The sequence below is a fragment of the Cupressus sempervirens genome, chromosome 8, assembly GCF_028749045.1.
Source record: "Cupressus sempervirens isolate cs-2001-9-10 chromosome 8, ASM2874904v1, whole genome shotgun sequence".
NCBI lineage: Eukaryota > Viridiplantae > Streptophyta > Pinopsida > Cupressales > Cupressaceae > Cupressus > Cupressus sempervirens.
This window is the reverse complement of record NC_143125.1, coordinates 19453157-19525245: the sequence shown is the minus strand read 5'-3', so window position 1 is coordinate 19525245 and position 72089 is coordinate 19453157.

Sequence of the window (72089 nt, the reverse complement as noted above, 5' to 3'; positions counted from 1 at the left end):
CTCTTGGTATTTGGTCTTGAACATTGTCTTTAGACACTTGAGCTGGTCAAAGACTTGAAGCAGTAAATTGACATAATGAGGCCTTTCTCATTGATGTCAATGGGGCATATATGTACTTGAAAAACAACCTCCAGTTGAATGGGGGAGAGAATACATAAGAAAAGTATGAATGGGAGAGAAATCTCTACTTTATTAGGGAGATGTAGAAAGATTCATGTAAAGGAGAAGGAGGAATATCTCTTTGGGGGAGATATGTATTATGAGTTGTTTACTGTAAACAACTAGTGCCGATCCTCAAGAAGAAGAAGAAAAATGTAGTGTTCTAGAGGATTTCAAATTTGATTATTAAAGGGGATTTGAAAAGATGAGAACAACATCGACAATAGAGTACTATTTTGGTATTCTTGTAGCTTAGATTTTTTTCATCTATGTTTCCATCAATTCTAAATAGGGAGATTATCAGCATGAATGCTAATGATACTACATTGGGGGAGTATCCTAAGAATTCGAGAGCAATGACATGTTGCATGCATGACAATGTTTTTCATTGATATCAACATAGAAGTAAGTCTATAAAGACTGATAGAGTAACAGATAGAAATCATAGTAATATGGACAAGGTTTTTCTTGTCTGGTGATGTGCAGTCATGGAAATGTTTAGTATAGTGTTCTAATGATGTGGTTTAATACACATCACATAAGTCAAAGATGTACAAAAGTTGTACCTAATTTATGGAGAGCAGTTTAGAGGTAGAGTGCTTGGAAAGTAGTTTTAATGTTTGTATTATATCTTTCATCTGAGATGTAATAAAGAGATGTGTAGTTAGATATTGATAGAGGACAATTAGATGATGATGTTAGTGAATGCACAAGCCCTAATATCACATGTATGAAGTTTTGTATAAATTGTGATCTGACACTACTATTATAGTTGTAATTATTAATTATCTTATTATAATTAATTGGGAAAGCCTCAAGGCCAATTCAAGGAATTATTTTGAAGATATGGTATAAAGGAAAGATGTTTTCCTTGTTTGTAAAGTGTATCTAGCATTGTATGAAGTGCAAAGTGCAAAAAAGAGAAGAGTGTTTACTGGATGTGAGTAAGTGATCCAAGGGATTACTGGATGCAAGTTTCATGATTTGGTTACAAGATCAAAAGGAGTGGAGGTTTGGTTGACATGATAGAGGAATAAGTACTATTCATTTCTATTATTCTACAAGGAATAATATAGAGATCATTTGGATAGTGGGTTCATTGGTCTTAACCTTGATGTTGTTTATGCAGTGGGTCTAATTGTCTTCCACAACTCCTAATAGGGTTGGTACAACTCTTAACAGGGTTGGTACAACTCTTAACAGGGTTGGAATCTCCAAATCGTTATTCAAAGTCTCCTAATAGGTATTGATATGTACTAAATATTGTTATAGACTCCTAATAGGGTCCATCCTCTAACAAGGAATATTGATATTAGTACATCATCTTGTGCATACCATCCCCTTTGGGGTTTTACCTCTGATCTAGGGTTTCCCTAGATAACATATCTAACATTATTGTGTAAGAGTATCTTTTTGTGGTTTTTGATTATATTACTCATATGGTTAAATTTTTTTGAGGCTGGTAATTGTGATATGAGTTGTTTAATTGATTCACCCCAACCTCTTAGTTATATTAGTGGACTATAAATTCTAACATTACTTGGTAGTTTACCCAATTATTTCTAGAATAGGTCATCAATTTTGATTGAACCTATGCAACCCATCAATCTTGGTACCACAAAATAATTAGAAACAATAGTCCACCAAGATAACCGAGAGGGGGGTGTATGAATGAAATGTGGGCCTTTGTGATTCACACACACTTCAACATGATCATTATCTAAAGAATCATCCAAAAATAAACATGGGATTTTTCATCTAAAATAACCAACAGGTTGATCTATTCCTTCCTAAATAGAATGATTTTTCTAATTGCTCACAGATCGAGAAGCTAGCAACCATACATCTAGAATGAAGGATTTTTGCTTAAGCTAAATGAGAATGCAATATTATACTAGATGAGTTGCAATTAATCTAAGAATGAAAGAAATTAAATTATACTATATGTATGTGTAATAAAATAATATGAGATTATAATGCAAGAAATTAAGCTATGGATGTATGAGAAAGTGAGTAGATATTTTAGCATAAATTTGATGCAAATTCAATTCAACCTCCTTTTTTTTGAAATGAGGAATTGAGAGCTTCTTAAATAGAATCCAAGAATTTATCAATAGTCAAGATCAATTTGGATGGATGGTCAAGATTAGAAATGAGATTCATTTAAAATGGAAAGTTTCCTTATGAAAAGAAAGTTTTTGATAAGGTAAAACAGGTTTTACAGGGATCCTAAAACCCAAAGTTTTACAGCAAAAAGAGCGAAATGAAATAGACTAAAAAAACAAAAAGCTACCACAAAAGGCCAGAGACAAAAGAAGGCCCAAAGCCAAAGTACAAAGGCTAGAGACAGAAAGAAAAGCCAGGCGAATAGGCTAGTGGCCGTTCGTGTCCATGGCCTGCAGGGTTTTTGTAGTATCATTGTCCTTCTAACTGGCCATGCCCTCCTGAATCCTAGTTGGAGTGTTCATCTGGTTACCCTGATTCACCTAGTCACTAGCCTCTTTCTGAAAATCATCCTGGTTGAATCCTTGCTTTGTGTTCTTATGAAAAGGAAGTTAATTGACTTCTTTTGAGTAGAATAAGGAGTTAACTGATTTAATTCCTTTTCTAATTTTAGTCAATTGAGAGTTTCCATTTTTGAGCTGAAGAGAGAATATTAGAAAAGATATTTGATTTAAGAAAATTAAATATGACCTCATAATTGAGTATTCTAAATTGAATAATTAAATTCAACATTTAGAATGAGAATATTTAATTAAATCAAATATATTTAATTCCTCATGTATATTAGCTAAAAGGGGTGAATTTAATTTAATTAAAGTACTTGAACCAATAATTAAATTAATTCATTTAAAAGGTTAATTTAGGTATTTCAATGAATATTTAGGAATTAATTAAAGTGATTAATATAGATTAATGATTTCCTACATTTGACACTTACGTCAAGTAGCGATTACTAGAATCAGAATTGCCTAGTAAATTAGGACTTAGGATTGATCAAATAGACCAGAATTGGTTTAGCATGGCAATATGCCAATTTTGGGGTATTACGGGGTGGGGCGTGTGTGAATTAGTTATCCAATAATTAAAAAATTTATCAACCTTAAGAAAATATTTATCCATTCAACCAAAGTAAATAGTAACCATAACAAGATGCACATAGACAATTACACCAGATATGTTAAATAGGGAAACCATTGATTAGAGGGAAAAATTTGGTGTGAATGATGCCCACAAGATGATGTACTAATATAAATATTCCTTGTTAGAGGATGAACCCTTTTAGGAGTCTATTTCAAGAGTTAGTACATATGAGTCCTTGTTAGGAGATTTTGAATCCTTCTTAGAAGATTCCAACCCTATTAAAAGTTGTGCCAGCCCTGTTAGGAGCTATAGAAGATAGAAGGACCCATTGTCCAAATAGCTTCTAGAGCAAGATCACTAAATTCATTGTTCAACTAATCTCAACTATTCCTTGTAGAATAATTGTGTGTACTATACTTTAGCTTCTTTCCTTTGTCTTGTCAACTAGACCAATCACTATAAAACCTTGTAGACTAGGTCAGGAACCTTGGATCCAAGTATCAAACTTTGGATCATGCAATAAAACCTCGACAATGCAGTTTCCTTCACTTCTGCTAAGCTCAACTTATCTTCACATTCCACTCTTTTGCTACTTATAATCATTCACATTTATCTTTACATACTACTCTCATGATAAAGGAAAATGTTATTCCTTTATACCAAATACATAAAATAATTCCCCGAGTCAGTTGCTACACCTTCTAAATTAATTATTATAGGACCACATTAAGAACACTTTACACTTAGCGATAACATTATTAACCTTGCAACTTGAATAACTTTCTGTACATGTAACATTATCATGAGCAGGCTTTTCCACATCATCATCAACATGTCTTCTTCATATCTTTAACTTCAACTTCTTAGAATAAAAAATCTACTAAGAGATATGACAAGTTTACTAGAACATACTTCTATAAACTCTATCTCAGAATAATCTTCACCAAAACTTGTATAACTTCTTTTATACTTAATATCTTATGCTTCTGAGGTTAGCTACATATACTAGACACTTAGTATTATCTCCCTTTGACCTTTTTTAATGAAAGTACTCAGCTATCTATTCATACCAAATTCATCTTTACCACTGTTCTTCTATTAGATACCACAAAAAACTCCTGTGTTGACATCAATGAAAATATAGTCATGAATGTAACATATCATAATGATAATGATCTAATCCTATTTCTACAATACTACCCCATAGGAATATCATCACAATTCATGCTTCCAATGATCTCCCCCTTTGGCATTAATGGAAACATAGATGAAAAACATCTAGTTCCAAGAATAACAACTGCAAAAGACTGTTAAGCTTTCTTTTCAAATCATCTTCACCAATCATTCTTGCCCAATGATATACCTCAATGTGCTTTACATCAAATTGTCTTTCCATGCTATATTTTATCCTGTTGTACTTCTTCCAAACATGTTGTACTTGTTCTTACTTATTTTTCATGTTGTACTTCCCCTCCATTGACATCAATGTCAAAGGTTTCAAAAACCATCATACTCTACAAAAATAGTTTCTTACTTAGCTCAACTGTCCAAGACACTATTCAAAAACAACATCCAAAAAGATTCCAAGATGAATCTATCCATCACAAATACTCCCCCATATAGGAAGCATCAACATTCAGTCCAGACAAACAATAGTTCTTTGTTACATTGGATTGATGCATTCTTGCATCTTCTACTCTGATGTAAAAAGGGACATAACCCCTAACATACCTCATAAATTCTCAAAAGTCTCTTTAGGAAGAGGCTTAGTGAAAATATTTGTAATCTACTCTTTAGTGCTCACATACTCCAATCTAATTTCCTTTTTGCAACTTTCTCTCTCAACATGTGATACTTGATAGAAATGTGCTTGGTCTTAGAATGCAACACTAGATTCTTATACATATTTAATGCACTTGTGTTGTTACAATGTATGGCAACATGTTCACTGAATTCTATCCTTATATCCTTCAATATTTGCTTTATCCAAACAATTTGATTACAATTGTTTATTGCTACAACATATTATGCTTCTACTATACTTTGTGAGGTATAATCCTACTTTTTTCTTAGCTAAGAAACTAATCTTCCTCCAAGAAAGAAGGCTCCACCACTTGTACTCTTTCTTTCATCCATACTGCCTACCAAATCAACATCAGTATAAGCATATAGAGTGAAATCATTGGATTTAACATACCATAATCCAAACTCTACTGTTCCTTTTAGGTATCTAAATATCCTTTTGAGTGCTACATAATGTGCTTCTCTGGGATCATCTTGGATTCTCGCAACAATTATAACTACACTTGCTATATCCGGCCTTGTGTGAGTCAGATGTTACAAACCTCCAATCATAGATCTGTACTTCTTTTTCTCAATAGTAGCTGTCTCATCCTTTGTAGATAAATTGTGTCCAGTTACTATAGGTGTTCCAATGGGTTTACATATTTCTAAACCAAACCTTTTCAATAAATCTTTCAAATACTTAGTCTAAGAAATAAAGATTCCTTCTTTATCCTGCATAATCTATAATCCTAGAAAATCTTTCATTTCTCCTATCATACTCATTTCAAATTCCTTCTTCATTTCTTCTACAAACTTGTCACTTTCATTATAATTTCCTCCAAATATGATATCATCAACAAATCTTACCAAAATCATTAATCCATCATCAATTTCTTTCCAATAGAGATTACTATCTACCACACCTTTGCTATATCCAAGCTTTGTCAAATGCTTGTCTAACCTTGCATACCAAGTCTTGGGTACTTGCTTCAAGCCATACAATGCTTTCTTCAATATGCATACTATGTCCTTATCATCTATTAAAGGACAACCTTTAGGTTATTCAATGTATACCTCTTCTTCAAGTTCTCCATTCAAAAATGTTGACTTGACATCCATTTGATATACTTTGAATTTCTTATATGCTGCATCTGCTAAGAATAATCTTATTTCTTCTATTCTTTTCATAGGAACATAGGTTTCATCATAGTCTATTCCTTCTTTCTTTGAGTACCCTTTACATACTAAGCTTTCCTTGTTCCTTACAACTTTTCCTTGTTCATTCATCTTGTTCCTAAATACCCATTTAGTTCCTATCACATTCTTATATGCTAGTCTGGGGACCAATTCCCATGTCTCACTCTTTACTATCTAATTTAATTCCTCTTTCATGGCATGCTTCCAATAGTCATCTTTACACGATTCATCTACATTCTTAGGTTCAACTTGAGATATCAAACATAGTTCTTAATTGATCCTACTTCTTGTCATCGCACCTTTAGCTCTACTTTCAATGATCTTCTTGGGTGGATGATTCTTTGTCATATTCTTATCTAAAGTAAGAGTTTTTATCTCAAATCTTGGCCCTGTTGAAGGTTCCAAGCTTTTTTCCTCCCTTAGCTCTCCTTCATTCTAAAAATCATTGTTAGTCTCAAGGAATACTTTATCATTCCTTGGTTTAGTAACAACATCGTCATCTGAATTGTAATCAACTATTCTTTCTTGTATCTCAAATTTCTCATCAACTCTCACATTTGCACTTCCATAATAGTCTTAGTTCTTATATTATAACATATATAAGCCTTAATTTTTAATTAATAACCAAGAAACATACCTTCATCACTTCTAGCATCAAACTTACCACTATCATCATCTCTTTTGATATAACACTTACTACCAAAAATTTTGAAATACTTAACTGTAGGTGAGTGACCAAATCACAACTCATAAGGGGTCTTGTTATGTCTTTCCTAACTTGCACTTTGTTTATAGTAGACTACTGTATTCATAGCTTCTCTCCAAAAAATCTTGGATACATCATTTTTAGCTAACATAGCTCTTGCTACTTCTATTACTGACCTATTTCTTCTCTCTACTATACCAATCTATTCAGGGGTTCTTGGAGCTAATAACTATCTTTTGATTCTATTAGCTTTACAAAAGATGTTAAGCTCATTTGAATTAAACTCTCCTCCTCTATCTTATCTTAAACATTTAATCTTCATGCATGATTCATTCCTAAATCTATTCTTGAATATTTTGAACTTATCAAATACCACAAATTTTTCTTTAAGAAATACAACCCACATCATTACAGAAAAGTCATCAACTAAAATCATGAAATACCTTTCATCATAGAAGCCTTTAGTCTTGGAAGCATGAATGTTGATGATATTACTATGGGGGAGTATGGTAGAAATATGATTAGATCACTATCATAATGATATGATACATTCATGATTATGTTTGTCATTGATGTCAACATAATGGTTTTTTATGGTATTTAATAGAAGAACAATGGTAAAGATCAAGTTGGTACAAATAGATCATTAATTATTTCCAATAGTGAGGTTAAAGGGAGATTATACTATGTGTCTAGTATATGTAGCTAACCCCAAAAGCATAAGATATTAAGTTTGGAAGAAGTTATGCGAGTTTTGGTGAAGAATTTTCTGGTAAACTTGTTATTTCTCTTAGCAGAGTTATTATTCTAAGAAGCTGAAGTTATAGATGTGAAGAATAAATTTGGTGATGATGTGGACAAGCTCTCTCATTATAATGTTACGTGTATGGAAATTTATTCAAGTTGTAAAATGAAAGAATAATGTTATCGCAAAGTGTAACATGTTCTTAATGTGGTCCTATAATAATTAATTGAGAAGGTGTAACTACCAACTCAAGGAATTATTTTATGGATTTAGTATAAAGGAAGGAAATTCTACTTTATCATGAGAGTAGTATGTATTTATGAATGTGAATGATCGTAAGTAGAAAAAGAATAGAATGCAAAGATAAGCAAAGTTGAATGAAAGTGAAGGAAACTTCATTGCTGAGGTTTTATTGTGTGATCCAAAGTTTGATAATTGGATCCAAGGTTTGTGACCTAGTCTACAAGGTTTGACAGTGATTGGTTCAATTAACAAGATAGAAGAAAGAAGTTAAAGTATAACACACACAATTATTCTACAAGGAATAGTTGGATAGCGAGTTTGGTGATCTTTTTCTAGAATCTATTTTGATAGTGGGCCCTTCTATCTTCTACAACTCCTAACAAGGTTAACACAACTCGTAATATGGTTGGAATCTTCTAACAAGAATTCAAAATCTTCTAATAGGGACTCATATGTACTAAATGTTGTAATAGACTCCTAATAGGGTCCTTAATCTAACAAGGAATATTTATATTAGTAATCATCTCATGGGCATCATTCCCACTAGGGTTTTCCCCTCTGATCAAGAGTTTCCCTAGTTAACATATCTAGTGTAATTATCTATGTCCATCTTCTTATGGTTATAGTTTACTTTTTTTGAATGGATACAAATGTTTAAGGTTGATAAATGTTTTAATTATTGGATAACTAATTTACCCACCCCCCCTAGTTATCTTGGTGGACTATTATTTCTAATAGAAATATCTCAAAATTATACATTTGGCTCAATCACTCTCAACTGAAGAGAAAGAACAATTCACTCATTTTTTCCAAGAGAAGAGAATAAAATTTTCATGGACATATGTTGATATGGTTGGACTTGATACATATTTTATCATGTACCACCTTTCTATAGATCACAATGTTAAGCCTATAAAAAAAAATTGAGGAAGATGCATCCACATGTGTCCCTACTTTTGAAAGATGAGTTAAAAAACTCCTGAGCACAAAATTTATTAGAGCTATTAACTATGCCGAATGGATCTCAAATATTTTTCCTATTTCTAAACATGAAAAAATCTATTTGAGTACATACTGATTTCTATGACCTCAAAAAATATTTCCCAAAGGATGATTTTCCACCATTGAATATTGATATGATAGTGGACATTACTATGAGATGTACTCCCTTATGAATAGCTTCTTAGATTATAATAAAATAAATATAGCTCTCAAAGATTAGGAGAAATTTTTTTTACATGTGCATGGGGTACTTTTGGCTAGAATGCCATGCCTTTTGGTCTAAAAAATGTGGGTGCTACTTATTAGAGGGCTATGCTCACAATTTTCCATGACATGATGCACAAGAACATGGAAGACTATGTTGATGACACCCATGGTAATTCTAAACAAATAAGCACTCACCTAGCTGACCTGAGTTTGATATTGGATCAAATGGAACAATCTCAACTTAGGATATTCCAAGAAGTGTGCTTTTGATGTCACATTTGGAAAATTGTTAGGTTACACTATATCAGCTAAGGGCATAAAAGTTGATCCAGAAAAGATGCAATCAATAATGGACATGCCACCTCCTAGGGATATTAGTCAATTAAGGATTTACAAGGAGACTTGCAATCTATTAGGAGGTTCTTCTCTTAGCTAGCTGATAGGTCCCAACCATTTAACAAAAACTTTCATAAGGGATCTACCTATGTATGGAACAAGGAACGTAAGAAGAGCCTAACTTAGGTCAAGGAATACTTGTGTAAGCCACCAATCCTCATGCCTCCTATTCTTGGGAATCCCTTGATATTATACATTTCAGCTACAAACTCTTCTTTAGGGGCTTTTTTGGCACAACACAATGGCAATGGGAAATAATGAACTATCTATTATATTAGATAAACACTAGTTTCTTATGAAATCAATTACAACAATATTGAAAAGGCTTGTCTTTCTATAGAATGTGTGTCACAAAATCTCCATCACTATATTCTTGTGCATACTACACATCTAGTGGGTCAAATTGATTCTCTAAAGTACCTTTTGGGTAAAGCTATGCTTGCGAGAAGACTAGCTAATTGGATAATGATTTTCTCATAATTTGACATTTAGTATGTTGAATGTAAAGCTATTTAAAGAAGAAGCCATTTCTAATCAACTTGTTGAATTTTCACTCTAAGATGATGTTCCTATGAAGATAGATTTTCTAGATTTGTCCATCATGTATGTCACAAAAAGAACCTAGAAAATGTTCTTGTTGGAATAGTTTAGTATAATTGAGCCGGGGGGGGGGGATTGAATTAGTTATCCAAGGTCCAAATATATAGATAATTGTTTTTAGTACTTAAAAAATACATGTGCATGCATTAATCATCCAATATCTCAAACCATAGTATATTACTATCTTAGGTCAAATGAACTTTACAGAAATGTAAACATGGAATACCAAAAAATCATTCATACAATTTGACACAAGGATTTTAAGTGGAAATCCAATTTGGGAAAAACCACTAGTAACCAAGATAGTCAATAATATTTTCTTTTTCAGATGAGAAGCTAGGGCTACTTGAGCATCTTTGATTTTTCCAAGAAAGGGGACTTGTTTAGAATCCATAGAATAACACATTCGATGAATTATAGTAAGGGTGAGGTGCAAGGCTTTAGCTATGGAATAAGGCATCACATTGTTTGACATGCCTGCATCTATTATATAGTTACTTAATTTGCATCCGTCGATATATAGTGAGATGTAGAATGGGTTAAGTTTTTGCTTGGGAGAGGTTGTTACGACAGTAGAATATTCTTGGTTAAATAGGTTAGATGTCAAAGATTCATCTTCCTCCTCAATGGTCACATTATGATTCAAATCTTAAAAATTCCCTACAATGATCTACCAATCTTTTCAACTCAAAGGGATGAGATTTCAAATAATCTATAGGGGAGATTTGAATTTTTAACTCTTCATAAAATTGGATGAAATCAAAAGGGATCTTTTCCTTACCTATTTGAGACATTGATGCTCCTTGAACAATGCAAATATTATTTGATAAAGAGTTGGGGTCACTTCCTAGAGCATGACTGGAGTATGGCTTTTTGAGTTTTTGACCTTGGGTTAGTACTATGTATAAAGTTCCATCAGTAGTCACATAACATTAATCCTTTGGCTCATAATCAGATTCATATTCCAAGAATAAGTTTCTAGAGTTGCCATTTGAGTATGAATCTGACTTAGAGCAAGGGGTTGCAGTGCTCAACTGATTAGTGGATAATTATTACATCATACAAGCAATTTTTGGGTAGCTTTCACTATCATGATCTATTGTCAAATGAAACACACACATGTTTCCTTTCTTCAATGCCACTTCAATCACCAATCTAGGTTGTGATCTTATAAGTTATGGAAATTTTCCATCATTATTTCTTCCCAGTGGGTTTTGATAGTTCTGCTAGTAAGAGTTACTTAACCTAGGTAATTGTCTCTTTACTGCCATCATTTTGTTTGATAACTTCTAAATTAATTCTTCAGATGATGTGGTATAGCTAAAACTTCCCTTGGTTCGGAGTTTCCTTTTCCACTTGCCGGTGGTGATCAGGTCATCTTCAAATTTGACCACTTTCTTTTGTGCATCCACTAAATCTGTGGGATGAGACCTTCTTAAATCATAATTGATGTCTGACAACATTGGACTTATAAAGAATATTTTCAAATTGCTAGTAGTAGGTCTATCAACTATCAAGATCTTGCTAGTGATCTTATTAAAAGTTGCAACGAAGTCCCTCATACTCATGGTGGGTTGTTTTTAATGGATGTCAACTATGTTAACAAGACATGTTCTTCTTCTATAGTCTTGAACCTTGTTTCAAAGGCCATTATCATTATATCCCAATTGGTGATTGATCCATCATCTAGACGATAAAACCAATCTATTGCACTTTCCATCAAGGTTTCTACAAATAGTCTTACATCAACATCTTCATGAGCAATCCCTAAGATGTGAGTAGCTGCAAAAAAGGCCTTAATATGCTCATCTGTAGTAACCTTCCCATCACCTAAAAATTTAGGGAAATTATTCCTTAAACTAGATGAGAGTGGGTGATAAGCATTCAGTGCTAACAAACCTGTTTCTATAGCCCAAGGAGCAACCATGATTATTCTAGCAAGATATGGTTGAAAATTGACAACTAGGGAAACAATAACTCTATGCAAGGCCAATACCTGGTAGGTAGTATGTGAAGAGCTTTGATTTCTAATAGGTGAAGGTAGTCTACTTTGAATTTTCTTTTCACCTTTTTGCTTTGGAATATCTAGGATGGGAAAACCAAGTTTTGCAAGCTTGTCAAAAATAGGGTATTGCCCACCCTGTTCTTTGGTACTTCTGAGGAACCTTGCTTTTTCCAAGGTACTAGATTAATTTTGTATTTGAGCTTCAAATCCTAACCATCTTTCTTCCTTTTGGATTTCTCTCCTCTAAACAACTCCCTCTAATGCTTCAGCCCTAGATTCTTCTTCTTCCAATATTTGGCTAGTGTTCCTATAATGCTCAACGTTCCTCCGATTTCTCCAAAAAAATGTATTAAGGGATGAGATTATATCTTCTTGGTTGTCTTCAAACCCAAGATTAGGTTGGAGTACTAAAAATATATTTTCATGAGGTAGTACCATTTTTGGTCATGTTAAAGGCTTATTTAGTCAAGCGATTGTTTGTATCCCCAACAGAGTCACCAAAAATCTGTTGGTAAATAGATTGTTCTTTCTAATTTCAATTCTTCAATGCCATAATTTGGGAATGACATCTAATCACAAAAATCATAAATTCACTTCTAAAAAGACTTACTTTCCTCTAAATTATTAGGTATAGATCCCTATTGCAAAATTTGAAATGAATTTTGTTTACACATAAATCTAAATAGAGTATGTTCTTAACTAGAGAAAAGGAGAGGTAAACCAAGTCAAACCTATATAGGATTTAACTTAGGCAAGAAATAATATTTTGAGGGTTGATTAAGTCTATGAACTTACACATCTTATGAACTCATAGTTAAGATGTACTAAGGCTAACTGATCTATCTAAAAACTAAATTGTAGAGAGAGAGAGAGATTAAATTGAATGAAAACATCTAAAGGATCTCTTTTAAGCCTATAATGACAATACTTATCATGTTCAACTTTTTGTTTCAAAATAGGGGAATGAAGCTCTGTTCATTCCTCATTTCAATCCAAAATAAAGAGAAAACAAGAAATTAACAATTAACCAAAATGGAATAGAAAATAATTGATACCAAAATACCATTCAATTGACTCTGCAACATCAACCACTTCACACCAAAAATCTGCCGACCTTTTATTAATCTTTCATTATCATACATATAGGATTCTGAGATGACCATTAAAATGGAAGTTCAATTGGTTCATCTCCTCAAAAATGACAAATGGCAAGGAGCCAGTTTGCCTATTAAAATGATTACATAAAAAATGAAAAGGTGGAAAATGAATCACTTTGCCTTCTTTCCTTTTTCTACCTTTGCCCTATAGGCTTTGGTGGCAACAATGATTGGAATTAACTCTTCATATTTATGGACATGTATATTAGTGTATCTCAAGAGCCATTTAGAATGCTCTCAGGCTAGATGTTAGAAATAGATAATACTGAGAGGGGGGGTGACTCAATATTCTCAATCTTTTTACCCACAAATAAATATTATTAATTACTTTGTTATGTGCATAAGAAACTAAACCAATAACATTGAATAGTGTAAAAAACCATACACAAAGAGAGATCATAACACCATATTTTGTTAACTAGGGAAACCCTTGCCAAGGGAAAACCCCAATGGGGATGGAACCCACTAGATGATTCACTATATAAAGAATCCAGTTAAGGATATTGACTCTGTTAGGAGTCTATGTAGCATGTACAATGTCTTGAGTCCTTGTTAGGAGACTAGGCCTTGTTAGAAGCCTCAACCCTATTAAGAGTTGCTTTAACCCTATTAGGAGTTGGTGAATCAAATACAAATGCATGCAAGAAGATCCCATTGCCCTAACATGTAACTATACAATAAGTTCTTCAAGAAATAGGTATACATACAATACTGAGTTATTTTTTGTACTTCACAAATCTTTTGATTGATGATTCTTCACACAAGAGTGACTGCACATATATTAATTTGCATCATATCTTTACATCATATAGAAAAGTATCACATTCACTTGTTACTCATATTTCACAAGATCATATCGACTTAGCATTTACTGATCATTGAATCATCATCCACACACCCTTCCTTTTCTTTAACTTTGCAAATAAAGTTCTTTAATTATACAAAATATTTTGGTAAATTCTTCCTTAATCAACTCAACAAGAAATTATAACTCAAAATAATAAATCAAATTGTTAAACATATTCTGTTGATATGCTCTATTCTACACCATGTCATCACTGCATCACTAATTCCTTCATAAATCAAACTTGGTTGACTATACGAATATGTGCACTAGTATATGTCATCATTATTATGTCATAGATTTTTGGTCAACTACACAAGAGAATATTCCAAGGGAATATTTTGTTATCATCAAAATTGTCCTGCTGTTATAGCACTGTCTAATACTTAGACAATTTTCTTCTGCAACTGAATGAGGCTAATCTGCAAAAAAAATATATTGCCATAAATGACAACCATAACTTACCTTATTTGATTGATTGGAAATATTTCCAAAAATCTTTAATGACACCCAACTAGTATTGTAATTCTTCCATGGCCATGTGTAGGCATCCACCAAGTATCTGAAGCTTGAAGATTCTATTTTGGTGACTAGAAGTCATTCCTATCAAATCATCTATGAAAGTGAAAAAATTTTTCTACATGAAAGTTACTCCAATGATTTCCTTCCCTTGCCCACTAGACTACAAGTCTATATGCAAAGCTCTTAGCAATTCATAATCTCTATCTTCTTCCTTCTTTACTTTGACTTTAGTTTCTTTAAGTCCCTCCTCTACCACCATGATCATTTTGGACTTGAACTGTATGCTCTGAAACCACTTAACTAGGTGCTCATCTCCTTTAGGTAAAATCTTTGTTTCAATAGCCTCCTTTAACTTCATGTGGATGATCATCTTCTATAAGGAAACACAATCATCACACTTGGTTTTCTCTACAGCCAAGGTGGCTCTATTTGATGATATGTTATCTTTCTCTATTTCTAGTCTTAATATAGCATTACCAATCTGCTCTATAATGGAGAGTCCTTTTTCTTTGATCTTCTCACTCCACTCTCTACCAATTTTCCCAAAATGCTTATCTTCTTGAAGCTGGAAGATAAGTGCCTAAATGTTTGCAATGTTGGGATCTCTAGTAATGGGCATCCTAGAGATGCTTGCTAAAGGGGTGATTAGTTTCCTTATGAAACCATTCAATTCCTATATTTCCACTTTCATCTAGACCTTTGACAACTTAAGGCTTTCCACCTATCCTTTGATCACCCCATTTGTGGACTTCCACAAGCTGAATTTGGTATCGTGTCTAGCTTCCCCAAGATCCATCAAATGCATGGTGAAATCATCTATAGTCATATCCTCAATCCTTAGTAGGTTTTTCTATTTCCATTGTAAAATGTCCTATTTTAGGGTCTTGTCCAAGGATAGATAAGGTCTTTTGTTTATTAAACTTAGTCAATGCAAATCTAGAGTGGACAACAAGGGATAAGGTATCCTTGTTGGGATCACCTTCATCCTTCCTTTTTCTCTTCCTATCTAGAGTATCTTCCAACCATGAATCTATGCCTATTACCTTTGAAGCCATCCCAATAGAATCTATGCTAAACATTTTCCTTTTGACCAGAGTGATTGCTTTCATAGTCAAAGAGAAGGAATTATTTTGGGCTTGTGAAATGAGCTTTGAGGACACTTGGCCTTTCTCTATCTCTGCAGTCTTCTTGGTTGCCTTATTTGATTCAGTGGACTCACTATAACTACTTCCTCCATCTCCTAAGTCCTCTACTTGCACATGATGGCTACTTGGTAGGAGAAGTGCAGTTCTTGTAGATGAAACTAGACTACTATGAGGTGAGGGAACTAGAGTAACAACACTATCTTTTAGATAATCCACCTTCTCAGCTTTTGGCTGGGCACCAATCACTAGGAGGGAGCCATCCTGACAAGTATTAGCCATAGGGATATTTTTTTCTAGAGGTTGATCACCCCCACTTGCTAGTTGAGCTTGTCCTTGAATTATGGCCAAGGTTACACCTGATGTGCCACCTTGTGAGGAGGAAGCAAGGGCAACTACTGGAGGAGCTTGATTTGGTGTGCTTTTACTTCAATCCCTTCTTGTTGTAGTCCACTCAACCCACTTCCTGATCCTTTTAATAATTCAAGCCATCATGACATCTAGATCTTCTCCAGTATCCTCATAAGGCTCCAAGATGATAGGAGTATTTCTTAGCTTTGTTAAATAGGTATTACTATACATGTTCTACACATCATCTTCCACTCCCTCCACATTGATACCAACTTTATACATTTTCACTTGATCTACTATGAGTCTAGTGAAAGCACAATCACCACTCTCAAATTCATCCTTGCAATTGGCCCAATAGTCTTCAATGGTGGTGATGTGTTTGATAACAATTACAATCTACAATAGCTCCCTTGCATATCCATTTGGATCAAAGATAGGCCTCAAAACCTCATACATCTCCAATCTATATTCATCTCAAACACCTTTAACATGTTCTTTGCATCAGAATGAGAATCACAACTAAAAGCTCCTACCTTCATAGGAAACTTGTAAGCTTTCTTCTTAGACTCCTACTTAGTACATTCACTTGAATTGCTTGCCTCATTATCTTGATCAACATAATCATATCACTTGGATATCTCGACAACTTCAAGGGGTATCTATCAAAAGTTACAAGATGCAAATATGAAAATAATGAGAATTGGATAAAATAACTCCTGAACTAACTAATGGCCACCATAGCTTGAGGACTGAATCTCCTCTTTGGGCATCCTTGGGGCTCCTTGCAAATTCTCATGGAAAATGCATCATTGACTCTTATATACTTTGCATAACTATTTTCCAATTGTAAACATGGGTAGAACTCATAAGACTTCATGTCATTAGGGAAATTTTCTACTCTTGTGAGACCTAGCCATCATTGTAGAGAAGCTAACATGTAAATTAGAAAGGAGGATATATAGAAGGTGTTGTAGAATTTCATAGCACTGAGAGAATTGGACAAAATCTCACATGCCTTGTGAGACCAATTAATATATTGGGTATTAGAGCAGATAACTTGCACCAAAAAGAAATATTGCTCAATGAAGTTTAAAGCTTCTACCTTGCCTTTCAATCTGTAGAGAACTAGGATGTCAACAATCTCAGGCTTGAGATTAATACCAAAAAAAGTCTTAAGAACCTTACTCTTGGTGCTTCATGGTTTTTGAAACCATGATTGCATGATTTCCTTTCTCCAAATCATTTTCTTTATGGAAAGCTCAAAGATGGCTCTACTAATTTTCAAATCTAAAAACTCCTCCTGCTCTAGAACTTGAAGGAAATTTACTATAATTTATATATCAATGGACATCAATACTTTGTCATCTGGCAATACAATCTATCTAGTGTCCAGGTTATAATGATTTATGCATTCATGCAACTAGAAAACTTGTTGCTTCAACTAGCCCACATCCTTGGAGCTTCTTAGTAATGGGATGAATAGGCTCTAATCTCACTCTCTTCTGAAGATCTTGCATATCATAGAAATGAAGAGAAGTGTCTGTGAAATTTTGTAGTGAAGACTTGATTCCATTCAATCCGTCGAAACCCACAAATCTAGTTGCCATTCTATTTGAAACTAAATTTTGAATCCAGAAAATGAAAGGAATAGAAAATGTGTGTATACTATATTTTTGGAATAGTAATGAAATTTTAACAAAATAACAGTTCAAGAAAGAGCGGTATTTTTGTAACTATTCACATTTCCATTTATATAGTGGCTTCAATTCACCCATTGATCTTTAGAATTCGTGCCACATGAATGAATTGAAGGAGAGATCTGTTGGAATAGTAAATGCATAGTTTTAATGGGTATTTAGGTGTCTTTTCATTGTTTTATTTTCTCATCACTAACTTTCTATCTTTCATACTTACTTTCCCATTTTCCATTAAGTTTTTGAGAAGTTATGAACATAGTACTCTGTAAGAAAATATCCACTGAATCAAATTCTACATAATAGATCTTTCTTGTAATAGTTATATTATTTCCATCATCATGTTGAGATGTTTTGCACACAAAATATGGGTTCAATCTGATTACAAACTTGATTTTCTTTAAAATTTAGAAAATCGTCCTCATGGGTTGAAAACCGTCCAAGGAGAAGACAATTTCCATTTCTCCACCCAAGCTTCACTTTTAACTTTACCTTTTGATTATGTTTTCCCTTGAGTTTGAAAATGTAGAAAAGTGATGCACAAAATCATTAGGGGCCCACCTTTTGTTTCCTTTCCCAAAGAATTACCTTTTGTGGGAAATAGACTTTATAGATTAAAAACCTGCGAAGGAGAAGTTAGTTTCTAGTTTTTTCTTGGAATGATTATAAGAGCTAAAATGAATTTTGAATACTTACTAAGATAGATAATTATAAGAGGAACATTAATTTGTCATAGGGTACCTTATTATCCTCTTATTTTGACTCGTATGCATCATTTGGTGCTCTTCATGGGAAATTGCCTTCATGGGTTGAAAACTTGCTGAGGAGAAGACAAAGTCTAGATTTTTGCAAGCTTCTGTTCTCATAGAGAAAATGATGGGCTACAAGAAAATATAACTCTTGCAAATAATCTTTGCATGTTTCATGAATCTCCATTGCATTAGGTACTAAGCTACCCACAACATCCCTTGACACAAAGGAAAAACCATCTAGCAATGAAATGTGGAGAAGGGGAAAATAAAAAAAATGATGAAGATTCCTTCCACCTAAGGGGACTTAGACTTGAATACACCTGGGACCTTACTAAAGCACATATTTCCACTTTAAAAATTGGTTAGAGGATGAAAAGTGGGGAACCAGTATGCTAACTGCAAGTTCATTCCTCCAACCACCAAATGAAGCAACACCTCAAGACTCCTTTTCTATCTCTAGTTCATAGTATGACAATTTGATTTTGGCCTATTATCTCTTTATATAAATAATTTAGATCTTTTTCCTCTTCACCACAATCATCCATCTTAGGGTTAGGTCAAACTCATTAGATCTACCCTTTATTCCATTTTTCTCCCTTCTAGGAACTTCCCTTATAATCCTCTTCAATTTCATCTTCAAATGGTTTATCTTGAATTATGTGCCACCATCTCATCATACTTATCTTCCACACAATTCAATAAATTAACTTTGTCAACTTAGATTTGTCAAATCTTTGATCAAACTCATTTTTCTAGCACTTGACAATAACATGCTTGGTCAATACTAGGTTGCTCGGCATACACTCATTCTTATTAGTGCTTGACACATATTAAACTTCCTTTGCTCAATACCTACTAGATTCTCTTTGCTTGGCACATACTAAATTTTCTTAGTCACAACTAAGGTTTTGCTTAGCCTGTGCTAACTTGCTTATCTTCCACTTATTTTCTTAGCCTCATTCTTGTCTTTTATCAAGTATCCTTTCATTGTAGCCTTAAGTAGATAAACAATACACTATATCATTACAATCTTACTTGGTCTTAGTGCTCCTTTTATACACCATATTGTATTTGCTACTTTAGTATGTTAGAAACACTAAATTAAAACAATCAAAAAGTATTTGCATACTAATTTAATATAACTTCATGAGAGACAAAGTGAAGTCCTCAAATGAGAATATGAGCCATGGATAGGCTCTCTCAATGAGAATGATCACTTGATATAGAGGTGTGTCTAATAGCTAAGATGGCTTGATTATGTATGTATGCTCAAATGCTCAAATGGGCTTCAAAGGAGGATTTTTGATAGATTTTGGTGAATGGATTTGATGTAAAAAATGGCTTCTCAAAATGGAATTATGGCTTTACTTTCTAGATTGTGTTGTTTTTGCAAAGGGGAAGGATACAATTTATAGGCAAGAGGCTTGAGGGATGGAGGGCTAAGATGGAAGGAAAGGAGAAAACTTATGGAGGGCTCAGATTGAATGAGAGGAGAGCACATGGATTGTGCTTCCTTACAGCCAATTAGGGAGTGACACATGTCACAGGGTGAGAGGATGGAGGAAAGGGTAAGGATGAGTCAACAAAGGAGGCTCAATGGATAATATCTTCATAAAGACCCTTCATAAGTGCTTTGTAAGAGCATTGAAGGAAAGTGTAAGAGATATTTGAGGGTCATTTATGTTGGAGGGTGAGGAATTTCGATTTGGGTTGGATTAGGAAGGTTTTAAGCTTGCTTAGGATGGTGCAAATGATTAGAGGATGGATTAGGATGGTTTAGGATTAGCTTAGGGATAGGCAAATGGATGGCAATAAATGAGGGTGGGTGAAGGAGGAGATATTTGTTAACTTTGGCTTGGGTTAGCAAGTCTTAACCCATGTTTAGAAAATGTGACAAGGTTAGGAGGGGATTAGGATTAGGATTAAAGATAATCATTGACATCTTCTAGAAGAGTCTAGGCTTTGGATGAAGATGAAGACTTTCTAGAAGAGTCTAGAACTTCCTAGGATAAGGATAAAAAAGTTTTTTTAGAAAATAAATAAAGTTTTATTTATTTCAAGGGTTTGGGTTGAAGAGATATTTATTAAAACATTTTTAATAAACATGAGGATTAATATTTAATCTTAATTAAATATTTTGAGTTGGGATTAGGGATAGGAAATGATGGGATTAACCTTTAAGCGAAATTAAAGAAGGATTAGAAGATTTTGGAAGAGGTTAGTGGTCTTAAGGAAATTGGCCAAGTTTTGGGCAAAAAATAAATTTTTTATTTATTTTGAGATTTTTGGTCAATTTATTAATTAAATAATTAATAAATAAGGAAATAATATTTAAATAAGATTTAAACATTTTTGGGAGGGATTCCTTAATTAAATATTTTTAATTAAGATAAAGGGATTTAATGGCATACAAAATTAATTAATTAATTAAATAAATAATTAATTAATAAATGATGATGTCATCAGGGACTTTTTTCATAAAATAAAAATATTTGATTTTCTAAAAGTTTTTAGGTGTCTACATTTTGCCCCTCTTTGATGTGATGCCGCAAGTGGCATGGCATCAAATATAAGAAAATAAGATGCCCAAGGCTAGAGCAGAAGAGGAGAGAATGGACTGCGAGATGCCCCCTCAAGAAGGTGGTGGGGAGAGAAAGCGAGGCTCTACGGCTTCTTTAAAAGTACAAGAATCTTGGCAGGTGGGAGGACGAAGAGTGGCTTAAGAGAAGAGGTTTAGTTAGCTCAAACTCTCACTATGGGAGAATGATAAAGGAGCAAATCAGTGGCACAAGAGTAAATAAGCTTAAGACTTTTAGGATTGGGGGGAGGATGAAGGAGCAGGGTGCTATAAAAAAGAATCTAGGATAGGGAGATGGATGATGGGATGATAAAGCTGATGCAATAGGATTTCAAAGAGCTAGATTGGCGAGAGATGGGTTTCAGAGATCCCTAGGACTAGGATTGTGGATCTCAAAAGATGGGGCTTGGTGGATTGATTTGATTGGCAGATCCTAAGACTAGGATTGTGGATCCCTAAAGCTAAGAGTGATGATTGATTCAAAAAGATACTAATGCATAAGCTGGTGTAGGAGAGACAGATGCTGGATATGGATGGGGATTAATAGAGATGAAGGCATTCCATTGAAGCTTTTTGAGTGGGGGGATACTTCAAAGAGAAGTACCACCATGTAGTTGAGCACTAGATTTTCTATAGGACTATTGGTTAATTGCCAAGGTTACCAAGAACATCAAGGTTTTTTCACCAACTGTCCAGAGGATTGATGGACTTGACCCAAAACAAACCCACAAGGATTGCCCTAGTAACACACATGAATCCCAGAGGAAGCAGCATGGAACTAACACTGGGTAACCCACAAGCAGAAAAGAAAAACAAACAAAAGACCCAATCAAAACCTTACGCTCAGATTGCCCCATTCGTAGTATACCATGATATGGAAGATCGTGGCAACCTTGAGGAGGGAACAAAAAGATTGCTTGAAAAAGATACTTCAAGACCCAAAGGGAAGATTCCAAATCAAAAGAAAGCGAAAATCCAAAAGAGAATCGTTTGTCAACGAGATGGGTAGGATGAGGTATTAAAGAACCAAGATTAGACATGAGGAAAGCTATATCCTACAAGGATCTATCGGAGAGCACCTAAGCTGATGGATCTAGATGAGTGGTGCATCTGGCAAGCTGAACTAAGAAGGATAACACTTTGGTGACTAGAGATCTAGCTAAAGGATACATTGGAATAGCTAACCAAGGGTTGTGTGATGTGTGCAAGATGTTGATCAAGGATGAACTAACATGAAAGCTAGATAGATACAATGGTACTAAGCTAAAGAGGATGTACAAGCTGACAGACCAAGATATGTTACAAATGTACAAAGTTGTTCATGTTTGAGTTTTGTGAGATGGAAATGTTTTAGAGTGTGTTGGATGGATAGTTGGATAATTTGATGGTTTTGTGAAAAGCTTAAGTGAAGTAGGATTTGTGTGTGCACGTGATAGGGTACAAACTAGGATACAAGATTATTTATAAGCTGGAATATGGTACAAGCGAGAATATAAACAAGGATAATTACAAGAGGGGGACAAAAGATGGCATATAATACAAGTTTGGAATATGGTACAAGCTATGGACAAGATTTAGATATAAAAGGTATGATACAAGGGATGATACAAGCTTTGGTACAAGATTTACAAGCTAAGGTATAATATTTACAAGCTGTATAGGAGGTATTTACAAGCTTCATTAGATGTTGGATATTTGGTTGGAACACCAAGGGAACAAACAGGTGTTTTATGGGATGGTGAGTGGATGGATGAGGGATAGGATAGTGATAGATAATGGATTAGTCTTAGTATACAAGGCACCTAAATTACCAAGTTTTCACCAAGGTACCTATCCAAGGTTGTTGAATTTCCAAGTTTTCACCATTGGACGCTTATTTCTCTTTACTATTTTTTTTTGTATTTTTAAAAAGTTGGGTATACCAAGGATCTTCAAGCATAGAACTTTTTGAGATGAATGATGTTAGTAGGATCATTCAAGAGTTCTCCTTTTGGTGTAGATAGCTGATAGGCTTCGAAGCCAAAGGAAGCAGTGAAAACATAAGGGCCATGCCATGTAGGTTCAAACTTACCTTTCTTTTCTCGATCCGCTTGGACTTTCATGTTTTCTTTGAGGACCATGTCGCCCAACTGAAAGTGCCATGGAAGCACCTTCTTATTGAAGTTCCTTTTGAGATGAGTTTGATAGACTGTGAGGTGACCATAGGCGTGTTGCCACTTCTCGTCTAGGAGATCTAGTTGGGTGAGCCGAGCTACTCTGTATTCTTCATCTAATATTTTCCTTCGCAATATATGTGCAAGGAGGGAAGTTCAACCTCTATGGGTAGTACCGCTTCGGCACCATAGAATAGGGAGTATGGAGTTGTTCCTATGGATGTATGAAAGGAGGTTCGATAGGCCCATAGGGCTGGATTTATTTGTAGGTGCCAATTGCGATCGAAATCATTGACAACTTTCTTTAGGATTTTGAGGAGGGTTTTGTTAGTTGCCTCTTCCTAGCCATTACCTTGTGGGAAATATGGCTAGAAAAGTGGTGATGGATGCAAAGGGAAGTGCATAATTCTTTCATGTTGAGATTTTCAAAGTTAGCTTCGTGGTCAGTGAAGATGGTGGATGGGATGCTGAAGCGGCAAACAATGTGGTACAAGATGACCTCAAAGACCTAAACTCCTGTAGTTGAGACTAGGGGGACTGCTTCCACCCATTTAGTGAAATAGTCTATAGCTGTTATTATCCATTTATGTCCATCGAATGAGAGAGGTGTGATAGTTACAACTAGATGAAGGCCCCAACATGCAAAGGGCCAAGGTGGTGCAATAGGCTATAGATCTTGTTCTGGAGCATGCATAAGATTGGCATGCTGCGGACATGGGAGACATTTTCTGACAAAGTCACAGGAGTCTTCTTTGATGGTAGGCCACTAGTAGCCCACTCTAAGGATTTGTCACGCTAGGAAAATACCACTCGTGTGGGCATCGCAAAGTCCAGAGTGTACTTCTTTTAATGCCATCACAACCTCATTTTGGTCTAAACACCTAGAGAGAGTATCGTGATAACCCTAACAATATAGGGTATTGGCTATCATGACATAGCGGGATGATTTTCAGATGAGGTTTTGGCATTGGGTTCATGTGAGGTGAGGGGATATGATACCATCTTTAAGGTAAGCGTGCATTTCATGGTACCAAGGGGATTGAGGACCAACCAAGATGAAAACATGATTTGAATCCTCATTTGCATAGGCCGGTGTGAGGAGCTGCTCGACTAAAAACTCATACTGCATAGCCGCTCGAGGAATTTCCAAGAGCGAGCCAATAGTAGCCATAGTGTCCACTGCTTTGTTCTGCATTCGAGGCACTTGTATAAATTGAAGCTTTGTAAAATGCTGGGTTGGTTGATCAACTAGCTCTTTGTAGGGTAATAGCTTTTCATCTTTGGTTTGATATTCATTTAGGACTTTCTTGATGATGAGCTAAGAATTGCCAAAGATTTGTAACTCAGTGATGTTCCATTCTGCGACTATCTTTAATCCTACTATGAGAGCCTCATATTTAGCTATATTGTTGGTGTTAGGGAATTGTAGCTTAAAATCTTTTGGAATGTAATCTCCTTGAGGTGTGACCAACAATATTCCTGCTCCTAATCCATGAGATGTGTATGAGCCACCAAAATAAAGTTTCCATGGGAGCTGTTCTTCAATTAGATAGATATGTTCATTTGGAAATCCTGTGATCAAAGGATATGTATCTATTAGAGGTGCATTAGCTAGGTTATTTGCTATAGCTTTCCCTTTGATTGCCTTTTTGTTCACATACTGGATGTCAAATTCACTAAGGAGCATAACCCATTTGGCCAAACGGCCTGTAAGTGCTGTTCTAGAGAGCATATACTTGAGAGGATCAATTTTGGATACTAGCTGGACGGTATGACTTAACATGTCGTGGCAAAGCTTTTGAGTTGAGAAAACAATTGCCAAACAAGCTTTTTCCATAGGAGTGTAATTGAGTTCATAACCAACTAGGGTTCTACTGATATAGTAGATGGCTCTTTCTCTATCGTAATCATTGTACTGTGCTAGAAGTGCCCCTAGAGCAATAGGCATTACTGATATGTACAAGATGAAGGGATGACTAGGAACTGGTGGAACCAAGATAGGGGGATTGGCGAGATACTACTTGAGCTGATCGAAGCTGCGTTGACATCAAGAATTCCACTTGAAGTTCTCATCTTTCTTTAGTAGATGTACAAATGGCGTACACTTATCTGCAAGCTGGGAGATGAAGCGCTGGATGGATTGAAGCTTTCCATGAAGAGTACAAAGCTATCGTAGTGTCTAGGGAGGAGGCATGTCTAAGATAGCCTTGACCTTATTTTGGTCAATCTCTATACCTTGTTTAGAAACTATAAAGCCTAGAAGCTTGCCAGATGTGACCCTAACGACACATTTCTTGGGATTCAGCATGAGATGATATTTGGCTAACCTATCAAAGACTTTCTCCAAGTCAACAAGATGATCCATGAAGGTGTGAGATTTAACCAAGATATCATCCACATAATCCTCCAAAATTCTATGGATAAGATCATGGAAAATGGCTTTCATAGCTCTTTGACAGGTAGCCCCAGCATTCTTTAGGCCAAAAAGTATCATGTTGTAGCAAAAGGTTCTCCAAGGGGTAGTGAATGTTGTCTTATGCTGATCCCCTTGTACAATCTTGATTTGATTATACCCAAAAAATCTATCCATGAGGGACAGAATTTCATGTCCAACTGTAAGGTCTACAATCATATCTATGTTGGGTAAGGGAAAATCATCTTTTGGACAAGCTTTGTTAAGATCTCTGAAATTAGTATAGATTTTGATGTCACCAAAAGGCTTAGTGACGAGGACCATGTTGGAGATCCACTTTGAGTAGTTGATAGGTCGGATAACCTTAGCAGCTAACATTCTTTCTAATTTAGCTTTGACTAGTAATTCCACTTTGGGGTGCATTTTTCTAAGCTTTTGTCTGACGGGCATGATCTTTGGATCAACTGAAAGATGATGAACTACAAGCTTTGGATCAAGTCTTGGCATGTCCTAATATGACCATACAAATTGGCTAATGTTCTCTCTTAAGACCTCAAAGAGGAGATCAACTTGGTCTTGCGACAGGGATGCAACAATGTGAACAAGTCTGGGGATCTTTAAAGAACTGATGTTGACTTCTCTAGTATCCTCAATTAGAATAGAAGACACCTCTGGTCGATTATCTTGAGGAGGCAATGCTAAATCCTCATGTTCTACTTGTGACTCTAGATTTTCTCATCGAGGGGCTCTCTTCTCTACCTAAGCTAGTCTCAGATTCGTCTTAGTTCCAATTTTGGGTGTATTGAAACTAGGTTGGGGATTTTCTCCAAAATACCCCTTGAGATCTAGCTTATAGATATAGGTAGAATTTGGCTTTGTTTACTTGTGAGGAGTTTCAGCTCTAATGAATCTTAGAAGTGCTTCCTCTAATGTGAACTCATCAATGTGTGTGACGCTTGGTTCGTCCCAATCTATGAGTCCAGGGTGAGCAAGTGGTAGGTCGATGAAATGGATGGATAGTTCTTGGAGAACAGAGTCTCCTAGGGAGATTTGGTCTGGGATATCATCGTAGGCTCTCTTTTCAACTTCCTTCAGAATGTCTTCGATTTCTACAAGGTCACGGTGGATGTTCAAAAAAGCATGACCATCCGTATTGGTGCCCCCAGTTGTGGGTATGCCAAAGTCTAGACCTAACTTCTTTTCCTATTTGTGTGCTTCGATGGGACACTGCATGCCTCTTTCCTCTAGTCCTAGACCACCACCTTGATAGTTCCATTTTTTAGTGATGAGCTTATGTGCTTGGGGATACTTTTGGCTGAAGTCATCAAGGCGTGCTTGATTTCTTGGAGGTGCATCCTTATGTAACTAATTGTTGATATCCAGAGTGAGCTCCTCATGAAGAGGGATTCTCAGGGATACAAAGGTTATTGGGCCAAGCTATGTGTATCAAGGAGGTGGAGTCTCCTTGGCTCTATGATATGTGGGCCATCGATGGGTGTGTGGATCAAGTGGCAATGTACCAACTACAAATGCATCAGACAAGCTATACTCTCCACAACCATTGTTGTTGATCTTTAGGGTAGATAGGGTGGAGGCAAGGATGGTTTCTGGGTCATTAAAGGTGTTGGATGAACTAGAAATGGATTGGCCGATTTTGATGCCAGGGCAATGGTTTGTAAATGAGGCTTCAACTGCATTGCAATAAGCAAAGGGTTTCAGATCGACATTGATGGTCACTTCAGTGCCCTGATGAAAAAATCTGAGGCACTGATGATATGTGGATGGAATGGCCTTCATGGCATGGATCCATGGGGATCCAAGGAGGATGTTAAATGCTAGGTTTAGATCAATGACATGGAAAATTATTTCCTGGATGACCAGCCAAACCTTGATGCGTAGCAAAATTTTTTGCTCTATGGTTCTCTTCAAATTATCATAAGCTTTAATGGTGATAACCTCATTGATGATATCTATCTTAGTATACCCAACTTGTTTTATGAATTTTAGGGTGCAAATATCAAAGGCTGATCCATTATCTATCATTACTCTTTTTATGGAAAAATTGGATACCATAATGGCTATGCAAAGTGGAAGGGTGTGATCAGGCTCAACCATGGGTATGTCAGTGGGCTTGAATGATAAGGCACATGAGGATGAAAGGTGTCCAACAAGATTACAAAAATCAGTCACATTGATATCTGAAGGGACATGAGATTCTATGAGAGCACCATCAAGGATGTCTTTGTACACAGGACTAGTGTAGAGAAGGTCTAAAATGGAGATTTGGGCTGGCATGTTCCCAAGGTGTTCCAAGATATTGTACTAGCTTTTTGATGGAGCGGATGATGTTTTTGGGGTTGATAGTGTTGATGGGATTAATGGGGCTGCAATGTTCAATCACACTCTTTGAGTGGTGACTGCACAATCATTGTTTGGGCCTTGGATATTAATAACATTTATATAAGGCTCTTTCTTAGATATACAACCTATGAGGCTACCATAGTCTATGTAGGATGAAGTGTGGTCATTGTTCTTCCCATGTTGTTGGTTTGGCTAGCGGTTGTTGGTGTTGTTGTTGTTGGTTTGGATGGGTGCTTTTCCAAGATTTTGGTTGTTGTGAGGAGGAAAAGCATTTTGATAGATCTGCAAGCCTGCATTGGGAGAGGTTTTTCCTCCAACTATGATTTCTTTCCGATCAATGAGTTCTTGCACATAATCTTTTAGCTTCATGCATCTGAGGGTGGTGTGCCCTTTCACCCTATGAAACTTGCAATACTCATTGTCTCTATGCCATGCAACTTTGGATTTGCCTGGGTTGATTTGCTAGGTAGGAGGAAATTTGATGAGGCTTTCCTTGACTAATTTCTCAAAAATGACATCCAATGGATCACCAAGGGGTGTATAGTTTTGAGGTGCAGGTTGGAACTTGGGCTTTGGTCCTGCAGCTACATTGATGGCATTAGCTTGATTGTTAGACCCTTGAAAGTTGGGCTTTGGATTGTAGCTTTGAAATCTTTGCTAATTCTACTGTTGGTTGTTGATAGCTTGTTGATTGTTTGGTTGATAAGGTGGGTTGGACTTATTTTGGGAAGGACCAACAATATTCACATGTCTGGTGTTAGTGACCCCATCTGTTGCAACATGCTTGTTTTTGTTCCAATACCTAGACTTGTCATTTGAATGTGTTTGATTTTGGTTGGCTTCCTTGTAAATCTTGACCACACCATCTTTAATGAGTCCTTGCTCAAGGATCATTCCTTTTTCTTTGATATCTTTGTAGGTCTGCAAATAGTTCATGGTCATGTGGTGAGCTAAGCTGGGATGGGCATTATCAATAAATATTTTCACCAAATGGTGCTCTGGCAGGGTGCAAGATATGTGCGTGGTAAGGGTTTACCATCTTTGCAAATATTCACCAAGAATTTCTCCACCTTTTTGCTTGGTGTGGACAAGATCAACCACTGATAATTCTGTCTCAACAAGATGGGCATATTAGGCTACAAATGCCTCAGACAATTCAGCAAAGTTTTTGATTGTGCCATATGGGATTCTATAAAACCATTCAAGAGCTGGTCCGGCCAAAATTTTGGGGAAGAGGCACAAAAGGAAGATGTCACTGTATGCCACTTCTTGGCAGTGCATATAAAATTCTTTGATATGTGTGACAGGGTCTCCTTTTCCTCTAAATTCGTCAAACTTGGGTATCTCAAAGTGTTTGGGAAATGGTGTCATGGTAATGGCTCTATCAAATGGGTAAGGACACACATTCTCAAACTTGAAGGTTTTTGGGTCATTTCCCTCCTGGATGTTCTTCAAAGCTATCTTCATGGCTTCCCATTCTGAATTAATGGGTGATGGCTATGGTGCCTCCACTGTAGGAGCACTCTGAGGGAGATATGTGTTGAATGGTGCAATTGAATATGGATGGCTTTGAGGTATGGGCTGGTAGGGATTGTACGTGGCTTGGGCAACTGAATGGTGGATGATGGGTTGCTGAGGTGGAGGTGGCACATATTGTTACATGTATTGCGAGGCTTGCTATTGATATTGGATTTGAGGTTGGGATTGAGGAACATAAGCTGACTATGGGATAAATGGATTGCTTTGTGGAGGTAAGGTATAAGATGGTTGTGAAGCTTAGGGAAAGGATTGGGGAGCTTGTGGAACTTGACTTTGGATTTGAGGAGTTTGACCAATATATGTGGGTTGTGCCCCCATTTGGGAGGGTATCTGCATGGAAAAAGAGGCCAAGTAATTGGTGGTTGGTGGTGGTGGATTTCCTCCTAGAAGTGGCATAGAAAAATAGTTAGTAATAGGAGGTAATGGATTAGTTGGTGGTGGAGGTGGTGGGAATTGAAAGCTTGGAAATGGAACTGATGGGGTTTGATAGCTTGGTGGCTAGATTTGAAAGCTTGGTAGAGTGGTGGCAGGAGCTTGGGTCACTTGAGAGCTTGGTAGAACATTGGTAGTAGCTTGTGGGGTTTGATAGCTTTGTGGAGTGAGAGAAATAGCTTGTGGATTTGTGGCTAATGGCACTGAGCTCCAAGGACCTAGTGGAAATGATGGAATTGTGCTCTGAGCTGAGGTAAACAAGCTGGGGGTGATGAAAGGTTGATTACTTGGCCCCATGGGTGGCATCCCAGTTGTATATTGCTGAGGTTGGCCAAAGATGCTAGAATTGATTTGGGAGATGGGTGGATTTGGAAGGCTAGGTTGGAGAGCAGCATCAACAATAGAAAAGGGAGTGAATAATGAGGTGTTTTGGGCAAAGGGAGTTTGGGATGGAGTGGTATGGACCAATGGTGGAGTGGTGGTAGCTGGATTGGCTTGCAGATTGGAGATTTCAACTTGAGTGGACGCTGGTATGTTTGGGTCTATTGGATCATATGAGGCGGGTTGAGGCTCTTCTCTTGGTATATACAAAGGATGATTTGGATCATAAGAGCCTATGGGTGGTGGTAGCTACCCAAACAAAGGGTGAGAAGGATCTAATAAGGGAGGAGGTCTTCCAAAATTGAAGGCTCCTACGTTGTCCCTCTGAAAGTTTTCCATGATTGTTTCTTTGTTCTTGTCTATAATGGCATTCACCAATACTGCATTTCCTGGTTGGTTCATGAAAGCTTCAATGTCAATAGGTGATGGTATAGCATTCTCTGGGCTGAAGGATGGTTGAGTGCTCAAGGGGAGCGATGCTATCTGATCCAAATGATAGGGCTCCATTATTTCCTTCTTCTTCTTGGCTAAGCGAGTGATGAGTGGCATGAAAATGTTCCTAGGGGTGAGGTGCAACAATGTTGATGGATGCAAAGGGGGGAGGCTTTTCTATGCAAATTATTTCTTAGGCTGAGGCAAAGCTATATGACAAACCTAAGGAAGACTGGGTTTGGGATTCTAACTTCAAAGTTATGTTGCCAAAGCATGAAAGGTCTACTTTCCTATGTGCAAGCTTGGTGGTGATTGTGTCAACTTAAGGATAGACTGATGATCCCTTAGGAAAAACACAAGATTGACCACTTGTGGATCCCAACCTTTAGCTCAAGGTGATGAGGGATGACAAGTGACAAGGTTAGATTACCCTAGAAAAATCTTTGTCAGAGGGATAACCTTGGTAAGACTAGTGGATTTGCAAGATGATTGGAAAAGAAAGTCCTGGCAATGTGACAACAATTTTGAAGGCTTGGATGTGAACTTTTTGATTGCTAGCTAGATGGTTTGGTTCTAAGGCAAGGAACTAGATGAGATGGATGAGCTAAAATGCTTAAAGGGATAGCCTAGAATGGCTGTCTTTGCTACAAAGATGACTCTAAAGTGAAACTTATGCAAGAAGATGTGGAGAAACAAGGGGGCCTAATCATAGAAATCATGCTTAGTTGGTAAGACATAAGTAGGGTTAACTCCTAGATGTTTGCTAAATCTGATAGTGTGATTTAACCAAGCGTCTTGAAGGGCTTCGATGACAGCTTTGTCTTTTGCTTTGTGGAGTTTGGAAATTCAAGGGCTTGGTGTTACTTCCTTTCTCTTGGCTGAAATTTCTTGGTATACCTAAGATGGCTTAAGTTTGGCTTTGTGGAACTTTTATTTGGGTTTGGGTTGTTCTGACATAAATTCCTGAATCTGTTTGGCTTTGAGAGACATGGTTGTTTTGCTTCAACTTTGTTCAACTTCTGAAACAGGCAGTGACTACACTAAGTGTGCCCTAAGTTAGGATTGACCGAGTTTGGAAAACATTCATTCAACAAGTAAAAGATCAAGCAATAGATAGGAATAACCAGATAGAAGTTTAGATTCTCAGAAGACAGTAACTGCGCCGTGGAGTGTGTATATTCTACAAATGTTTTGATCAGTCATGTCAAACACATTAACTTCCTAGATGGTTGTCTACAAGGCTGATAGTTGGTTTAGCCAGGGAGTCCTCGATATACCCAAGGTACATGAGGCCCAAATCCATAGATGAAACTAAAATAATGTGACATAGCCGAGAGGAGCAGTAACCCACTTCTCCTCTTTCACTTCTCAAGGGTATAAAGTTCCTTGAGGCTTAGCTCGAGTGATAGAATTTTGATCCCAAGAGAGGTGTCTTTGGATTCATCTCTTGATCTTTATACTCTGCTGGAACGCTGGAGTTGAGGTCATCCCAAGGGGTGATGAAATCACCAAGTAGGCCTCCTAAAAGCTAAGACAAGATTTTGGATTCTAATCTTATGCACCCAAGATGGCCTCGAAAGATGACAAGGGGAGAGAAGACTTGGATGATCTTGGGCTAAAAGAAAGAGTTCTTTTCCAACTGATGCTTTAAGTTTTCTGATCTAGACCTTTTGAAAACACACGTGATTTAAGATGCAAAGGTTCAATTCCAATTTGAAATGTGCCAACAAAAGAGAAGTGATCAAATAATGAATACACCAAGAAGATTTAGGGTCAACAAAAAGTAAACTCGCGCACCCAGAGGCCCTCCACTTCAAGTATTGATTGATTTTCTTTAAGGCATTCAAGATTGAGTGTGAGTTTGTTTTAAGCCCAAAAAAAAGATGTGTGTAAAGCTTGATTTCAAGTGTGCGCCTGGAGGCCCTCCACGTCAAGATTTGTTCAATTTTTATGCCTAAATAAAGTGTTAGCGAGATTAATGTGCATTCAAGAAATTTTCTATCTTAGAAAAACCAATAAAAACTCAAGTGAGTGGAATTTTATTTTTGTGGAGCACTTAACACCTTCTTAGGTAGACCCATCCCCATATATGGTGCTAATATTGCAACCAATGGTTAGAATGATGGGTGATTAAAGAGGGTGAGTCCAACAACAAATTCACTCAAAGTGTCTTTATTTGTTTTTATAACTTAGAAAGTTTCTAAAATGTGGATTCTTTTTATGCCCCAAAAGATGATTATTTGATCTATGGCATTCAAGATTGGATTTTTTGTTTTAATCATGCATTCATAAAAAGGATTAGAAGATTTTGGAAGAGGTTAGTGGTCTTAAGAAAATTGGCCAAGTTTTGGGCAAAAACTAAATTATTTATTTATTTTGGGATTTTTGGTCAATTTATTAATTAAATAATTAATAAATAAGGAAATAATGTTTAAATAAGATTTAAACAATTTTGGGAGGGATTCTTTAATTAAATATTTTTAATTAAGATAAAGGGATTTAATGGCAGACAAAATTAACTAATTAATTAAATAATTAATTAATTAATAAATGATGATGTCATCAGGGACTTTTTTTAGAAAATAAAAATATTTTATTTTCTAAAGGATTTTTAGGTGTCTACACATATAACTCAACCTTTCTCTAGGTACTCTTGTTATCCTTTCTTTTCAAATCCTCTTCATCAATCAATCAAATGATAACATTCAAAGCAAATTAGCAATTTTCTCACCAACAAGTAGTAGGTTTGACATCGATGACAAATAATGATTATTCCATGATGGTCACTTCTATACTTCAACAATCTTTTTCATTTCAACAATCTCCCTCTTTGGCATTGAATGCAAACCGATACCAACAACAATACCAAAAATACTAAAAAAGCTTAGTACCTTGTATTGAAATCTCTCCCTATATCAAAATTTGTCCTTATATATAAGCTAAAATCTCTCTTCTTCTTTAGATATTCAGTGCAACTCTTTCTCTCTTTGATCTCTCTCTTTTCTAGTACTAACTCTCACTCTTTGACAACAATGCCAAACACTTGACATCTTTTCATTTAGATATCAATAATTCAAGTTTTTCCTCTACCACCTTGCATGTGACTGTAAATCTTTTATTTTATCCCCTTCCTTACTTTAGGTAGTTCCTAAAGTAAGATCCACTGCATCAAGTTGTCAAATATGGCATTCAACTCATTTGATGTAGGGAACTATTCTTTCTTCTTAAGTAGCTTTGGATAGGGGTATCACCCCTATTTTACCTCTAAGATATTCATGTACATCTTTAGATAAAGCCTTTGTGAATATATCAACTATCTATTCCTTTGTATTCGCATATTCCATTCTCACTTCTTTGTCTTGAACCAAATCTCTCAAGTAATGATAATTGATTGCAATGTGCTTTGTCTTTGTATGCATCAAAGTATTCTTAGATATATTTATAACACTTGTATTATCATAGTAGAGTACCATAGGTTTAGTTACTTCTTCTTTCATTCCATTGAGTAACTATTTAATCCATGCCACATTTGTGCAATTCATTGAGTAGCTACATATTCTACTTTAGTAGTAGATTGTGAAATATAGTTATGTTTCTTGTAGTCTTGGTAACCAATCTTTTTCTTAAGAAAAATTCTCCACCACTTGTACTTTTTCCATCATCAATGTTTCTAGCCCAATCAACATCTGTATAGGCTCTCAATTCAAAATTTTCATTTTTCTTGTAATATAGATCATAGTCTTCTGTACCTTTGAAATATATCATAATCCTTTTAACAACCATTAAGTGATTCTCCTTAAGTGATTATTCTATAGATATGCTTAATGTTCTATCATAGATCACTGTTAAAGTTCCTTTATCTGAATTATTAAGGATCCCTGAACATAGAAATAAAGCCATAACATGGTTAGGAAATGCTGATGTAAAGACAAAACAAGATTGCAATGAAATTCATGATCCCAAGCAAGGAAGCAAAGAAAAGGTAAAAGACAAAGAAGCTAAAGTAGTTGTATCTTAGATTCTTCAGATGTTTTTGGATAGCTCTGTTAATGAATGCTTGGGAAGTGTTGAGCCATTTTTTTTGAGTATTTTAGTGAATGGTAAAACATTAAAAAATTGCATGATTGATTCTAGTGCCTCCAATACTGTTATGCCTTTTGAAATAATGAAGGAACTAGGTTTGAAAGTTGATACTAGTCAGGGAAGATGCTGTACCATGGATAAAAGAGAAGTGGCAATTATAAGTACTATTAATGCCTTACCATATAGACTAATAGCTTGCCCAAACAAAGAACTTACTATGAGTGTGATGGTTGTTGATATTCCACCTCAGTATGGTATGTTATTATCCAGAAAGTGGAGTGCTACCATGGGAGCAAGTTACAATGTGATCTATCATTTGCTAATTTTAACATTGATGAGAATTTAGTAAAAATAAATAGAGAACCAAAGAGCATATATATGATAGAAGAAGATATTGAGGATGATATGAAAAAAATTGTGGATACAGATGTCAATTGATGCAAGAGCATCTAGAGGTATAAGGGCAATCTTGTGTCACCCAAAAAAAATGTACTTAGACTTAGTTTCTGTTTCATGTCTTTACATTTTTGGATACCCATTTGGGTCAAATAAAGGTTCCAACTCTCACAGTTCAACTATCAGTGTGCTAGAAAATCTCGAAAAAATAGGAGCATGCAATTTGGCCATCATTTTGGTGACCTAGAAGGTGTGAATTGGCCAGATGAATGTAATTGTGATTTAGAGCATTCCAGAAAAAGAATCAGGTCAAAAGGCCCCACGGTTTGAAAGTTATTGCAGTTTTTCGAGTTTTGGAGACCTCCTAAGAATGCTTCAAAGTCAGGTTTGGGGCATTAAATGACCTTGAAAAGGGTTGAAAAATGGGGGATGAGCAAAGCTAGTCCATAGGGCTATAGAGCGCTTCAAGATCTTTTTGAAAATGTAAATGGTTCGTCAATCGGAGCTACGGTTCAAAAGTTATGCCTCCCGGAAGTTCGGTTACCATTTCTGGATTCTTCTAGATTTGCACCAACTTCTAACGCAGCTTATGGAACCTTCCGTTTTGTTGGTGGATGCCTACTAGCACTTTCTAGAATGTACTCCTAGTCCTTAACCCTCCAGGGTCTATTTAAGGAGATTTCTGGAATTGTAAAAGGTAGTTCGGAGTGGAGATTGAGAGGAGGTACTGAAAGGAGAAATTATCTCTAGATTTATGCTATTGTAAGCCCTTAGGGCATGTTCTGAAGTTTATTTTCTCTGTACTATTTGTAATAGCTTATTTTCTTAGTTAATATAATTTTCCCTTTCTATTGTGTCCATTTTGTTCTTGGGTTGTGTTCCCATCAAGTGGTATCAGAGCGGGTTTTCCTGAGTGTGTAGACAGAGCGCCAACTGTGAGGCAGTTTGTACCAAGACTGTGTGGTTGTGGGTTTGAGTTAGAAGATGCCTCCACAAAGAGAGTGTGGTGGAAGAGACAGAGCTATTAATCCTGAGGAGGTTAGAGCCCTCCAAAGGCAGGTACAGGCATTGCAAGAGGAGCTTCGTAGAGGAGAAAATGTTGCCACATGTGACAATAGTGAGGATGACAATAAAGAAGAAGAAATGGGACCAGAAGGGGACCTTGACGGGGAAGTTATGAATCCTGTAGAGGAAAGGCTTTTTAGGGCCATTACTAAGTTTGGGAAAAGACCTACAATTGAAGTGGGTGTATTTTCAGGAAATCTAAAACCAGATGAGTTGATCGATTGGATCAATGAACTGGAAGAATACTTTGAGTATGAGGATATCAGGGACCCAGATAGGGTTAAGTTTGCAAAGGAAAAACTGAAAGGCCATGCCAAAATCTGGTGGCAAGAGGTTCAATTGGAAAGAAACAGAAGAGGAAAGGAGAAGATCACAAGATGGGATCGCATGGTGGACAAATTGAAGAAGCAGTTCATTCCTATGGATTATGAGCTTGATCTGTTTAAGAAGATGCATGGGTTAAAGCAAGCAGGAAGATCAGTCCAAGAATATACAGAGAAGTTTTACCGACTCTTGATTAGAGCGGGGCATGCAGAAGCAACTAAGGAGAAGGTTGCTCATTATATCAGTGGGTTGTGACCTAGCATCTAGGAGGAATTAAGTCTGGTAAGAATGACCAGCGTTGAAGAGGCATACTAGTTTTCCCTACGAGTTGAAGAGAAGCTGAATAAAAGGTTTAAAGAAAGACAAAGAGGGTGCAGTCAAGGAGGAAGGGGAAGCGGTAGATCATCTGGAGGTCCCAATGAAACCCAAAAGAAAAGTGAAGATGTGGGTACTAGCAGGAACCAAAGGAATGAGGGTTTCAACCGCTCCCATGATCAAGACTTTGGAAATTAGAGAGGAAGAGGTAGAGGACATGGACAAGGAAGAGGAGGCTTCTGTGTACCTATTTCCATTGCAATGAAGAAGGTCATCATGCCTTTGAATGCCCTCAATGACAAGGAAGGACAAATAGGAGAGCTGAGGGCCAAGCTAGGGTTGCTCATGTGGATGAGGATGCACAATCATCACATTCAGAGGATGCAGAAAGAGGAGAGACCTTGGTAAATGAAAGAGTCCTACTAAGCGGTGAGATTGAACAAGGAAAATGGAGGAGTTTGTTCTGTACCAGATGCAAGTGTGAGGATAAATTTTGTGATGTGATCATTGATGGTGGTAGCACTGATAACTTGGTATCAGAAGAGATGGTCTCTAAGCTGAAGCTCAAGAGGGAGAAACATCCACAGCCCTATCGGATTGCTTGGGTAAAAGATGATCATAAGGTCCTGGTAAGTGAACAATGTTTAGTAAAATTCAAAATTGGGAGTTACCATGATGAAGTTCTCTGTGATGTTATTTCGATGGATGTTTTCCATCTATTGTTGGGTAGACCATGGCAGTTTGATAGACATGCAGTGCATGATGGACATGCAAATACATACTCTCTCACAAAGGATGGAGTTCGCCATAAATTGAAGCCCATGAAAAAGGAAGATGAAAAGGTATGTAGTAGTGCTAGGATTTGTCTTGTTGATGGAAGGAAGTTTTTAGATGGCATGAAACATCAGCATATGTGCTATGCTTTGATTCCTACGAAAGATAAAGAAGGTAGTAGTGAAATACCATTTGAAGTTTCAAATTTACTAGGGGAGTTTGGAGATATTATCTCTGATAATGTTCCAAATGGATTGCCACTAGTAAGGAAAATCAGTCATCAGATAGATCTGATTCTAGGAGCTAGTTTTCCTAACAAGGCTGCCCACAGGATGACTCCTACTGAAATAGAGGAGCTAAATAGATAGGTTCAGGAGTTGTTGAGGAAGGGCTTGATTTGAGAGAGCCTGAGTCCATGTGCAGTACCTGAAGTACTCACACCAAAGAAGGATGGAGAGTGGAGGATGTGTATAGATTCTTGAGCTATAAATAGGATCACCATCAAGTACCAGTTTCCTTTGCCAAGGATAGATGATATTATGGAATGCTTGAGTGGAGCTCAGTACTTCACAAAGATAGATCTAAAGAGTGGTTATCACCAGATACAAATTTGAGAAGGAGATGAGTGGAAAACAAACTTCAAGACTTTGGAAGAAAATTTATTGCATATTCGTAGTGTCCTTGAAAGGCTAAGGGAAGAGAAACTGTTAATTAATCTGAAGAAGTGTAACTTTGCAAAAAGGGAGTTAGTCTATTTGGGGTTTTTTATATCACCTGAAGGTCTCAAAATGGATTCAGAGAAGGTAAAAGCCTTCTTGGAATGGCCTACTCCAAGGTCTGCTACTGAGGTAAGATCATTTCATGGCCTGGTTACTTTTTATAGGAAGTTTATTAAGAATTTTAGTGGTATATGTGCACCCCTAACTGATACAATAAGAGGGGATAGAAAAGAGTTCAAATGGACTGCAGTAGCTGCGAGAAGTTTTGAATTTCTGAAGAAGAAGGTAACAAAACAACCTGTGTTGGCACTTCCATATTTTAGAAAAGTGTTCCAAGTAGATTGTGATGCTAGTGGCAGCGCTATTGGGGCTGTATTAAGCCAAGAAGGTAAGCCTATTGCATATTTTAGTGGAAAATTGAATGATGCAAAGAAGAAGTATTCTGTTTATGATCAAGAGTTCTATGCAATAGTTCAGGCCTTAAAGAAATGGAGGCATTATTTATTGCCAAAAGAATTTTTTTTGTATATTGATCATCAGGCACTACAGTACCTAAATAGCCAAGGTAAATTGAATTAGAGGCATATGAAGTGGGTAGAGTTCTTACAGAGCTATACATTTGTGTTGAAGCATAGAAGTGGAAAATCTAACAGGGTTGCAGATGCACTAAGTAGGAGACAGTTGTTGCTCACAGTAATGCAGGTTGAAGTAGTTGGGTTTGATGAACTCAAGAATTTGTACCCCGAGGATCCTGATTTTGCTGAAGCATGGAAACCTCGTAAAGAACCTATTGCTGTAGATAGAACCAAGTGGTTAGACTATTTGATTCAGGATGGCATGTTGTTCAAGGGTGGTCAATTGTGCATTCCAAGGAATTCCATGAGGGAAAATCTGATTAAGGAGAAACATAGTGGAGGGATGGCAGGACATTTTGGTCGAGATAAGACCATTTCCATTCTTAGAGAACATTATTTTTGGCCTCAAATTACACAGGATGTGAAGAAGTTTGTACAGAGTTGCCAAGCTTGTCAAGTTGCCAAGGGGTTTAGTCACAATACTGGCCTATACCAGCCATTTCCTGTTCCATCAAGGCCATGGGAGGACATAAGTATAGATTTTTTTCTTGGATTTCCAAGGACACAAAGGGGTAATGACTCAGTATTCCTGGTGGTTGATAGGTTCTCCAAAATGGCACATTTCATTCTGTGCCACAAAACTCATGATGCTGTCCATATTGCAGACTTGTTTTTCAAAGAGGTGGTAAGACTACATGATCTTCCAAGGAGTATAGTTTCTGATAGAGATACTAAATTTGTGGGGTATTTTTGGAGGACATTGTGGAAAAAGTTGAGAACATACTTGAAATTTAGTTCCACGCATCACCCACAAACTGATGGCCAAATAGAAGTGGTAAACAGAAGTTTGGGCAATTTGCTGAGATGTTTAGTTGGGGATAAGACCAAGGGATGGGATTTGATTCTACCACAAGTAGAGTTTGCTTATAATAACTCTATAAATAGGAGTACTGGAAAATCACCATTCCAAATTGTATATGGGAATAGCCCAAGGACTGCACCAGAATCGAGGAAGATAGAGCAAGGGGAGAGGACAAGTGCTGAAGCGAAAGAATTTGCTGAACATATCAAGCATCTACATGAGGAGGTTCAGGCACACATTACCAAGATGAATCAAGAGTATAAAGCTAGGGCTGATCAAAGGAGAAGACATAAGGAATTCCAAGTAGGAGATCTAGTCATGGTGCACTTGCGAAAAGAAAGATTTCCAGTCGGTACTTACAACAAGCTGAAAATGAAGAAATTTGGCCCCTACAAAATTCTGAAGAAACATGACTCAGGAAATGCATATGAAGTGGAGCTGCCAGATGGTATTCACATTTCTCCCATTTTCAACATTGCAGATTTAACAAATTATCATGATGATGGTGCAGATGAGGAGCTGGTGTTAGAGCCATGTCCAATTCCTACTTTTAAGAAGGAGGAGATAGAAGACATTCTAGATCATCGTGTGGGTAGGAGTACCAAAAACAGGTAGTATGAAGAGTATTTGGTCAAATGGAAAGGACGGCCAATCGAGGACTCAACTTGGATTTCAGTAGCTAAGGTTTCCCATTTGGGATTTCCTCTACCATCCATAAAGTGACAGGGTCACTTTTCAATCTACCCTGGGTGTCTGATGCAGGAGCATCCAAAGGTATAAGGGCAATCCTGTGTCACCCAAAAAAAAAAGTACTTAGACTTAGTTTCTGTTTCATGTCTTTACATTTTTGGATACCCATTTGGGTCAAACAAAGGTTCCAACTCTCACAGTTCAACTATCAATGTGCTAGAAAATATCGAAAAAATAGGAGCATGCAATTTGACCATCATTTTGGTGACCTAGAAGGTGTGAATTGGCCAGATGAATGTAATTGTGATTTAGAGCATTCCAGAAAAAGAATCAAGTCAAAAGGCCCCATGGTTTGAAAGTTATTGCAATTTTTTAGGTTTTGGAGACCTCCTAAGAATGCTTCAAAGTTAGGTTTGGGGCATTAAATGACCTCGAAAAGGGTCAAAAAATGGGGGATGAGCAAAGCTAGTCCATATGGCTATAGAGAGCTTCAAGAGTTTTCTGAAAATGTAAACGGTTCGTCAATTGGAGCTACGGTTCAAAAGTTATGCCTCCCGAAAGTCCGGTTACCGTTTCTAGATTCTTCTAGATTTGCATCGACTTCTAACGTAGCTTCTGGAACCTTCTATTTTGTCGGTGGATGCCTACTAGCACTTTCTAGAATGTACTCCTAGTCCTTAACCCTCCAGGGTCTATTTAAGGAGATTTCTGGCATTGTAAAAGGTAGTTCGGAGTGGAGTTTGAGAGGAGGTACCGAAAGGAGAAATTATCTCCAGATTTATGCTATTGTAAGCCCTTAGGGCATGTTCTGAAGTTTATTTTCTCTGTACTATTTGTAATAGCTTATTTTCTCAGTTAATATTATTTTCCCTTTTTGTTGTGTTCATTTTGTTCTTGGGTTGTGTTCCCATCATCAATGCATTCAGAGAAGAGGTTTTGGCTTTGAAGAAGGAAAAGAATAAATCTCAGATGGAAGTAGAATCTGATACAAAAATAGATAAGGGAGATTTATGGACCATGTTCTTTGATGTTGCTTGCTGCAAAGATGGAGTAGGTGTAGGTATTTTGTTGATATCTCCAGCAGGGGTAACATACAAATTCTCTTTTACTTTAAGTTTCCCTTGTACCAACAATATAGCAGAATATGAGGCTTTATTGTTAGGCCTTAGACTAGCTCATAAATATTGGATAAAATGTTTATATATTATAGGAGATTCTAAATTGGTTGTATCCCGAGTAATAAATTCTTATGTGTCAAAAAGAAAAAGATTAAAATAATACAAAATTTTTGTATGGGATATGATTGAATGTTTTGATGCATTTGAGATACTTTGGAAAGATAGGACTAACAATAAAATGGCAGACTTGTTAGCAAATATAGCAATAAAACCTGATGATGTTATATTTGCTAGCATATCCAAAGTTGAGACTCAAACTAGACTCTTTGTTCCTAATAATGTCCAAAATTGGCAAGTGTTTGAATATGACAAGGATATTCTAAGATTTTTGAACTGTGAGAATATGTTGTCAAGACAAGAAATTGATTGTGTAGCTTATGTAGAAAATATAAATGAAAAGGATACTATTTTTGGGTAAGAAGTTGTGCAGTTAAAGACAAATAAAATCCGAAAGGGTCTAGTTGTTTTAGAAACTATTTTTGACAACCAGGGTAGGTCACAAATGAATACCTGTGAATATAATGCCAAGGATCTAAAGGAGGTAAACTTGGGAACTTAGGAAACACCCAAAAAGGTATGTATTGGTAAGAAATTGCCCCCTAAAATTAGGAAAGATTTGATAGAACTACTATGGAAGTATAGACATGTGTTTGCATGGCCATATGATGACTTGAAAGCTTATAGGGAAGATCTTTTTGAGAATGAGATCCCTTTGAAACCAGATGCTAAGCCATTTACACAAAAACAAAGGCCAATAAATCCTAACTTGGCTCCCAAAATGCAAGAGGAATTGGTCAAGTTAAGAGATGCTAGGATTATAAAGCTTATTAGGAGTTCCTCTTGGGTATCCAATTTAGTACCTATTAGGAAGAAAAATGGAGACATAAGGTTATCTGTTGACTTTAGAAATCTTAATATATCTTCATTAAAGGATAATTATGGATTGCCAAATATGGAAGCCATGTTGCAAAGGGTTACTTGTTCTAAACTAATGTCTATGATGGATGGATTTTTAGGCTATAATCAAGTGGATTTTAAAGAATTAGAACAGTTCAAGATTGCTTTTACTACTCCATGGGGTACTTATTCTTATGTCAGGATGCCTTTTGGGCTTACTAATGCTGGGGCTACTTTTCAAAGGGCTATGGATGTGGTTTTTATTGATATTATTGATAAGTTTCTGGTTGTATGTCAGGATGATCTCACTGCTTATTCCAAGGATGAGAATGAACATTGTATACACTTGGAAAATGTATTTATCAAAGCCCTTAAGTATGGTATTTCTTTGAATCCAAGGAAATGTAGTTTTGGTATTACTAAAGGAAAGTTGTTAGGACATCTAGTTGGTAAGCATGGAGTGAGGATTTACCTTGAAAGGGTAGAAGCGATAGACAAGATTTAGAAACCCAAAATTGTTAAAAGCATTCAATCATTCTTTGGACAAATCAAATTTCTTAGGAGATTTGTGACTAATTTTGTAGAGATTAGTAGGCCTATATCAAGGATGCTAAAGAAAGGATATGAGATTAAATGGGATGGTGAACCTAGCATTGCATTCCAGAAGATCAAGCAGGCTATTAAAGATGCCCCTGTTCTTAGAGCACCTAGTTATGATAAACTAATGCATATATTTTCCTTTGCCTCATTTCACACTGTTGCTGCAATATTGTTATAGAAAAATGAAGAAGGTTATGAACAACCCATAGCATTTTCTAGAAAATCTCTGTAGGCAACAACACTCAAGTATGATATAAATGAAAAATAGGCATATGCACTAGTGAAAGGAGTCAAGGCTTTTAGGTGTTACTTGATGGGAGTTACTATCATTACTTTTGTTCCCACTGCTACTGTGAAGGATATTTTTGCACAGCAAGAGGTATCTGGCAAGAGATGTAGATGGATTAATAGGATACAAGATTTTAATATTGATATTTAGATACCAAACTAGTTAGGGGTCAAGGTTTGGCCAAATTGATGACAGAAGCCAATTTAGAGGCAAACCAAATTAACCAACTTGATGATAGTTGTGGGGATAATCTTTGTGATATGTATACTTCTAACTGGTACAAAGATGTGATTTATTATTTTCAAAACATGAAATCTCCATCAAAATCAATAGATAACTAGAAAAGATATTTGAAGTTATAGGCCATAAGATATGTTATAGTGCAACGAAAATTATGGTGGAGTTGTATGGAGGGCATACTTTTGAAATGTGTCGATGAGATTGAGTCTAAAAGGATTTTGAAAGAAATGCAAGAAGGTGTGTGTGGTGGTCATTATATGGCTAAGACCACTACTCATAAAATTCTTAGGGCTGGTTTTTGGTGGCAAACACATTTTAGAGATGCCTATGAGTTTTTAAAGGTTTGTAATGCTTGTCAAAGGTTTAGTGGAAAGTTAAAATTCTCTAGGAATTTACCATTGAGACCAGTTGAAGTGCAGGCACCATTTCAACAATGGAGAATTGATTTTATGGGTGAGATCACAAACAAATTTATTAGTGGACATTCATGGATCTTGGCAGCTACTAATTATTTCACCAAGTGGGTTGAGGTAGTACCTACTAAGAATGCAACAAGTAAGGTAGTAATTAATTTCATTTTAAACAAAATTGTGACCAGATTTGGATGCCCACAGAAAATTGACTGATAATGCTATGTGTTTTAGATCTGAAGAGTATAAGAATTTTTGTAATAAATATGGCATTATGGGTTACACATCTTCACCTTATCATCCTCAAGGCAATGGTTAGGTAGAGTCAAGTAATACAAGCATATTGAAAATCATCAAGAGAATTATAGGAGAAAACAAGAAGGCTTGGGATTCAAAGTTGCCATTAGCTCTATGGGCTGACAGGGTAACTATGAAAAAGGCCATTGGATGTGCTCCATTTGATTTGGTTTATGGTATACAAGCTAGACTTCCCCAAAATAACTTAAAGGAGATGTATAAGTTTGTTAAACTTTATGAAGATGATATTGTTGATGAGATGCAACTCAAAATGGATGACATCTTGTAATTAAAAGAAACAAGGAGAGAATCTTATATTTAGAATGCCAAGTTATAGTTACAGATGAAACACTTATATGACAAAAGAACTACTGAGAGAAAGTTTGAAATAGGTGACATGATATTAATGTGGAATGCTAGATTGGAAGATAAAGGAAAGCATGGTAAATTTGACCCAATCTGGCTTGGCCCATATTGCATCTACGATACAAATGGAGAGGACTCATATTTTCTAAAGGATCTATCCCGAGATATTCTTGAATTTCTAGTTCATGGAGAATTCTTGAAGAGATATTTTTCTTAAAGTATTTGTTTTTCCATGAACAATAGCTTTAGGGTCTTCTATGTTCTTGTACATTGTGTATATTTTGTAAGTCCCTATAAATTTTCTCTGTACAGTCTAGTTCCTTGTTCCCGGGTTCTGTTTTGTGCTCTTCGAAGAAGTTGTCATTATTGTATCAAGTATGTGGTCTGCTCTACCATAGATTTTGAATTCTTGATAGACTCTAGTAATCTATCATCACTAGACAAAGCCATTGTTGGTCTAATTTTTTGCATAATAGCTTTTCTTAAAATCATGGTATAAAAAATTAGATGTTAGTCCTTTTATTTGATCCTAGGGTTTCAAGTTTTGGTCTTATATTTTTGATACCTTTTAAATCTTGTGTAAAACCCTAGGTCTTGCCCTTTTAAATTTATCCTGACATGAAATCTTTTGAAAAGGATCAAATATTATTTTCCCACTTGCTTTGAAGTCATTTTTGAAATGTCTTGTTCCACTGTTGGATCTTGTTTGGATCCATGGATGTCGCATGCTTGTTACAAAAAGTTGCGAGGCTATTTACTATCGCAATATAGCGATCATCAAAAAACTCTATTTTGGTACTAAAAAATAAGGTCCAACGTTAGAGAAGTGTATCAATTTGAAGATGTTATGGTCATGTGTTTTGTTCTAGGATTGTTAGTATCAGCAAGGATGCACACAGAGCAATTGGAAAATAGTGTCACCAAAATTTGAGTTTTTTTAATTAGTCGCTATGTCATGATCGGGAAGTTAATGACTTTCACCGGTAGTGACATAGCAAGTGCTCAAAATTTGAAGAAAATGACAACCTTTTAAAAGGTTGATGGTGACCATAGAATTACCATGCAAACTATGCCTTTATTTATGTGACAGTCGTGTCATTTATGGTTTTTCTATTTTATTTTTTTACAACACCATTTTTTGATGGATCACCAAAAATTGCTGTCACTACCAGAAAGTTAATGAATTTTGCCAGTAGTGAGCTAGCAACTAGTCAGAAAGTTGTAATGTAACAACAATTTCAAAAGGTGGGCCCCAAATGAGTTTTTCATCAGAAATGAGCTGTGCAGATCAAAAGACACGATGACATCCTACTAAGCAATTATACACCGAAAACTCTTAATCTGTTAGAGGTCAGTATATTGCTACTAAAAGGTTAATGATTTTCTCTGATAGCAAGGTAGTGACCAACCCAAAAAATAACAAACACGAAAAAGTCAAGGAGGTGTGATGTCACTAGGGATTAAAATAATATATATATGCCAGCATGTTAAGCCAACTTAGCGTCATCAATAACCTATACCCACACCTATGCATAAAACATATAATAGATTTTGATCATCAGATCAAGCTTGGATCAATGATTCTCACTATCTCACTATGGAAAGATGTGCATATTTTATGTATAGTGAGGTAGAGAATAAGGGACCCACCACATCTTCAAAGATTCATGCAGTTTCCATGCCCTTAGATCAACTTCAAATCTACGACCGTCACTATCTCTCTATGAAGAGTTGCATGAAGTTTATGTATAATGAGGTAGCGAATGAGGGACCCACCATATTTCTCTTAAGAGTTGTATCAAATTTCTTCCACATGATCAAAGCATAACCAATGGTTATTGCTATCTCGCTATAGCAAGATGCTCAAAAGTTATGTATAGCAAGGTAGTGACTTGATGACACATGTCCCTAGTCATCAACCCAGACTAAAATTTTAGTATCAAAGGAAAGGTACAAATGGAAGCATTTCATTAGCTTGACTACCAATGTGTTAAGAAGAAAGGTGAGTTAGCCTAGTTTTCATCCCTGGATCATAGGATTTTTTAAAGATCAACGATGCAAATTTAAAAGGAAATATGATGACACTTTGATTTTCTATTCTATGCATTTATGAGGAATGAAAGCTTCATGTGTGAGAAAAATAGAGTGTAATACAAGAGATTTCATCATTTCTAGTCCCTCACAAATAAAGATTTCACATTTTCTGAGCACAAGAGCCTACTGATGATATTGTGTTAAGCCTCGCAAAGACGTGAAGCAATCCCCATTTGTTCATGAGCTATTGCAGAGGTTCAGAGAAGAACAAGTTTGGAAAATCAAGTAGGTACTTGTACTTGTGAATTGTGGGCCTCTGAACCTCACAGACACTTCAACGTGGTCATTACCTATGAAGTCATCCTGGGATAAACATGGTATTATTTACCCAAGACACCTGACAGAGAGACTCGTTGCCTCCTATCTAAAGGGATTTTGTTTGTTAATATCCTTAGAATCAAGGTGTAGGCAACTAGACCTTCTAAGAATGAAGGATTTAAATGCAACTATATGATTATGTAGATTAATCTATATGTTATGCAAGCATTAATCTAAGAACATATGAAATGAACTAGATTATATTATATGTATGCACATTAAATCCAAATGAGAGAGAACAATTAATCTAAATGATATTAAGCTAGATGATATTAAACTATGACAATAATAAGCAAATGAGTATGCAATTTAGCAGCAATTCGATAGCATAAGAATTCAACCTCTGTAATGGAGAAATGAGGGTCTCTTAAATAGACTTTCTTGGAATCCATCAATGGTTGAGATCAATTTCAATCAATGGTCAGGATTGAAGATGAGGTTCAGTTAAGGTGGAAGATTCCAAAATTAGAGGGAGTTAACTGACTTAGATCTAAGTGTAAGAGTCAGTCAACTCAGATAGACTTCAGTGCGAGAGCAAGTGATCTATGTCACTTCTAATTTGATCAACAGTGAATTAGGAATTTCCATTCTTGAACTAAAGAGAAAATTAGGAGAGATATTTAATTTAATAAAATGAGATATGCTCTCATAATTACCTTTTTCTATTTAATTAAATAATTCTATTTAATTAATTAGAGACACTTTTCTTATTTAATTAAATAATTCCATTTAATTAATTTAGGAATAACTTCCCATTTAATTAAATAATTTTGTTTAATTAATTAGAATGGGCATATTTATTAAATTAAATAAATTTAATTCCATAGTACATTAGCCTTACGAGATAATTTAATTTAATAAAGTATGAATACTTTAGATTAAATTAAATTGAAATCAAATAGGTTTAATGTGGCTAATATGAGTGCATACTATAGGGATTAAATAATGCGTATGATGAATACATATTAGGGTTTTCTGTATCTGACAATTAAGTCAAGTAGTGAGTAGCAGAATAAGAATTTCCTATTAGAATAGGTCTTAGGATTGATCAGAATAGACCAAAATTGGTATAATGGCAATGAGCTAATTTTGGTGTATTCCAGTACTCATATTATAACCTTTGTAGCATTCTCGTTCTTGTGAATTAAAGTCAAGATGCCTCCTAAGAAAGCATTTTCTAGGCAAGTAAATTATATGGATAGGAATGTTCATGACGATTTGCTAGAATTACTCCTAGAGTCCACCACCAAAACTGCACAAGTTAAGAAGTAAATTTCCTTAAACCCTAGGCTTGAGATTTATGATGGCCTGTATGAAAAAGGGAACTGGGTTAGGGATGTAACAACTTCACAAACTGGTCTTGTTTTGTTAAAAAAATGGTTTTTAGAGAGAAATTTGTTTGCCCTGCATGCTAACATCTAGAATTTTGATTTGGGAAAACTAGTAGTTCCAAGTGTTTTCATGGATTATGATTTGCTTGAAGCCATTGCAAAGAACTATGAATAAGCTATTAGGGTGGTGAGAAGAATTGATGGTTTTCTTTTGATCTCAATTAATCCTGAGGAAATTAGAGAGGTTTTTCGCCTAGAGCCATTGACATATTATCATGTGCCAATTAATTTGCAAGAACTAGAAAATGAATACAAAGTGAAGAAGCATGTGATTAGGGGAGGTTTATTGAGGGCACATATTGGCACAATAGGAACTTTGCTAGTAATCACTGTAGCCTCTAGGGAACCTTTTAAAAAGAGTCTTTTCACTTCCTGGGCTGTAGAGATATATAGGACCCTATGTCATGTTTTTGGTGAAGATGAACAAGATTTCATGCTCGTTGGTCTTGTTGGTTTGGTTTTTAGCATAAATTTTTTCCTTTGTCTAGGTTTAAATTTTTTAGTTTGTATCCATTAATGGTGAATAGGCTTTATGGTCTTTGGTCATCTAGATTTGTTAGCATTGAAAATATTTGTTAAAACCTTATGTCTCATTCCTTTAAAAATTTTCAGGCACGAAATCTTTAAAAAAAAAATGTGGGTGAATATTTTGTTTTCATTTTTATTGTTTTTTTTTTCCACCCTCAGGTAGCCTTTTCTCTCATGTTCCTCACTGTCTGATTTGGAAAGATCTATAGTTATCACTATCTCACTATAAAAAGATGTGCACTTTTTATGCATAGCGAAGTAGCGAGCATCACATTTTTTAAAAGAATGGGACCGTAAAATGAAGGTACGACAGTCAGGGATTTGTGTTACGATAGAATTTTCAGTCATGTACACCTTGTTAGTACCATTAGGTAGGAAAAGGGAACCAATAAAAAGTGGCCAGAAAGGGGCACTAGAATAAAGGTTTTTTCTAATGCCTCGCTACCTCACTATCAAAAAAACTAAGCATCTCACTGTTAGCAAAGTAGTGAGTAGTTAGTAAATCAAAGACACGGTGGCCTTCGAGTTTCTCGATGACCATAATTTGTCCAAGTGGCATGGTGAATAATAACTGCTATTGTTAGAAGTAGTTAATAAGGGTGATGGTGATTTGATTGGTTTTTATTCTTTTGGCATCAAGTTTTGTTAAAGTTGTCAAAGCTCGCTACCTCACTATCAGAATTTTTTGGCATCTTGCCATTAGCGACATAGCGAGGCATCGTGAAATGAACACATGGTGGAACCTCAAGCAACATGGAAAGGTGACTAGGATTCAAGAAAGGTTTTGTTTGTTGCCAATAGTGTAGAATTTCCTGTGTCATCATAGCCTCAGACCCACACCCCATTCATAAAGCATATAAGGGATTTCGATCGTTAGATCAAGCTTGAATCAACGATCCTCACTATTTCGCTATAGGAAGTTGTGAGTTATTTAATCTATGCGACATAGTGAGTAAAGGACCCACCACTCTTCAGGGTACTTTGTGCAGTTTCTTTTACCTTTGATTTGATTTTAGAAAGACGGTCATCACTATTTTTCTATGAAGAGTTGCTCGAAGGATAGGTATAGTGAGGTAGTGACCTATTGACACGTGTCCTTAGTTGCCAATGGGTCTAGAAAAAAATTCCATCAAGGAATGAGCTATGTACGTGGTTAGTTCTCATTGGATTAACTGGCCAATTTATCAAGTGGAATGCCAAGTTGTCTTTTTCTGCATCCCTTGATTGTAGGATTTTTAAAGATTGAGAGTGCGAATTTGAATGCAGAAGGTGGTGCCACTCTATGTATTAATTAGACATGAAAGCTTCAAATGTAAGGAAAAATAGAGTATAATATAGAAGTGTAGACACTTAAAATCGTCCCTAAAGACTATATTAATTTATTAATATTACCTGTGACATTGTAATTAATTATTAATTAATTAATTATATTTCTCACATTCTTCTAATTATTTAATTAAATTATTTTAATTAAATAAGTTTATTCTCCTAAGTATTTAAATTTAATTTAAATACTCCTAGCCTTAATGTGTTAAATTAATTTAACACATGATCCTCCATCATCCCATTTTTAAAATAAATTTTGTTTATTTAATCCTCACATCCTATTAATTCCTCTAAACCCATGATTAAATTAAATCTCATTTAATTTAATCTTAAGCCTAACCTAGAGCCTAGCCTATAACCATCATTTTCATCCTCTTAAGCCTACTTCTTCTCTAGTCCCACTTAATCATTCCTAATCATCTCTCTAATCCCCCTCATTAGCCTAAGAGTGTGCTCACACATGTGTGAGATGGCATGCCTACACACTCTTGTCTCCCACTCTTCTTCTCAAATTTTCTCACACATGTGTGAGAAAACTTTGAATTCTTGACAATTTGCATGGCTTGAATGTCACCTTATGTGGCATCTACATGGATGCTACCTCACCAAGCCCTCCCTCAAGCCTATAAATAGAGGGCTTATCTCAAGCATTTGCATCTCCCATTGTTGCATTGTTACCATGCCATTTTGAGTTTTGAGTTCTCATGTTAAGAGTTTGCATTGTAGTTTGATTTTCATAGAGATTTTAGGTGCATACTAACTATTTGGTAGCTGATTTAGTTTATCTCATGCATTGTTAGCCTAGTTTCTTCATGTATTAGCATCTCTATTTCATTTACATCTTAATTTAGTTTGCACATCTCATTGGTTTCTTAGTTGCATTCCATAGTTTCATCCTTGAATGCTCTCAAGTATGGCTTTTTCCATAGCCATTTCTTGAGGTGTTCTTCATCTCATTTAGCCTAGATTCATATTTCATTTTCACTCACACTTGCACATCCACTCAAGAGATTCACTTCATTGTTGTGTTTGGGAGAGCACACCAAACATACCCCCCCCATCTTAACACACCAACAAGGCCTCTTATGGGTGCCCTTTTTGGGCTATAGAGGTGGCTAGAAGATTGGGTTTATAGCTGTTTAGGGTTGCAAAACCCAAGCAAGCATTAGTTAATGTTTGTTCTTTTCATGTTGATGAATCTTTGAGGCACTTTCAAGGTTTTTAGCTAATGTTTGTTTGTTAACCCATGCTCCTAACAGGTCACATTTTCTAGCACACAAGAAGATTTTCTCATTTCCATCTTACATGAACAAAGATTTTGAACCTTTTCTGAGTAGAAGCAATTATTGAGAAGATTGTCCTGAAATTGGTAAGATTGTGAAACAATTTTCTCAAGAAAAAATTGTAGAAATACAGAGAGAACTAGAGCGAAATTCAAGTAAGTATTTTTACTGCAATCCCTATAAGTGTTTTTAGTTCTACAATTCATAATCAAAGATGCCTCCAAAGAAGGGATTTTCAAGTCAAGAAAATTATTTGGATAGAAATGTACATGATGATTTTCTTGAGTTGCTTCTTGAGTCTACTGTTGAGACAGTACAAGTTAAGAAGTTGACCTCATTAAACCCTAGGTTGAGGATAGTAGATGAATTGTTTGATAATAGTAATTGGGTCTGGGATGCTCATAGCTCACAAAATAGTTTAAATTTGTTCAAGAAATGGTTTATGGAAAGGAAACTATTTTTCCCACATGCTAATATATGGAATTTTGACCTAGGAAAGCTAGTGGTCCCCAATGTTTTTATGGATTATGGTCTCCTTGAGGCCGTGGCAAAGAACTATGATCAAGCCACTAGGGTGGTGAGAAGAGTAGATGGTGAAATTCTAATCACCATCAGTCCAAAAGAGATTAGAGAAGTTTTTCATTTGGGACCTCTCACTAGGTATGATGTGCCCTTTAATTTGAAAGATTTAGAAATAGAATATATGTCTAAGAAGGATATAGTTAGACAAGGTGCACTGAAGGCCCACATTAGTAGAATTGGAACCCTACCAGCAATAACATCATCCTCTAAAGAACCTTTCAAGAAAAGATGCTTCAATGCCAGGGCAGTGGAGATATATAGAACCCTGTGTTGAGTTTTTGGAGAGGGTGAAGAAGATTTTATCCCTGTGAGTTTCATGTATATGATTATTCAAATCTCCTCTTTTGGTGTGGAAATAATTTTTGATTTTTCTTGTTACTTGGCTGATGAGATTCACAATGGATTGGTTGGGATCGCTAAGAGAAAAGTGGAGAAGGCCTGGGGCCATTACTCTCTATTGATGCATATGTTCCTATTTAAGGGGGTTACATACTTTCATAAAGAAATGGTTTTAAATAGAGAACAAGAAGGGGAAGCATTGCCAGTTCAATTATGGAGTGCAGATATGACTGGGGAAGCAAAAAATGCTAGTTTTGTTAGATTTGATAGGTACTTCACCTCCAAAATAAGGTACCTTGTATTAAGGGACAATCCCAAGATCCCTAAGGCACTAATGCACCTTATGAGGCCTATGTATAAACCCCACAATTTGAAAGTTTCACATAATTGGGGAGACATCATCCCATATTTAGTTTCAATTGTTATTAGAATTTATGGATTCAAAGGAACACCCCATGTACTACCTTACCAGGTGCCCCTAAAGGTAGGAGTAGCTGAATTCTTATGGTAGTTTGGAGGAGTAGAAGAAGCTTTTTTGCACAAAAGGGGGATGGGATCAATTTTTCCCACTTGCACAGTAGCCCACCAGTTTGTGATAACCAAGGAAGGACGGGTTTCCCTTTACAAATTTTTGGATCAGTATAAGATGGCTGTATCCTACCCTCATTTTTGTGATATAGAGGGTTTCTTTAATTTGGCTCTTAGGCATAGGATCAAGCTTCATCCAGTTGGACATGAATTTTATTTCCTTGAAGATGTAATAAGAAATGAGTACTCTCTGTAGGAGCAAGAGATAGAGAAAGAAAAATGGAGAGTCTATTCAAAAGTTTTGAATTTTATTAATTGTTTTGATGAAGATTACAATCCTCTAAGTAATGCTATAACTATTTTAGATAAAATTAATAAGCTTATGAATACATTCCCGGAAATAATGGAGGTAATGAATGAGAAGAAGCAATATTTCATTAATTCTTTTCCAGATAAGGCCAAGGAAATAATGAGGAGATTGGGCTTCACTCCCAATGTAGGCGTAGGTCCATTAATGGTTAAAAGGAAGCTAGGATATACTATCATTTAGGATCAAAGGCCCATTGTGGATAAAGGAAAATAGATAGTTGATTCTACTAGTAATATTTTTGAAGAGAGGCCTCCTAAACCTTCTCCTAAGAGGAGAAAGATAATAAGGGAAGAGGAACATCATAAGATAATAAGGGAAGAGGAACCTCATGATGAGAGTTACCTTCCCAAACCCACATTAGAATTGAGGAGGAGCAACTCACTGATGAGAAAATTGAACAAATTGGATCACAAGGGGGAGTTTTTGTTACCCAAGTAGAGATTGATGAAGGGAACCCTCAAGAGCCCCCTATGCCAAGTTTTGAGTTGATGGTAGAAAATTTTAGGGGAAGGGAATTGGATCCTATTTTGAAATGAGCTAGTCAACAATTTTTGTGTCATGATAGTTTTGTAAAATCTAGGGCTTTCCACCAATTTTCTTGGAGGGCAAAGATGAACAATTTTAAGGAAAGATGTAAGAATGTGAAAATAGAGCATCCAAAAATGGATGAAGCCTCCATTCAAAATCAAATAAAGGAACAAATGATTCAAGAGTTCCAAAATATAACCCATAAAGAAGGGAGATAGATGGTAAAAATTGTAAATATTTTATTATTACCCAATTGGGACATTGCTGATGCCTTGATTTTCAATTCTGTGTCAAATAATTTGGGATTGCAAGATCCAAATAAAAAAGAGTTCTTGGGAACTACATTTAGTAATGACCAAGCTGCTCTTGTTATGTGGTCATTGAGAAGAGGATCCAGGGCTGTTCCATCAAAGCCTAATGATTTAGGACTAACAGGGAATATCATTATGAGGAGAGTTACCGATACCTCACATGTATAGGCAGCCCACATGAATGTAGATTACTCTCAGTTTTCCTTGCCTACTACAGAGAGGGAGGAAAAAGAAATGATTAAGTTGTGGAGCAAGTATGAGGTAGTGGTGGATGCATACAATAAGGAGGTAAAAAAGAGAATTGAGCTTGAGAATAAACTAATGGGGAGGTCCACTAGGCCAAGAATAACATACCCTCACCCCTTAGTTGAAACTTTTAAATCCATCACCTTCATAGAAGTACCAAATATACCCAAAAGGCCAGAGTATTACACTGCTAAGGACTTTGAAGAAGAAAAGAATAAATTGTAGGTGTTACATGTGGAGTTGAATGTGAAATATGAAGATAAATCAAGAAAGGCTCTCACATATTTGAGGGACAAAATTGAATGGCCACTAATTTATGATCAATTGGCTAGGGTGATTAGTATCTGGGATGAAACTAAAGCAAGTGATGAGGTTTTGAAGCCTATTGTGAATAAGTGGATAAGAAGGAGGAAGGATATGACATTTTTATGTTATTCTATTATAAAAACCTCCTGTGATCAAATTCAAAAAATTTTTGATATTGTTTTTGATCTTACTGAATTTGACAATAAGAGATTTCATTTGCAAAGAATAATAGTTGGCTACTTAGATAAGTATAAGACCCAAAAATTTAGTTTGTTTCCTTGTGCCCTAGATAAGAAGGATATTTTGAAAAGTAAAGATGAATGGGCTAAGGAGATGGATGATTTTTTTTTAAAGAATGAATGAAGTTATCAATGAAATAGGGCATGCATGGTGGGCCACAACAATTGAAGAAATAATAAAAGCCCAAATATTCTTTGATTCTTTGAAACAAAATTTTGTTACTGTTAATAATGAGGCTGAGTATGTGCTAAAGAGGCAGAGTGATATATTCCAATTCAATTGGCCAGATGATACACTGTTTGAAAAGTGGATGGCAGAAATAGCTCCTGAGGAACAGTTTGAGGAAATAGAAATTGATAGTGATGAGGTGTAGGGGGATGAGATCCAAATCATTGGCACCATCACTACACAAGGCTAACAGGAAGAAGAAGACAAGAATGATTAGTCACTTTCAGTTGCAAGTTTGGGCCCACAGGACACTAACAAAACTAAAGAAGAGGGAAAAGTAGAAGTTATTCCCACCATAGAAGATAAAGATGGTGAAAACCCATAGGTGGAGACTAACTTGCAATCATAAAAAAAAACTCCATCATTGGCTAGCTTGGCAGTTGCCTACACGTAGGAATCAGAATAGCATCCAAATCAACAACAATATAAGATGTGCCAGAAGCAGACCCACCAAAAGGAATGTTTTGATCTAGACATCTTCTGTTACCCACATTTTTGTCATTTTGTGATAGGTGTATGTAATTATCTCTTGTATAGGACACCTATCAATTTCTCTTAACCTGAAGCTTGTTGCATCTCACATTATATAAGTGAGATTCCAAGGTTGGAGGAGGGTCCAATTTCTAATGTTGTTAGTGATATTTAGTTTGTTTTTGGCCCAAGTAATTTGAACAAGCTTTATGATGTATTTTCTCTATTAGTTTATGGGAAGACATTAATACAGAATGATTTTTGTGTTTCTTCCTATGGTCATTCTGAGTTTGCTGCAAAATGTATACAATTTTCAAATAAAATGAATACAAATTATGAGCGGTCCCCATATTAGTTCTTTCTGAATTTTTCCTCCTTCAATTTATTTAGTTATCTTGATGTTGTATGGGTAAAAAACTTGTGCAATTGAATGCAATCCTTCAGGTTGTATATTTGTTCACCACTACTATTAGTTCAATGAATTGAGTAAATGCTTTGATGAATAGGATAAGGTTGCTGTAGTAATGAGAAGGATATTTTGAATGATGGATTCTAGTACGAACTGTTGATAATATTTTTTGTAATGCAAAAAATTAGATCTATAGATTTGTAGTAGACTCCGAACCCTATTGGATTAGGCACTGGTCAAATTGATTTAGCTGAAATAGAAATAGATAATAAATGGGTATCAAAATGAAAAATTTCAATCAATTTTACTTTTATTTCTCGAAGATTTTCAAAGTTGGTCAATACTTGTTTGAATGAAACATTCTAGCCATAGGTAGCCACTGTTGTAAAGAATACTTGTAGATCTACAGAAGATTTTATGACCAAATCTGTTATAGGAGACATGTATTCTATTTAAAAAGTTACAATTAGCTATGTGTTTATGAATTGAGGATGAAAATCAAAATGAAACTAAGATAGTTTTCATACAACAATAGTTAGATTGAGTCATCCCTTAGGTATACCCACCTTGGTTATGTAGAACCTAAAGAGAAGAAAACCATTCCTAGTTTTGTTTATGTTGGATCCAAATGGTGTGCATGTGTAACTGAAAATAGGAAATGGCTAATCCTTAGGTTGCATAAGTATTATCATTTTGGTATTGAGGTCCTCTATTGCTTAGTAGTTTTAAAATTCCAACAAGTCTTATGTATATGATGGTTCAAATTGCTTCTTTTGGTGTAGATGTTATTTTTGACTTTGCTTCCTTTTTGGCTAAAGAAATTCATACTGGTTTGGTTAGAATTGCAAAAGGGGAAGCAAAGAAAACTTTTGGCCATTATTCTATGTTGATGCATATGTTCCTATTTAAGGGAGTAACATACTTTGGTAAAGAGATGGAGTTGAGCAGAGAGGAGCATGGGGAAGCACTACTAGTCAAGTTATGGAGTGCAGATATGACCTAGGATGCTGCTAAAGTTAGTTTTGTTAGATTTGATAGATATTTTACCTCCAAGTTGAGATGCCTCATATTGAGTGACAATCCTAGAATCCCCAAGGCACTAATGAATCTAATTAGGCCTATGGATAAACCCCATGATCTACAAATTTCACATAATTGGGGAGATATTATTCCTTACTCTGTTTCTACTATTTTCAAAGTTTATGGTTTTAAGGGGATCCCTCGTGTGTTTCCCTACCAAGTACCTTTGAAAGTAGGAATTGTTGAAGTTTTGTGGTAGTTAGGAGGAATGGAGGAGATGTTTCCATTGAAAAGGTCACTCGGGTCATTTTTCCCACTTGTACTGTGGCACACTAATTTGTGATTACCAAAGGGGGTTGGCTCTTTTTGCATAAAATTTTGGATTAGTACAAAATGGCTATTTCCCATCCTCATTTTTGTGATTCTAAGGGGTTTCTTAATCGAACCTTGAGACATTAGATTAAATTGGGATAGGTCAAACATGACTCATACTATCTAGAGGACATTATAATGAATGAGTTCTCATTGTAGGAACAAGAAACTAAAAAGGAAAAGTGGAGAATTTATTCCTGGGTTTTAGAATTCATTCATTATTTTGATAAAAAATATAGTCCTCTAGATAATGCTAATAGAGAGGTTGATAAAGTAAATAAACTCATGAATACATTCCTTGAAATAATGGAAGCTATGAATAAGAAGAATTTTTTTTTTATTGATTCATACCCAGATAAGGCTAGGGAGGTCATGAGGAGGTTGGCTTTCACTCCAGATGTAGGAGCTGGTCAAATAATTATTCAAAAGAGACCAGACTATACTATGATTCAAAATAAAAGGGTCACTATGGGTAAAGGCAAGCAAATAATGCGATCCACCAGTGCAGTCCAAGAGGAGAGACCTGATGAACCTTCTCCCAAGAGGCATAAAGTAATGAAGGAAAAGAGTCCTCAAGTTGAGGAATATTCACCCACTTAATCCCCTTTGAGGATTGGAGAAGAACAACTCACTGGTGAGAAAATTGAGCAGATGGGATCATAGGGAGGTATTTTTATTACCCAAGAAAAGTTAGATGAGGGTAACCCTCAAGAACCTCCTCCACCAAGTTTGGATTTAACAATAGCTGATTATAGAGGTAGGGAATTGGACCTTGTCCTAGAATAGAAAAGTTGTCAATTTTTGGCTGATGACAGCTTTGTAAAGTCCAAGGCTTTCCATCAATTTTCATCGAGGGAAAATATGAATAATTTTGAAGAAAGATGCAAGAAATTAAAAATAGAGCATCCAGAAATGGATGAAGCCTCTATCCAAAACCAAATAAAAGAAGAAATGATAAAATAATTTTAGAATATAAGCCCTAACAAGGGAAGGCAAATGGTGAGGGCATCAAAATTTTTATTGTTACCAAATTGGGACATTGCTGATGCCTTAGTTTTCAATTATGTTTCAAATCAATTGAATTTTCAAGATCAAAGTAAAAAAGACTTCCATGGCACTGCATTTAGTGAAGATCAAGACGCATTGGTTAGTTGGTCATTAAGAATAGGATCTAGAGCCACATCATCACAACTAGGTGAGTTTGGATTGATGGGAAATATAGTTGTAAGGAGAGTTGCTAACACATCACATGTGTAGGTAGCACATTGGAATGTGGATTCATCCCAATTTCTTTTGGCTACTGCTAAGAAGGAAGAACATACCATGTTTGAATTATAAAGTAAATATGAAAAAATTCTTGAGGCCTACAATAAGGAAGTAGAAAAGAGAAATGAGCTTGAGAACAAGCTAATGGGAAGGTCCACAAGGCCAAGAATAACATACCCTCATCCTCTAGTGGAACCTTTCAAATCCACCCCCCTTGTAGAAATACTAGACACACCCCAAAGCCTAGAATATTATATAGCTAAAGATTTTGAAGAAGAAAAAAGAAAGCTGTGGGCCTTACATGTGGAGCTAAATATACAATATGAAGATAAATTAAGAAAAGCTCTCATCTACCTTACAGACAAAATTGAGTGGCCGTTGTTTTATGATCAGTTAGCAAGGGTAGTAAACATTTGGGAAGAATTGAAAGTGAAAGATGAGGCTTTAAAGCCTATTATGAATAAGTGGGGGAAGAAAAGGAGAAGAAAAGATGTGACTTTTTTGTGCTATTCAATCATAAGTCATGCCATGACCAAATTGAAAGGATTTATGACATTGTCATTGATTTGCCAGATTTTGATAATAGGAGGCTTTGTTTGCAAAGAATAGTAGTGGGCTACTTGAGTAAGTACAAGAGCAAAAAATTTGATTTGTTTCCTCATGCTATAGACAGGAAGAATAAATTGAAAAGAAAAGATGAGTGGACCAAACAATTAGATGATTTTGTTTTGTTTAAGGATGAATAAAATCATAAATGAAAAAGGACATGCTTGGTGGGCCACTTCAACCGAAGAGTTGGTAAAGGTTTAGTTATTCTTTGATTCTTTGAAATAGGATGTTGTTACTATTGATAATAAGGCTGAGTATGTGCTCAAAAGACAAAATGACATTTTACAATTCAACTGGCTAGATGATACAGTGTTTGACACATGGATGGCAAATATTGCTTTTGATGAGTAGTTTGAGGAAGTTGGAACAGATGAAGATGAGATACATGATGATGAGGTGTAGATTATTGACACATCAACATCAGATCTAAAAATTGAAGAAGGTGAAGGTCACCAGTTAGCTCCATTTATAGGTATAAAATCCCAAGATGAGGACGTGACAGAGAAACAATCAAGGGTAAAAGTAATGTTGTCCGTCCAAGGTGAAAACAATGAAAATCTAGGGTAAAAATTGATTTAGAAGCACCACAGGATGACTCATCATTGGCTAGCTTAATAGCTACATATTCCAAAGATCCAAAATAATGGTGGCAAACCAAGGAGCTGATATTTTGTAACAATGTGACATAAGTGGGCCTACTAGAAAATATTTTGATGCTCTTGGCATTTTGTTACACATTGTTTTGTCTCTTGTTATCTTTTTTGTTTTGTTTCTAGTTTTGAAGGTCACCTATCAATCACATTTTCCCTTTGTTTGTTGCAACTCATGCCCATATAAATGAGTTTTCAAGGCAATGTGAGGGTCTAAATTTTGATGTATTTTTTGGGAATGCTATGAAATAGTATAGTTGGTATGTCATGTGTACTTGTTCTTGAGTTTACTTCTAGTAATTTACTTTTCTAATGACAAATAGAAATGATAATATTAGCATTAATTCATGGGTTCTTCATTGAGTCTCTATTGGTTCTTGTATTAGTCAGCAAAAGGATAATACAAAAGGGTATTTACATTAGATCTGTGTCACTATTTTCTGTCTCCATTTCATGAGTTTATTAATTTTGAGATCATTTGAATAAAGTTCATTTGGTTGAATGTAGTCTAGATGGGTTTTGTATTGGTTAATTGTTGATTTTAATTCAAAGGATTATGTAAATGCTTCAGTAGATCAATAGAATCCATGATTTTATTGAAAGGATATCTAATAAGAATGGAAATAGGTGATGACAGTTGATAAATTCAATTACAAGTTAATTGAACAAGATCTTCTACTAATAAGTTGACTCTTTGCCCCTATGGATAAAACACTGGTCGTATAAATAAAAGGTGTTAGAGAGTAATTTTAGCTGCTACATGTCCAAACATTTCAAATTTAAAATCATTCTTGTTCCATATTGTTTAGAATTATAATGTTGGTCAGCACTCATTTATGTTTTACTTCTAGATATTAGGTAGCTGCTATTCCCAGAAGTAATCATAAACTTAAGGAGAATTAGGACCAAATTTTCTTAGGAGGGATATATATGAATTAGAGAATATCAAAAAATGGATAAATTGTACATGTGACAAGGATAGAGGATGAAAATTAGAATGAAACTAAATTAAATCTCATGCAACAATATCTTGGTGAATTATCCCCTAGGTACACCCGCCTTGGCTTTGTAGAGCCTAAAGAGTAGGAAACCATTCTTGATTTGGTTGAAGTTGGGTCCAAAATGGTTTACTTATATAATTGATAATGGCAATTGGCTAATCCTTAGGTTATATGAGTATTATCATTCTGGTGATGCACATTTTTTTGCTCAACAGTTTCAAACCCCAACACTTCTCAAAACCAAATTTCATAAGATAGTTCTGCAGTCTTTCATACCATACTTTGGGATATTTCTTTAAACTATATAAAGCTTTGTGAAATATACACACCATTTTCTTATTGTTTGGATCAAAAAATCCTTCAAGTTGTTCAATGTAAACCTCCTCTTCCAATATACCATTTAGAAATGCTGACTTAATATCCACTTGATAAAGTTTTAATCCTTATAAGAAAAATAAGAAAGTAGAGTTCTTACTCCTTCTAATCTTGCAATTGGGAAAAATGTCTCTCCATAGTCAATTCCCTCTTCTTGTGCATAACCTTTACAGACTAACCTTGCCTTATTCCTTGTTACTTCACCATTCTCATCCAATTTGTTTCTATACACCCCCTTGGTTCTAATAACATTCTTGTCCTCTAGTCTTGGTATTAGTGTCCATGTTTTGTTCTTCTCAATATGATCAATTTCTTCTTTCATGGATTGAATCAAGTCTTCATTCTCTAATGCATCCTTCATTGATTTAGGTTCATGAATTCTTAACAAACATGTTTCATTCCTTAATATATTTGTTGTCATTGGAACCTCTTTTTCTCCAATAATTTGTTCAACAGGATGATGTCTTCTGACATATTTTGATAATCTTAGCTTCGCTCTTCTTTCAACAATAGGTCATTCACGAAGTTCAATCTTAGGTTCACTATATACTTCTTTGTTAGGTAACTTGGCATTCTTTTCCCATATATTGACCTTGGCATCAAAATGTACCTCAACTTCTAATTGTAACTCAGCTCTTGAATGCAACTCTTTATTCATTGTATGTGACTTAATTGTCACTAATTCTTGTTGATTAGTAGCTTGGTTCATAGTACCATCAACATTACTAGACATGCATTCATAGTAGTACATAAAGGTTTTATAATTTTGAGGTTCCTTCTTTTGTTCATCTTCATTTATTTTTGTATATTTATCAAACCTTACATTTCCACTTTCCACAACTTTTTTAGTGTTAGTATTTAAACCCTTTTAATCTTTACTTCTTATGGAATAACCTAGCAATATACCTCCTTCACTTTTTGGATCAAGTTTACCATTTTTGTTGTCCTTAAGAATGTAACACTTGCTTCCAAATACCTTTAAATATTTGACATTGGGTGAGTATCCATACCATAATTCATAAGGTGTGAAATTTGTACCTTTCTTGACTTTTACTAGGTTCAAGATATAGACAATTGCACTAACAACTTCTCTCTAGTATTTTAAATCAACATTATTCTCTATCATCATTATTCTAGCACAATCCATCACATATCTATTCCTCCTTTCAGCTATCCCATTTTGTGGAGGGGTCCTAGGTGCATAAGTTTTTCTTTTGATTCCTCTATCATTATAGAAGAAATTGAATTTATTTGATGTAAACTCTCCACCTCTGTCAGATCTTAAACATTTCAATCTTTTACCAGTTTCTTTTTCAACTTTAGCCAAATACCACTTAGTCATTTTAAAAGCATCAAATTTTTCTCTCAAAATCATAAGTATCATCATTCTTGAGTAATCATCAACAAATAGAATAAAATACTTGTCATCTTTGTAGCTTTGCACATCAATTGGTCCATATAGATCAGTATGAACTAATTCCAAAATTTCTTTTAAAGTATGAGCGTTACTCTTAAAACTAGACTTTGTCATCTTGTTTGATTGATATTGTTTGTATATGACATTATTAGGTGTCTTTAGTTTTGGAAAACCTCTAACTCTTTTCATCTTACTGATACTAACCAAGTCGTCAAAATTTACATGACATAATCTTTTGTGCCATAGCTACACATCATCAAATTGCACAACAAGATATGAATCTTTATTCATGTCAAGATAAAATAGACTAACTCTAGTATGATCTCCATTCCCAATGAGTTCTCCATCAACATCATTGATCTTAGCCTTCTTGTGTTCAAATTCAACTTTGTATCCTAAACTATTCAATTGTGACACACTCACTAGATTATAGTTAAGTCCTTCTACATAGTAAGCATTCTCACACATAATCTTGTTGGTCAATCTTATTGATCCTTTGCCTTTCACTAGACATGGTGCATCATTACCAAATCTAACACTATTTCCATTGTAGTGGTCAAGGGTAATGAACTTACTTTTTTCACCAGTCATATGATGAGAACATCCACTATCAATGATCCATCTTTACTTTTGGTTGCATAAGATACTAATGCAGTTACCTCATCTTCATCTAAATCATCTTTCATAGTAACATACACAACTTCATCATCATGATCATCTGATTCATTGTTAGATTCTTCTTTAGCAATGTAATGAGCTTTATTTCCCTTTTCATTATAGCCTTTGTTACTCTCATCTTTTCTACCTTTGAATTTATCTTCATTTCTATTGTTTTTCTTCTCAAGACACTTTGCTACAATATGGCCAACTTCATTACAATTAAAACATATGATTGGTAACTTACCTTTGTATTTTCCTTTACATCTGTGAAATCTCTTAGCCAACAATGCTTCTAGTTCTTCTAGATCTTCATCATCTGTGTCACTGTCACTAGCAACATGCTTGACCTTTTTTTTCCTTTAGGTTCTTTTGGTGTAATCTTAACTTTGAAAGCATAATCAATATTATCAGATTTTGAATTATCAAAATTTGAAAGTTCAAAAGCAGTGAGTCTACCAACCAATCCTTCAAGGGTTAGATCATGACTAGGGGTACACCTTAGTTCTTGTATAGTAGAGACTCTAATAAACATAGATAGGCTATAATACCTCTCCCATTTGAGTTCTATAAGTCATCCTGATGGATGCAACCTTGTTATCTATCCTTGAGAAGGGATCATGATTGGGACCATGAGCGGTCTACACACTTGAGGTGATTGGATTTATGTTACTGTATCAGTTGCTTTGATTATGCTTATGGCTAATCTATGAGACTATGATGTGTTAGATGGTTTCACTTAGGTTTGTGCCAGTGGTCACTAGGATCAATGTTGTATCATAATGTTGTTCTATAATTACCCTGAGATGTGTGCAAAGATTGCACTATATATTATTATCTTGCTACACTAAAGTAGGTTCTTGTAGCAATGGTTAATCATGCATATGATTGTGTTCTCTTATGTTTTTTAAGTTCCTTTTCATGTTTCTTAAACAACCATTATTAAATGATTAAATAATTAGAAATGGATTGTCCATATTGGATTAATTGGTTATGCTGCAGATATTTACCTTGTTTATATTTTGATTTGAGAGATACTTGTTACTCATGTTATGTTTTACATTTGAGATGACCTGAGGGTTAGATGTTATACATTGATCTAAGTATTATAGATGTTAGATTACTATGTTGTTCAGTTGATCATATTTCATGATGATGCCTTTTTGGGATGACAATGTGTTTTATGATGATATCTAGTTATCTGATATTTGGACATATCTCTGATTATGTTATGTGATGGATTTATTGCTATGGTTACTTACTTCATTCTTGCTTCATTATGCTATATGTGAGCATGAGTGATGTAAATAGATCATCTTAGTATAACTGAATAAATGGTTAATTTAGATGATTTAATGCATTTATTGCTTTGAATAAGTTATTATATGCAATTGGACTTGATTGCATATTTTAGTGTGCAGGATTTGTTAGAAACAATAGTCCACCAAGATAAATGTGTGTGGGGGGGGGGGGGGGGGGCGTTGGGGGGGTGTGAATCAATTATTAAACATTTAAAACATTTATCTTCTTTAAAAAAACTTAAACATTCAACCAAAGTAGACAATTACACTGGATATGTTAATTAGGGAAACCCTTGATCAGAGGGAAAACCTCAGTAGGAATGATGCTCAAAAAATGATGTACTAATATAAATATTCCTTGTAAGAGGATGGAACCTATTAGGAGTCTATTACAAAATTTAGTACGTAGAGTCCTTGTTAGGAGATTCTAACCCTATTAGGAGTTATAGTACAATGTATGCAAGATAAACCCATTGCCCAAACAAGCAATTTCAACTACAAGAAGAACTCATTGCTCAAACATGCAATTTACTATTATGTTCTTCTTTCCTTTATTCTATCAACTAAACTAATCACTATTAGACCTTATAGACTAGGTCAAAAACCTTAGACCCAAATATCAAACCTCGGATCACTCAACAAAACCTGGGCAATGAAGTTTCCTTACTTTTGCTCTTCTTTGCTCAACTTCACATTCTGCTCTTGTGTTGCTTACACAATTAATTTTCCATGTCATACTTGATAAAGGAAAATTTATATCCTTTATATTGATTCCATAAAATAATTCCCTAAGTTGGCTGTTAGACCTTCTCAATTAATCATTAAAGGACCACATTAAGAACATATTACACTTGCAATAACATTAATCTTCCACCTTCCAACTTGAATATCTCTCAATACATGTAATATTATGATTAGCAAACTTAGCCACATCATTACCAACATGTCTTATTCACATCCTCAACCTTGATTCTCATAATAAAAATTCTACTAAGAGATATAACAAGTTTACCAAAACATGTCTTTGTAAACTCTATCTCAAAACATACATCACCAAAACTTACATAAATTCTTCCAGACTTATCATTTTCTTTTAATGTTAATTGCATATACTAGATACTCATAAGTATCTCCCATAACCTTAGATAGTTATAATACTCAATTATTCATTTGTACCAACTTGATCTTTTTGCAATTCTTCTGTCAGATACCATAGAAAACTGCTATGTTGACATCAATGATGAACTCAATCATGAATGTAACATATCTATAATACTTCCCCATAGGAATATCATCAGCATTCATCTCTCAACAATCTCCCCCTTTGGCATTGCTGACAACTTAGATGAAAAACATCTAGTTCCAAGAATACCAAAAAAAGACTATTAATCTTTCTTTTCAAATCCTCTTCATCAATCATTCTCCCCCATTGATATACCTCAATCTACTTTCTATCAAACTGTCATTCCATTTTGTACTTCTTCTAATCATATTGTTCTTATGCCAAACTTCTCCAACTTTCATGCTGTACATGCTATTTTTCATGCCAAACTTCTCCCCCATTAACATCAATGTCAAAGGTTTTAGCAACCAACTTTATTGCACCAAACTCTTCCGTATTGATTCTTACTTAGCTCAAGTCTCCAAAGCCACTATTCAAAACAATATCTGACAAGAGTCCTAGCTAACTCTATCCATCATAAATACTCCCCCATATAGGAAGCATCAGTATTCAATCTAGACAATAATGGTTCTTTGTTACACTACAATGATGCATTCTTGAATCTTCTACTCTAATGCAGGAAGGGGCATAACCCCAATCATACCTTGCAAATACTAAAAAGTCTCTTTGGGAAGAGGTTTAGGGAATATATCTACAATCTTCTCTTTAGTGCTCACATACTCCAATCTGATTTAATTTTCTACAACTTTCTCTTTCAACATGTACTTCATTACATAATCATAACTCAACCTTTACTCTAGGTGTTATTGTTATATCTTTTGATCAAATCCTCTTCATCAATCAAATAATTGATAATACTTGAATTGTATAAGTAGTTGTCTTACCAAAAAATAGCAGGTTTGACATTAGTGACAAAATAACGATTGAAACACATAATATTCTTCAACAATGATCTTTTCAAACTATTTTCAACACTTGGAATCTTGCAACAATTCCAACTGCATTTACTATATCCAGCCTTATGTGAGTCAAATATTGCAATCCTCCAATCATAGATCTATACTTTTTTTGCTCAATAGTAGGTGTCTCATCCTTGGTAGATAACTTTTGTCTAGTTCTCATAGTTGTTCCAATGAGTTTACATGTTTCCAAACCAAACCTTTTTAGTAAATCTTTCAAGTACTTAGTTTGAGAAATAAAGATTTCTTCTTTATTCTATACAATCTACAATCCTAGAAAATATTTCATTTCTCCTATCATACTCATCTCAAATTCTTTCTTCATTTCTTCTACAAACTTGTTACTTTCTTCATCATTTCCTCCAAATATGATATCATCAACAAATATTACCAAAATCATCAAACCATCATCAGTTTCTTTCCAATACAGATTACTATTTGCCATACCTTTGCTATACCAAAGCTTTGTCAAATGCTTGTCCAACCTCACATACTAGGTTATAGGTGCTTGCTTCAAGCCATATAATGCTTTCCTCAATTTTCATACTATGTCCTTATTATCTATCTTAGAAAGCCTTTAGGCTACTCAATGTATACCTCTTCTTAAAGTTCTCCATTCAGAAATGCTAACTTGACATCCATTTGATACACTTTGAATTTCTTTTGTGCTACATAGTCTAAGTATAATCTTACTACTATTCTAGCCATTGGAGCATAGGTCTCATCATAATCTATTCCTTCTTGCTATGAGTAACCTTTACATACCAATCTTGCCTTGTTCCTTACAACTTCACCTTGTTCATCCATCTTGTTTTTGAATACCCATTTAGTTCCTGTCACATTCTTGTCTGCTGGTCTAGGGACCAATTCTCATGTCTCATATTTTATTATCTGATCCAATTCCTATTTCATAGCTTGTTTCCAATAATCATCCTTACATGCTTCATCTACATTCTTAAGTTCAACTTAAAATATCAAATATAGTTCTTCATTGACTTTACTTCTTGTCATCACACCTTTATCTCGACTTCTAATGATTCTTTATCATATTCTTTCCTGATGTAGGAGTTCCTATCTCAACTCTTGGCTCTACTAAAGGTTTCAAGCTTTTTTCCTACCTCGTCTCTCCTTCATTATGCAAATAATTATTAGTCTCAAGAAATGCTTCATCATTCCTTGGCTTAGTAACAAGATCATCATTTGAATTGTAATCAACTATTCTCTCTTGTATCCTGAATTTTTCATCAATTCTCACATTTTTACTTTCCATAATAGTCACCAAAGCTGTCTCTTCTATTAATTCATCTTCATTAGCCAATATAGACTCATTATCATAGTTATTCAAGAATCTTTCTATTTTTCTTTAGTCTCTTAGGACATCTAGATGAAAAATGACCAAACTCTTTACATGTGCAACAAACAAATTTTTTCATACCTTTTGGTTCTCTCTTCATAAGTAGATCAATACCTTCCTCTATCTTTATGTCTTCTTTGGATCTATATCTATTTTTGCTTGTGCTTCTATTCTTTGGTATACAATAGAAAGATTCTAGATCTAAAAACTGAATACTCTATTCTTTACACAAATCTGATAACTCACAAAGAAATTCTACCATTTGGGTGTCAAAATTTCCTCTGTCAGATGTAGGACTATCTTTCTTGAACATGCTTGCCATGGATCTCCCAAAGTTTTTAGACTTTATCTTCAAGGACCTGATGCTCTGCTACCAATTGTTAGAAACAATAGTCCACCAAGATAACTAGGGGGGGGGGGGGGGGGGGGGGGGGGAGGGGGGGGTGGTGGGGAGGTGAATCAATTATTGAACACTTAGAACATTTATCATCTTTAAACAAACTTAACCATTCAACCAAATTAAACAACAACCATAATAATATGCACATAGACAATAACACTCGATATGTTAACTAGGGAAACCTTTGATTAGAGGGAAAACCTAAAGAGAATGATGGCCACAAGATGATGTACTAATATAACTATTCCTTGTTAGAGGATGGACCTTGTTAGGATTCTATTACAATATTTAGTAGACAGAGTCCCTATTAGGAGATTTCAACCATGTTAGGAGTTGTAGTACAATGTATGCAAGATGAGCCTACTACCCAAATATGCAATTTCAACTGCAAGAAGAGCTCACTACTCAAACATGCAATTTACTATTATGTTCTTCTTTCTTTTATTTTTTCAACCAAACTAATAACTATCAAACCCTTTAGACCAATTCATGAACCTCAGATCCAAATATCAACCCTCAGATCACTTAGAAAAAATTGGGAAGTGAAGTTTCCTTCACTTCTGCTCTACTAACTCACCAAGAATTTCTATCATTTGGGTGTCAAAATTTCCTTTGTCAGATGTAGGACTATCTTTCTTGAACATGCTTGCCATGGATCTCCCAAAGTTTTTAGAATTTATCTTCAAGAACCTGATGCTCTGCTACCAATTGTTAGAAACAATAGTCCACCAAGATAACTAGGGGGGGTGGGGGGGTGAATCAATTATTAAACACTTAGAACATTTATCATCTTTAAACAAACTTAACCATTCAACCAAATTAAACAACAACCATAATAATATGCACATAGACAATAAAACTAGATATGTTAACTAGGGAAACCCTTGATTAGAGGGAAAACCTCAAGGGAATGATGCCCACAAGATGATGTACTAATATAACTATTCCTTGTTAGAGGATGGACCCTGTTAAGATTCTATTACAATATTTAGTAGATAGAGTCCCTATTAGGAGATTCCAACCATGTTAGGAGTTGTATTAAAATGTATGCAAGATGAGCCTACTGCCCAAACATGCAATTTCAACTGCAAGAAGAGCTCACTACTCAAACATGCAATTTACTATTATGTTCTTCTTTCTTTTATTTTTTCAACCAAACTAATCACTATCAAACCCTTTAGACCAAGTCATGAACCTCAGATCCAAATATCAACCCTCAGATCACTTAGAAAAAATTGGGAAGTGAAGTTTCCTTCACTTCCACTCTACTAACTCACCAAGAATTTCTCCCATTTGGGTGTCAAAATTTCCTTAGTCAGATGTAGGACTATCTTTCTTGAACATGATTTCCATGGATCTCCCAAAGTTTTTAGACTTTATCTTCAAGGACCTGATGCTCTGCTACCAATTGTTAGAAACAATAGTCTACCAAGATAACTGGGGGTGGGGGGGGTGAATCAGTTATTGAACACTTAGAACATTTATCATCTTTAAAAAAACTTAACCATTCAACCAAATTAAACAACAACCATAATAATATGCACATAGACAATAACACTAGATATGTTAACTAGGGAAACCCTTGATCAGAGGGAAAACCTCAAGGGAATTATGCTCACAAGATGATGTACTAATATAACTATTCCTTGTTAGAGGGTGGACCCTGTTAGGATTCTATTACAATATTTAGTAGATAGAGTCCCCATTAGGAGATTCCAACCATGTTAGGAGTTGTAGTACAATGTATGCAAGATGAGCCTACTGCCCAAACATGCAATTTCAACTGCAAGAAGAGCTCACTACTTAAACATGCAATTTACTATTATGTTCTTCTTTCCTTTTTTTTTTCAACCAAACTAATCACTATCAGACCTTGTAAACCAATTCATGAACCTTAGATCCAAATATCAACCCTCAGATCACTTAGAAGAAATTGAGAAGTGAAGTTTCCTTCACTTCCACTCTACTCTACTCAAATTTGCATTCTGCTCTTGAGCTGCTTACAAAATTACTTTTTCATGTCATACTTGATAAAGAAAAATGTCCTTTGTTTATACCAAATCCACAAGACAATTCCCTAAGTCATCTATTAGACCTCCTAAATTAATCATTATAGGACCACATTAAGAACATGTTACACTTAGCAATAACATTAATCTTCCACCTTGAAACTTGAATATCTTTCTGTACACATAATATTATAATGAGAGAACTTAGCCACATTAGCACCAACATGTCTTCTTCACATCCTCAACCTTGATTCTCATAATAACAATTTTTCTAAGAGATATAACAAGTTACCAGAAAATGATTCTATAAAATCTATCTTAGAATAGACATCACCAAAACTTACATAACTTCTTCTAGACTTATCATTTCTTTTCTTGACTTTAACTAAATATAATAGATACTCAAAAGTATCTCCCATAATCTTGGATAGTTATGATACTCAACTAGCCATCCATACTGACTTGATACCATAGAAAACTATTATGTTGACATCATCGAAAAACTCAGTCATGAATGTAACATATCATCATAGTAACATATCTACTATACTTCCCCATAGGAATTGTTACATATTGTGCCCTCCGCCAAATATTTGAATTTTAAATACTTGCCTGCCCAACGGTCACTTGCCAATTTAATGTTATTTTAAAATACCCCAGGACTATCAAAAAGATTAAATGACCAAACCTTATGATTTGTTTCATGGGCCTACAAGTCCCCATTGTTAGATATCAAAAAATCAAAAATTGGTGCTATCTCGCTATGGAAAGTTGCACAATCATTAGCCTTAGCAACATAGCACCTTTTGGCCATGTGTCAAGTGGGTCCTCCCTTTCCTTGCTATTTCTCTAGGGCCAAGTTTTGATAGATCTATGGTGGGCGCTATGGCGCTATCAGAAAATCTATGTTCCTCACCATTAGCGACATAGTGCCTAGATGAAAAGTGTTACTGTGGTGACATCAGAAAGAATGTGGGTCCCAAGCATGCCTCGTCGGATACCAGTGAAGAGGATTTGTTAGAGACATTGGCAGTTGATCAATCTTTTCATTGGCTAAG